General features: G+C 38.6%; 2 protein-coding genes and 1 pseudogene across 2 annotated transcripts in view; 2 read left to right on the forward strand and 1 right to left on the reverse strand.

Moving 5' to 3' along the window:
* Window positions 1-1,193, forward strand: part of LOC140670290 (uncharacterized) — a 3,918-nt gene extending 2,725 nt beyond the window's left edge. The window contains exon 3 of the mRNA XM_072900857.1: window positions 1,184-1,193. Within this exon, the coding sequence (XP_072756958.1) occupies window positions 1,184-1,193 (10 nt within the window). The remainder of the gene's footprint in view (window positions 1-1,183) is intronic.
* Window positions 1,194-34,903: 33,710 nt separating this feature from the next.
* On the reverse strand, window positions 34,904-37,634 carry LOC140670284 (uncharacterized). Its single transcript, XM_072900854.1, has 2 exons — window positions 35,332-37,634; window positions 34,904-34,970 (listed from the first exon to the last, which is right to left on the reverse strand). Exon 1 carries the CDS (start codon window positions 37,006-37,008, stop codon window positions 35,908-35,910), a length of 1,101 nt encoding a protein of 366 aa, XP_072756955.1. The 5' UTR covers window positions 37,009-37,634; the 3' UTR covers window positions 34,904-34,970; window positions 35,332-35,907.
* Window positions 37,635-39,369: 1,735 nt separating this feature from the next.
* LOC140670653 (uncharacterized) lies at window positions 39,370-41,964 on the forward strand (annotated as a pseudogene).
* The last annotated feature ends 30,125 nt before the right edge of the window (window positions 41,965-72,089 follow it).

The raw sequence follows: 72,089 nt of genomic DNA on the forward strand, positions 1-72,089 counted from the left end.
GCGAGGGCAAGCTTCTCGCAACCGTATACGATAAGAAGCGTTACGTGATACACTACCGCAACCTGCAGCAATGTTCACGTCACGGTCTTCGTGTTACAAAAATTCATCGTATATTACAATTCACTCAATCTCCGTGGCTCCGTACTTATATAGAACTCAACACAAAATTTAGAACACTGGCAAAAAATGATTTTGAAAAAAATTTGTACAAACTAATGAATAATGCAGTGTTTGGCAAAACGATGGAAAATGTGCGCAATCGCGTAGATGTTAAACTTTTAACAAAATGGGACGGAAGGTACGGCGCAGAGGCATTGATTGCAAAACCAAATTTTCATAGCAGAAGCATTTTTTCGGAAAATCTAATCGCTGTAGAATTACGTAAACTCGAGGTGAAATTCTACAAACCAATTTACGTAGGTATGTGTATTCTCGATATATCCAAGACATGTTTGTACGAATTTCACCACGATTATATGGTACCAATGTATCGGGAGAGATGCAAAGTCATGTACACTGATACGGATAGTCTTATATATCACATTGAGTGCGACGATGTGTACGAGAATATGAAACGCGACATCAGCAGATTTGATACGAGCGACTATGCGACAGACAATGCGTACGGTATACCGCTCGTGAATAAAAAGGTACCGGGTCTAATGAAGGATGAAAACAACGGTACCATAATGACTGAATTTGTCGGGCTTAGAGCAAAAATGTATGCGTTGCGCGTAAATGGTAAGAAGGATACGAAAAAGGTAAAAGGCGTCAAGAGTAACGTTGTTGCGAGAACGATAACGTTTGACGATTACACGCGGTGTTTGAACGAAGAGATTGAAATAACGCGTAGTCAATCGTGTATAAGATCAAAATTACACAAGGTATACACCATTCGCGAAACAAAAATTGCTCTAAGTCCGTACGACGACAAGCGGTATATCGTACCTACAACTATTGATACGTTACCGTGGGGACATTATAAGATATCTTTATAAAATATAAATGTGTGCGTGATTTTTTTTTTTCTTGTATGTATATTTCATATTTTATATATTGTAATGACTATTGGAAAGGATGTATTAATAAAGATTTTGTATGTTTCCAATATTTCATATATTTTTTATATTGAATACATTGTATTTCTTATAAAATTAAATTACATGATCCTTATGTACCCAAGAATTGTGTGAGCTATCAAATCCCAACCATTTCACGTAAACCTCGTCACCCCTCCTGCGCAGTACTTTCTCCACGAGATACACATCTGGATAATTCGCGCGATGCAACTCGTGCTCGTAAAATGCTCCAGCGATAGATTTTTTGCGATAATCCTCGAGTAGATATGTTACGGGATTAGTATGTTGCACTTTAACAATCTTAAACACCTCGGTTGTCCAATTTGGTGTGTAACCCTTTTCGAAAAGTTTTTTGTATTTGCTAACGCGTACCAGGTCACCTACTTTAAACTTTGCAGGAGCAGCAATTTTTATACTGTTGTATACTGTATTTAAAAGTCTATCAGCGATCGTGGGAGTAACATCGATAGGTCTCATATTGATAGTGCGATGTTTTCGCGCGTTATATTCTGCAACGAGTCGGGATAGCGCGTCGATCCACTTGTAAGTTCCGTTCAGCGTAAACATCTTCCACATGTCGTTCTTCAGCGTGCGATTGAATCGCTCGACGACAGACGCCTTCAATACCGAATATGTGGAATAGTGATTAATGTTATGTTTCCGTATAAGCCGTTGCACATCGGTATTGTAAAATTCCTTCCCGTTATCAGTTTGTATGTTTTTCGGGCATCTCTTGCTATCTCGAATTATTTTGGCGATTGCATCAGCCGTCTCCCTTCCACCTTTACTCTTGAGTGGTGCAGCCCATGCATACTTGCTCAACACATCGATGACGGTGAGTATGTAGTGGTAACCTTTGTTGAAACGAGAATACGGACGCATCTCGACGATGTCGGCTTGCCACAGATCATCGTATCCCCGCACTATGACGTGTCTTCGGGGAAAATTTTTTCTCGCTGGCGCATGCAGTTCGTTCACCAACTGTCGTCTCTCCAAACTATGTTGATTCTTTGCTTTGTCAGTTTTTCTCGATGTCCGTTTGTTGTTCGCATTTTTTTCACTCATTTTCGTTTATCGCTTTTAATAGCCGTTCTTGACCTGTTCTGACCTGTTCTGACCTGTTCTGACCTGTTCTGACCTGTTCTTGACCTGTTCTGACCTGTTCTTGACCTGTTCTTGACCTGTTCTGACCTGTTCTGACCTGTTCTTGGCCTGTTCTTGGTCTGTTCTTGACCTGTTCTGACCTGTTCTTGGCCTGTTCTTGACCTGTTCACCGCCGTCCTTCACCCATTCGAAAATCGTTCTTGACCCGTTCGCAGCCTTTTTCACAGTCGTTTTTGACTCGTTCGTAGCCGCTTCTGACCCGTTCGTAGCCTCGTTCACAGACGTCTTTTGACCGATCGTAGGAGTTCTTGAGTTGTTTGTAACCTTGAGTGTAGCCGTTAAGAACGTGTTCGTAGCCTCGTTCGCAGCCCTGCTTGAGATGCTGATAGCCTCGTTCGAAGCTGTTGCAGCTGCTGCTGGGTCGTTCACTGCCACTGCCACTGCCACTCATTGTAGTTTAGATAGCAGTTCGATAATTCTTCGTAGCTGTTCAATAATTGTTCGCAGCCGTTCTATAATCCTTCGTAGCTGTTCGATAACTGTTTGATAGCCGCTCCTAACCCGTTTACTGATGCTCATTTAGGTTGATAGCTGTTTCTGAGTTAGCGTTAGCCGGGCGTTGAAATTCGTTTAGCACAATCTGTATTGCTCGCACGTCCTTCTCAAGCGAAATCAGCTTCTCGTCTGATTCTTTCTGTTGATTCATTAATCTTTTAACGCAGGACTCCACGTACAGTTTGTTGACGGCATCGGTGTCAGCCTCTGGTTGCGCTACACGGCAAATCTTACGTGACCTTGCATCGAAGTCTGTAACGACGCGACACAAAGCGTTTTCGTGCACATAACTTTTTACCAATCTATCCCAAGAACCGTTTGTGCCGGTTGCATCATTTCTTGGATCGAATAATCCAAATTTGTTGATAGGCATTTTTTCTGATGCTTCGTAAAGTGTCACGCAACGCTGATCGACTGATTAGTTTTGTCGAGACACCATTTAATTTATAATAATTCCTGCTTCACGAAGTTCCTCGATGATCGACTGGATCTCGTTGTCGTGAGCGTTGTGACCAGCTTGGCGCGAAGCGTTGAGCAATCGTAGCCGATCCACTAGTTCGTTGGGATTGTCCCAGTACACGTAATCAATCATATTGTTGGTTAGCGTCATAGCGCGAGGCATAGATATCTCCCCTCCAGATTTTGTATTTTTCGATTCGAGCGACATCAACGGTGCAATTATATGTTTGTACTTGTACCCCCTGTTACCCTTCAAATGGTCCTGCGCATCATAATCGCGTCTATGCGCGTTCGTCACCAATAATATGCTCTTGTATTTTTCCAAATCGTCCCCCCTCGTGTAAAGTTCGTCATCAGGAATTCTCTTGAAGATCAACTCGTACAATCCTGGCGTTCCAATGTACCGCACGTCGTCTATGATAATAGAGTCATCTTTGTTGATGTTGAATTGTTTGTTGCCGAGTCGCAGTTCATTCTTTCTGTCAAAATAGACTCCATACACATGATCAATCTCGTGATTTTTGTCGCCACTAAACAAAGCGCCTATGTACTTTTGCCCAAGTGGCCCAAAGTACTCCTGCAACGTTTCTTGAACTTCTGGCGTTTGTAACTTGTTTCGAACAAACGATGATTCGAGCATGTTGCCCGAGGTTTCGAAAACATCTTCGTTTACGCTTGTTGGTGCGGTTAACGGCGTAGAGGCTATCGACGGTTCATACAGTAAAACGTCCGATCGTTTCCTTTTTTTCGGTGTCGCATCTTCCTCTTTCTCTTTCTCTTTCTCTACCTCCTCATCTTTAGCCTCTTCCTTCTCATCCTCCTTGTATCGCTTGATTTTAATCTTTGCGCTACTCTCCGACTTATTTTTCACCGCGAACGAGTTGTCGACAATCTTTTGCAGCGGCTCGATAATAGGTTTAAAATGGGTCTTGACCGCGATATCGTCATCGATGTTACCGGTCTTCAAAGCGCGATGTTTCTTGCGGATCGATTCGCTCGTTTTCGCAATCTCCTTCGCCATCTTTTCACGCTCGCGAATATTATCGCTCCCAGCCATATCGATAGAGAGTGTTGAACGCTCGCGTTTCACCCCTCACGACAGAATGTAGGCAACGACTAATCATTTTGTGGTATCGCAAACACGTTAAATCCGTTTCTGTATCGCCCGTTTGTAAGCAAGCTATCCTTGTCTATCACGAGAAATCCATACTTTTGCTGCCAACAAGTACGACATAACTCACTGAAATCCTCGTATGACATGTCGGTATTCACGTAATCGTTGTACACGTGTTTCAAGTTGGTGCCATCCTGTTTAAACAAGATTAGCAGGTTCGCATTGTCGCGTAAAAGATGTTTCGGTATTCTCGCGTATGTCTGGCAGAGATAGAAGCAGTCGACGTTCGAGTGGCGTCCCATTGAGAAATATTCTCTTATCGTATTTTGTTTGTCGCACGCCACGTCATCGAAAACGAAAATCGAGTTTGGACGTGCTTCGCTCGGTGGAATGACGTCACTGTTATTGGAGAATGTAAAATAGCCGATTTCATCGATCGACGTTAACAAATTCTCCAAATATTGATATTTTGGCTGTTGCAGTGACTTTGAATACACGTACACATTTTCAAAGCGGACGCCGTGCGGGCTTTCTATCAAACTAATCAACACGTTAGTTTTACCGCAATTCGAGGGGCCGCAAACGATTGCGCGTATAGTATTCGGCAGCATCGTACCGTGTCTACGCATCTCCGCATTGTCACCCATCGAGCGTAATCTGACGTCGTAATTTGTCACGCGTATCGCGAAAGGTTGTCGCACGAATTTCATTTTCCCACTTCCGATTCGGATCGCACGCCTGTCTATTTATAGCTGCGCGGAACTACAAAGTGTTCAGTAACGAAAAAATGTTTGTCCTGCTATCAAGTCCTTACGATATTCTCGATTTGAGTGCCGAACAGCTACAGTTTGTATCTAAAGCAGTTTTATTGCGAATGTGTGGCAATCACGTCCACTACGTGTGGGACAAACTTCCGGAATACATAAAGGCGGATTCGGAGGTTCAGACCTATCGTCGCTGTTTCGAACATTACAATCAACCGTGGCAACAAACGCACATTGACGGTCCAGCGCCAATGATAAAAGATTGTCGTGAATGTCAACGCAAATAAGTAAAGGTCTATTAAATCGTGCGATAAATTTGTCGTGAATGTCACCGCAAATAGGCAGAGGTTTATTAAATCGTGCAATAAACGCGCTTCCTATCGAATTACATATTCCTGGATACCAGTTTTGCGGTCCGGGCACGCGGCTAGAAGAACGATTGGCTAGAGGTGATCGAGGTATCAACCCATTGGACGCAGCGTGTCGTGAACACGATATAGCGTACTTTCGGAGTAACGATCTTGCCGAAAGACACGCGGCGGATAGGATACTCGCCAAAAAGGCGCAAACTCGCATCACTGCGAAAGATTCGTCTCTCGGTGAGAGAGCCGCAGCCACAGCTGTCTGGACAGCGATGAAAACCAAAACGAAGTTCGGTATGGGTCTAAAAAACGAAGAAAAAGATGGTGAAAAAACGAATACTTCCGGTAGCGAAACGCGGGGGTGTATTACCGATTCTACCATTGTTGGGCGCTCTCGGATCTCTGATTGGTGGAGCGGCTGGTGTAGCAAAGATGGTGAACGATGGAAAAGCTACACAACGTCAGTTTCAAGAAATGCTACGTCACAATCATGCCATGGAAGGTCGCGGATTGTATCTCGCACCATACAAATACGGCCGAGGAGTCTCAATGAAAAAGAAGAAAAAAAAAAAAACGTCAAAGAGACGCTAAAAATGCCAGAGGGCGTAACTACCAACGTACAATTGCTGCAACTAGCAAAACGTATGCACATTCCATATTTTAGAGGTGTTTTTATGCGTAACTCATTACCGATCGGCGGTATATATCGAAACGAGAGCGGGATCATAAATTTGGATAACGCTAAAGGCTCGGGTACTCACTGGGTAGCGTATGCAAAGAGGGGGAATTGTGCTATATATTTTGACAGTTTCGGCAATCTTCGACCGCCGAATGAATTGGTGCGATATTTAAATGTGACAAAAATAGAATATAATCACACATCCTATCAAACTTATAATCAAAGCATCTGTGGACAATTGTGCTTGCAGTTTCTCCGAACGGTCGATGCACGCGAATTTAAAGACATACATTGCGCTATTTAACTTAGTATTCGTTAAACAGTTTGGCCAACATGTCTATGACATTCACGCTGACTGGAAAGAGCAGCGTTCTCGCGGCAAACTACTTTCCCAACGTAGATTTAAGCGACGGTGAATACGAGCTTGGTCTAGCGGATTTTGAAAGTTATCACACGATATCGAACGTGAATTCCTCGAATAATAAATTTTACTTTGGCAAAGACGATGCGGAAATTACGATTCCCGAGGGATCGTACGAGCTGCAAGCGATACAGGAATTTTTGAAACATACAATTTTACAAAAACGTTCGCAACACACAGTTCGTGATGGTGATAAAAAACACACTGACGACGACGATAACTTTGAGCCTGGAGAATGGCCTATAGTGCTCCGCGCTAATTACAATACGATGAGAAGCGAGATCAAATGCGCCTACAGATTAAATTTTAGCAAGCCTAACAATATTGGATCGCTGCTAGGATTCTCGAACCGTATACTGCAGCCGCGAAAATGGTACGAGTCAGACGTGCCGATTAACATTATCAACGTGAACATTATCCGCGTCGAATGTAATGTGACCGCGGGTGCGTACAACAACGGCAAACTCGTTCATACGATACACGAATTTTCACCGAGGGTACCACCAGGATATAAGATATCGGAAACACCGGCGCACATTATTTACCTACCGATCATCGTGCGGTGCATTACGGATTTAACGTTACGCGTTGTCGACCAGGAAGGACGATTACTCGATTTTCGAGGAGAAGAGATCACCATTAGATTGCATGTACGGCGGCGGCGGTAAAATTAGCGTGTGATGCTCGTGTTGAACGGATCGAAAGACGTGAGAGACAATACAATCTTTACGACGTCAGCGACAACAACATCGACATTTGCTAATATCCAATCATCCGGCACTAAGAAAAAGAAATTGAACGCATCAAACGTTGCGTTTTTACAATCTTTGGGATTCGTGGTGCGAAACATTTAAACGATGACTGACATTCTCGACATCGCGGATGAGCCAATCTTTGACGATCGCATCGTCAAGATTGAGACTCACTCCTATAACCCATTCGCCGACACAACGTTCGGATACAGTGATGAGATAAGAATACCCATACAACAACAGGATCTGTATACATTGCCGTACGAGAGTTTCTTATACATCGAGGGAGAATTAAAGATAAAGAAGCCAGCTGGAGGATTCAATGTGGTACTGCAAAATAATTGCGTTGCATTCATGTTTGACGAGATTCGATATGAACTCGATGGTGTGGAGATTGATCGAAATAGAAACGTGGGAATAACAAGTATGCTCAAAAACTATGTAACAATATCATCCGATAGAAGCGTGATTATGAGAAATGCTGGCTGGAGTGAGCCAACTATTGTGGATGGACACTTTAATTTTTGCGTACCGCTCTACATGTTATTGGGATTTTGCGAGGATTACAGACGCATAGTAATTAACGCTCGTCACGAATTGATCTTAATACGATCGCGCAATGACAACAATTGTCTGCTTGGAGCTTCGACGCTGGAGCCTGTGATCAACATATTCAAGATACAATGGCGAATGCCACATGTGTTGTTGAGTGAAATTAAAAAGCTGTCTATGCTGCGCGCTCTGGAAAGCGGACGCTACCTCAGCATGGGTTTTCGCTCGTGGGATCTGTACGAGTTTCCGCTGTTGCAGCGTACAACCAAACATTCGTGGGCCATTAAGACCGCGACTCAGCTGGAGAAACCACGATACGTTATCTTTGCTCTGCAGACAGGCCGGAAGAATGTTATGTCCGAAGATGCGAGTAAATTCGACGATTGTAAATTAACAAACGTGAAACTCTATCTGAACTCGGAATGTTATCCGTACGATGACATGAATCTGGATTTCGATAAAAACAGATGGTCAATTCTCTACGACACGTACGCGCGTTTCTGCAAAAACTATTACGGATACGAGTACCTCGAACCGAGTCTCACTGTCTCACTGTTTCTACAGTACGGTCCGTTTGTGATCATCGATTGTTCTCGACAAAACGAATCGGTCAAGAGTGCAACCGTGGATGTGCGATTGGAATTTGAGTGTAAGGAGAATGTGGCTAATAATACGACTGCGTACTGTCTCATCATACACGATCGCGTAATCCAGTATAACCCGTTGACCAACGTTGTGCGCAAAATTACCTAAGTGTTTGCGACAATAATTTAGAGAGAGGAAAAGCTGGATATAAATCCGAGTGTTACGAGATGGTTGTCATTCTTCTTAACTGACGAAAAGAGATCTCATCATGTCTGTACCAACGTTTGTCGATCTGCAAGGATTTGTCGTTTCGAATAAATTCATCGCAAAGGAGGTGGCGATGCTGAGAAGAGGAACTGTTCTCGCACACTACATTTTTCGGAGTCCTATACCATGGCATCTCCTTACAAAATCCGAAAAGTGTCAAGCTTCATGGTTGATGGCGAATCATCATGGACTACAATGGGAGGATGGAATCGTTGCGTACAGCATGGCGAAACGATTGATTACAACAGCTGTAGTTGAAGAAGAAGATGATAAAATGCAGTGTATCGTATACGTTAAAGGATGCCAGAAACGAGAATGGCTTGCTAATATGCTCGGCGACGATGCGAGAGAAAATTTAATCATTGAGACCTTGGATGCTGATTACGACGATATCGAATCTCTAAATAATCTAGATGTTAAAAATACTATACGATGTGAAAAACATGTTAAGAATTGCGCATTACAAAATGTATTCAAAATATTTAACTGGTGGTCGCAACGCCAGAAAGAATTGCAAGATTTGGAAAAATAAAATATTTAAACACTAATATGTTTTATTTCTTATTCCCCCTCCTCATTCCCTCCCTCCCTCCCTCCCTCACGAGTCATTTAAGAATTCTTTTTATCCGAGTATCGTCTCTCCCTTCTAAAAATTTCAGAGCACTAAAGTATTCTAGAATCTCCCACCACATTTACCACTAATCTCCCCCCACTACTTTGAAAAAACGGGATGTCACGTATATTTGATTCTTCATACGGTCAGTGTTGCGTTAACCGTTCGTGAAAGTGGTCCACTTTTGAAATCTGGAAATATGTACTATGTCGAAAGAAGCAGTGGCGGCCCCAGCAGAAGCGTGAATAATTACGTACCGAATCGTTATGAAACTCCATCGTTTGAGAACAAATGTGACAAGTTTTTGTTTAACTTCTTTCTATTTTTTCACAAATTGTTTTTAAACTAATTTTTTTATTTTATTTTTCTACAGCATTTCGTTGAAGCGTCGTGCGATTCGTATACTAAGTAGACGATACGCATTGACAACCACGGAATTCAAATTCCTTGAAATTGGTATCAACGTGAGTACACCGAGTTACGTGGAAATTGTCATAGGAGATCATCAAGGAAAGGAACTGGTATTATCTCTCGAAACGTGGAAGGGACTCTACGAGCAACGTCGCAATATTCACGATTTACTGCGAAAGGACTCTAAAGATACCTATAATTTTATAAGCGTTGGACCGCTAACAGTGCGAGTTCATACGATTAACGATACTAAACTTATAAGTCTCGAATCTTTAAACGTACGCATGATGATGATTGAACCGACGTTACACCGTATGTTTGATCTCGATCAATGCATCGATGTAACCTTTGATCGATTGGTTAGAATCACCGAGACAGTCGATACTAAGTTTACACAATTCTCCAATATCGCGTCCACTATAACGGATAATAAAAAAGTGTCAAATGTAATATGCGCCAGCGACGCCTTCAATAAACATCAACTTGTCGATTGCGAACTGGTAGCTTTAGTTTTTAGTCACAATATGTAATAAAAAAAAAAAAAAAATATATATATATAAAAGAGAAGAATAAAGTTTTTTTAAATTTAAATCATGATATAATTTACTCGCACGCATTTCCCATCCGTGCTTCCTCCCACCCGTAAACAGTCCCAGTTCTCATATGTAGCTCGTTGCGGGGAATGACGTCATGCTGGGACCGCGAGAGAGTAAGTGCTAGGAAAGAAAGAGATAGCGCGAGGTGAAGTAGAGCGAGAGAGTAAGTGCTAGGAAAAGAAAGAGATAGCGCGAGGCGAAGGAAAGCGAGAACGCAAACAGAAATTTTTTTTCTTTTTTCTTTTTTTTTTTTTTTTTTTTTTTTTTCCATAATGGCGCTGGTGCGTTGCATTCTTTCCTTAAAAATTATGGAAGATGTTTCGCTCCAGTTTTATGGGAGATTTTCCGCGAGGGTACAAAGCTGCCGAACGTCGGCACTTAAAATCTCTTTTTCCATAATATTCTAATGGTCATAAAATAATCATAAAAAATTAGGAAAAAAAAGAGAAAAAAAAAAAGTTGCAGTTCTTTCCCTAAAAATTATGGAAGATATTTTTTTTTGCTCCAGTTTTTTTTTTTTTTTTTATGGGAGATTTTCCGCGAGGGTACAAAGCTGCCGAACGTCGGCATTTAAAATCTCTTTTTCCATAATATTCTAATGGTCATAAAATAATCATAAAAAATTAGGAAAAAAAAAGAGAAAAAAAAAAAAGTTGCAGTTCTTTCCCTAAAAATTATGGAAGATATTTTTTTTTTGCTCCAGTTTTTTTTTTTTATGGGAGATTTTCCGCGAGGGTACAAAGCTGCCGAACGTCGGCGCTTAAAATCTCTTTTTTCATAATATTCTAATGGTCATAAAATGATCATAAAACTAGAAAAAAAACAGTTTTATGACTTCTAAAATCCCCCCCCCCTAACATCTACTTTCGAACGTGTGTAGGACCCTTCCCCCCCCCCTTTCCCTAACAGACCCCTCGCACCTCTCAGATACCCCCGTCCCCCGCACCCCCCTCAGCGCCCCATGGCTTAGAATCCCCCCTATAACACTACTGACGAACAATTAATCAACCGATACAACCGCGAGAAGAATCGACAAACGACTCTACGTCCGCAATGTTAAGAGAAATGCGCTACGCAATACAATTCTTAACAGAGCAAGTAGCTCAACTACAGCAACGCGATCAAAATACAAGCCGTCAAGAAGAACTTTCCGAAAGCATATATTACGGACGGACCGATCGCGACATTAGAAACCGACGTAGTATGGCACCCAATTTCCTGACGTTAAAGGAAGCGAGACAAATGATTCCGGAATTTGACGGAATGTCGCGACACAAGTTGCAAGATTTCTTGAATTCATGCACATACGCAATACAAAATACAAATCCGGCAGACGAAGAATCTCTTATGCAGGCGATATTATATACAAAGTTACGCGGAAGAGCGCGACAAGATTTTGAAACGCGCGATATACGCACTTTTGATGAATTTCGGACGCAATTCGAAGCTTGTTATCAAACGAAACGAAAGCACGACACACTTGCAAATCGAATTTAATTCATTAAAGCAAAAAACAAGCGAAACCGCCTACGCGTTTGGACAGCGAGTCGATCTAGTAGCTATGAAATTATATGACTCTATGACCGAAGGAAAAGAGCATACTCTAGAACAAAAACGCACGATTCAGCAAACTATCAGAGACCAAGCGTTAATTAATTATCAAATCGGACTACGCGATGACTTGAAAGTACTCGTACGGTCACAACGCTTCTCGACATTGCAAGAGGCGATAAACGGCGCGAGCTCGGAAGAAAAACTTATCAAGCCGATGGGAGCGAGAACAGTTATCAAAATAAAAATAAACTCGACTCGAATTACTAGCGACCGCCTCGAGATACTAATGCAATATGTTTTAAATGCGGCAAGATAGGATATTATGGACGAGATTGTCGAATGAGCAGATACGCTCTGCCGAAACCCGAAAGACCACGCGTCAATGTGGTAGAAAAATTTTGCAAGTATTGTAAAAAGCGCGGACATAATCGCGACGAGTGTTGGTCTTTAAACGGCCGACCGCAAGGAAAACCACAGGATCGAAAAAACCCGAATAACGCGAATAAATCGAGCGATATTCAAAATAATTCAAAAGGAACACGTTATAAGACGCGAGGAAAGAGTTCCGACTCCGAGCGTAGTAACGACGAAGAAGAAAGAAGCGATAGCAAGGCAAAGCGCGCGCTGGAATATCAGGTGACACACATACGACAGACGCGAGATAAACAAGGACTCGACGTCGTAACGATGCCCATACGCGAAACGAAGACAGGGCGCATAAACATGCTATACGATTCCGGTGCGACCATATCACTAATAAAAGTAAAGCATTTAAAAGGCGAAACATTGATATACAATAAAAAATTAGCGTTAATAGTAATAACCGGACACAAAGTATATACAATAGGGAAGATGCATGCAACAATTAATCTAACCGGACAAGACATTAGACATGCAATTTATGTAGTAAAAGACGACTTTCCCATGGAATACGACGGGATACTAGGAATCGATTTCCTAAGGAAGCAAAAGGTATCCTGCGATTACAAAAATAAAGAGTTAAAAATCGGTACGGATGTACTAAAGATGCAACCATATACTAAAATTATCTTGAAACCACGCAGTGAAACCATCGTGCAAGCCGCGACTAATCGAAACGAAACGGGAATAGTACGCGCGAAAGAAACAGCCCCTGGAATATATATAGGAAGATGTCTGGTAGAACCGAAAAACTTTCTCTGCCCAATCAGCGTTATCAACACAACAGACGAGACTATTGAGATACGTACACCTGTTGTAACTATAGACGACATCGATAAAGATAACCCGCACGGTATCTATACAATAGCCGTGGGGACGGACGATAAAAATACCCCACGTAACGAGCGCATCTGACAATTGTTGCAAACACAGCATCTCAACTCTGAAGAACGACAGGCACTCTCAAAGATATGTGATGAATATAGCGACATATTTCATCTGAATGGAGAACCACTGTCGTGCACTGCGACGGTAGCACACGATATAAATACGCGCATAGACGCCTCAACGGTAAATGTAAGACCGTATCGCCTTCCGGAGAAACATAAGACGAAAGTAAATAAACAAGTGCAACAAATGTTGGAAGACGGAATAATTCGTACCAGCGCGAGTCAATGGAATGTTCCGCTATTAGTAGTATCAAAAAAGACCGACGTATCAGGTAAACCGAAACTTCGAATAGTTATAGATTTTCGAAAGCTCAACGACTTGACGATCGGCGATTCCTTCCCTCTGCCTAATATTACGGATATACTGGACCAGCTGGGAAACGCAAAATACTTCACAACATTAGATCTAGCATCTGGATATCATCAAATACCAATGGCCGAAGAGGACAAGCCTAAAACTGCCTTTTCAACTCCGTATGGACATTACGAGTTCAACCGAATGCCCTTTGGATTGAAAAACGCACCGGCGACATTTCAGAGATTAATGAACTCTGTATTGACAGGAATACAAGGACTCAAATGCCTGGTCTATCTAGACGACATCGTCATTTACGGAGCAAGCCTCGACGATCATAACAAGCGACTCAAGGAAGTGCTGCAACGACTTCGAACTAATAATTTAAAATTACAGCTGGATAAATGCGAATTCCTACGCAAAGAAGTAATGTACCTGGGCCATATAATATCAGAACATGGAATATCTCCTGACCCGTCTAAACTAACAGCGGTAAGAGATTTCCCGACGCCAAAAAAGGTGAAAGATATCCAATCATTTATAGGTCTAGCCGGTTATTATCGAAGATTCATAGAAGATTTCTCGAAAATAGCTAAATCATTAACGAAATTGACAAAGAAAACCGAAAAATTTGTGTGGACCGCAGAGCAACAAAATGCTTTCGAAGTACTTAAAAATAAATTAATAACGGCACCCGTATTAAAATATCCAGATTTCGCTGAACAATTTAATATAACTACAGACGCATCCGACTACGCGATCGGAGCAGTCTTATCGCAAAGAAAGATAGGCAGCGACCGACCGATAGCTTACGCCAGCCGAGTACTGAACCGCGCGGAACAGAACTATAGCACTACCGAAAAGGAACTATTAGCTATTGTATGGGCTGTAAAGCATTTCAGACCCTACGTGTACGGAACACAATTTAAGGTCATTACAGATCACAAACCTCTAATATGGTTATTTAACGTGAACGATCCAGGATCACGATTAATTCGATGGCGAATAAAATTAGAAGAGTACGATTATGAGATAATACATAAGGCCGGACGTGCGAACGCGAACGCCGATGCGCTAAGCCGCAACGTAACGCGAGACGACGACGAGCAAGAGAGAGAAAAGATCCTCACCGCCGAAGACGAAGAGATGGATGATATCAGCAGCAAAGAAAGAGATAAAGAAGAGGACGAGAAAGATAGCAACGAGAAAGATGCGACACGTGCCTATAGCGCAGATGAAAAGAAACAAATATTATATGAATATCATAATGCACCCACAGGAGGACACCAAGGTATCGAGAGGACGATAAACAGAATTCGCCTCACGCACAATTGGACCGGGTTAACGAAAGACGTCGAACGTACATTAAAAAATGTAACACTTGCCAAAAAAATAAATTATCGCGACGATTTAAAGCACCCCTCGTTATCACCGATACACCGAGTAAACCGTTCGAAAAATGTGCATTAGATATAGTCGGTCCATTAACGATAACTAATACTGGAAATAAATACTTACTAACTTTTCAAGATAGTTTGACAAAATTTAGTAAAGCAATACCGATACCAAATCAAGAAGCGAACACCGTGAGTAAAAAATTTACCACGAAAATAATTTTAGAATACGGAATACCGGAAAAAATTTTAACCGATCAAGGCACAAATTTTTTAAGCGAAATATTTAAAAAGTACTCATTTACGATGAAACGCTACGACGCGGAAGATCGAAAAAACTCGAATCTCTATGGTTCGGACCGTACATAATAATCGAAAAGCATTCGAATATCAACTACACGGTAAAGAAAGGAAGGAAAAGCACCCGCTTACACGCAAACAAGCTTAAGCCATATATAGAAAACTAGTACTCACCTTCTTCAAGGATCCGTGTCCTAGTCCTCCTCCTCCTCCCCTCGGCGACATCTCAGCTCGAAGAAGTCAAATTGGTCGTGGACCTTCATCAACTCCACGCGGACGGGATGCATCGGGTCTAGGGCGGGCACCACTGTCCGCACAAACCTCACACCGGGTGTTGTAAACGTAACGCGGAGGGACAATGTGCCCCCCGCGACCCGAAAACTTCGGAGAACGGCGCTCCGCGCCCGCACTACGGGGTCCACAGGCGGCGGTAGACCCACAACCGGTAGGCGACCCCGAAAACAATCGCGGCAGATATCGGGATGAATACCATCCCGATATCCATCGCACTGACGACAAATCGGCAGACTCCATTGGAGCAAGAATCGCAGCATCTTAATGATCTGCCTCAAACAAAAGTCGTTGAGAGACTAAACCAACATTATAATATTACCGGTGTATCACCCGCTGGATTAGCGCGAACCCCGCGAAGTCAGAGAAGGCGAGCGACACCCAAGAGATAAAATATAATAAAATGAAATATAATATGATATTACAGGACATTCGCCTGCTGGATCAGCAAAGGTCACACGAAAGACGACAAAACGAATCTCTCATACCAGATACAAGAATTTAAACATAATCCAGGGTTATTCTTCGAAGAAATCGGACAAATCCACTACGCAAAAGAAAACTGGAAACTAGTAATAAAATTAGACTTATCAAACTTAGACGAAAGATACGAGCAAATAAACAAATATTTAAAACAGACCGAAAGATTATGCGAAACTATGAAATTTCACACTCATTATCTTCGAGATACATGTGTGAACCTAGACATTCTAACAAAAAGAGAAGCAAAATATTTAAAAAATGTCATAATACAAATTAAAACAATATACAAAAAACAGACAAATAAACGACGAGGACTCATAGACGGAATAGGTTCCTTATCAAAGTCTTTATTTGGCACAATGGACGTTAACGACGAGAAACGAATTAACGAACAACTTAACATATTAGAAAACAGTCAAAAAACAATACAGCATGCCGTACAAAATCAAATTAAAATAATAAATACGACTATCGGGCATATTGATAAAATCGAAAATACAATACAACGTAACGAATACCTCTTACAGAAACGAGTAAATGAATATATAGAACGCAGCGAGATAAACGAACACTTTACCATAATTACCGCAGTAATAGCAGAATTAATACGCGACGCGGATAACATTATAGAATATCTAACATATACAAAAAATGGAGCAATGCATCCGAGATTAACACCAATAGATAGCATAATAACACATTTAAAGGAAGCAACACAGCAGTTGCCACAAGGACTGTACTTCCCTTTTCAAGTACACACCGAAGATTGGCTTACTATAGAAAAATACGCGAAAATAAGCGCATTCAGCGATAAAGCAATTATTTATACCATTCTAATTTTCCCATTAATTGCGCAACCGAGCTATACCATAATGAATGTAATTGCGTTACCTGTATTCAGTTATAACAATATATTCGCAGTAACAGAAATTAACCATAAAATAATTGCGGTAGACAAAGAAAAACTAACATACGTTATAGTAACAGAAAAAGATTTAAAAGATTGTATTAACATTAACTCACAATACACATGTGAGCATGCGACACCGACATATAGAATAAATTTAAATGCACCATGCGAAATACAAATTTATACACAGCAGCGTCAACGTAACTGTAAGACGAAATACATTATATCAATGCGTACCACATGGATCGCATTACAACAGCCACAAACATGGCTCGACTGCTACAGAACAACAATTAACAATACAATACGACAAACGACAAGAATACAAAACAGTGATTAAAAACACTGGGAAAATTACGCTGAAGGGAAAATGCAAATTAATAACTCCAGACATGACTATACAGACGAAGCAGACAATCTATGAAACGGATATAGACGTACCTGTCTGAATATAACTTGACACTGTTACGAGAACGCAACACGATAACACACGATAATGACACGATACAAGACATAGGTCAACACCGAATGGAACTGACAAAATTAAAATTACAACTAGAAGAAATAGACAACAATTTAAAAAGTAACAAACAAAATTTCTTCGCGAAAAAACAATTCGTATATCCAATGGCGACAAGCGCAACAATCACGATAACAATAATAATAATATTAATTGTACTTTACATAGTCATACGAAACAAAAATAAAAGAAGGAAGCGACCATTAATTAGGATATACGACGAAGAGCGATCCGAACCGATCGATCGACTCCCGAAACCAATATTAAAACGTAGCCTAAGCACGCGATTTTAGATAAGAAAAACGATTATATTTAAATATTGTAAACGCGAAAACAAACAAAATTGTAAACTAGAATAAGAAAATAATATAAAAGAAAACATATAGTATATATATATCGGGAAACTTAAAACTTAAGAAAAAGAGATAAATTCCCTAAAACAGAAAACGTTGTACCTCCGTTTTCTTTTCCAACAGGGGAGGGATGTTATAGCCCCAGAAAAGGCTACAGATTTAATGAATATATATATATATATATATATATATATATATATATATATATATACATATAATTATATTGATGCAGGAATGCATCGCGAGCGAAGCGATAATCGCGCGAGCCGCTGACGCAGCGAGCCACGCGCGCCCGAGACCGAGCGCGAACACGAAACCGGAAAGGTGTCGCCGAATTGCTAAAAGTACAAGCGAGGAAATTCGACTTTGAACTTCCTCGCCTGCACTAAAACGCGAATTCAGCAACATAACCATATTTGGTCATGTTGCTAAAGGACCCCCTCCGAAAAACCATGCAGTTCGGAGGGAAGCTCAGCACCCGCCGCGATGAAGCGACGGGCAGTCGTTGATTAGATCCTAACGAGGAATAATCGTCACGGAGAGTTATTAAATAGAACGAGATACACGAATAACTAAGAGATATACGCGCGCCTGAGATAAGCCGACGCGTATCAGACTACCTGTACGACAGAGTATATGAGAGATACCGCTCTCTCCCTTTAATCGACAATACACACGAGTGTAGATACGTACGCTGTGAGTAGTGATAAAATACCAAACCTTTTGATTTCTTTTAAACTGCTATTTATTATAAAAAAATGGAGGAGGTAAACAATTAAACCTAATATTAAAACAAAAGGTGGCCACAGCCCGTCGTATCCCCGGCCTTCCCTAATGGATCCCGAAAAATCCTGTGCCTCCCTCCTGGAGGCACAACAATATATATATATTATATAATAATAATAATAAGTTACATTTATATATTTTTTTAATCGAAATGCGTAGTTAATCTGAGCTATTATATTGGAAATGTGTCAAGAATACTTTTAATATCTTAATAAGTTACATTTATATTTCTTTTATTACAGCCTTCTCCTTTGCTCTCTCCTTTCCTTACCATCATGCTCTCTCCTTTCCTTACACATCATACTTTCCTTGTCCTACGCTCTATTGTGCTTGCAGTTTCTCCGAGCGGTCGATGTACGCGAATTTAAAGACATACATTGCGCTATTTAACTTAGTATTCGTTAAACAGTTTAGTCAACATGTCTATGACATTCACGCTGACTGGGAAGAGCAGCGTTCTCGCGGTAAATTACTCTCCCACCGTAGATTTAAGCGATGGTGAATACGAGCTCGGTCTAGCGGATTTTGAGAGTTATCACACGATATCGAACGTGAATTCCTCGAATAATAAATTTTACTTTGGCAAAAACGATGCGGAAATTATTCCCGAGGGATCGTACGAGCTGCAAGCGATACATGAATTTTCGAAAAAAACAATTTCACGAAAACGTTCGCAGCACACAGTTCGTGATGGTGATAAAAAACACACTGATGACGATGACTTTGAGGATGGAAAATGGCCTATAGTGCTCCGCGCTTAATTACAATACGATGAGGAGCGAGATCAAATGCGCCTACAGAATAAATTTTAGCAAGCCTAACAACATTGGATTGCTGCTAGGATTCTCGAACCGTATACTGCAGCCGTGAAAATGGTACGAGTCGGACGTGCCGATTAACATTATCAACGTGAACATTATCCGCGTCAAATGTAATGTCACCGCGGGTGCGTACAACAACGGTAAACTCGTTCATACGATACATGAATTTTCACCGAGGGTACCACCAGGATATAAAATATCGGAAACACCGGCGCATATCATTTACCTACCGATCATCGTACGGACCATTACGGATTTAACGTTACGTGTTGTCGATCAGGAAGGACGATTACTTGATTTTCGAGGAGAAGAGATCACCATTAGAGTGCATGTACGACGGCGGCAAAATTAGCGTGTGATGCTCGTGTTGAACGGATCGAAAGACGTGAGAGACAACACAATCTTTACGACGCCCGCGACAACAACATCGAGATTTGCTAATACGCAATCATCTTGCACTAAGAAAAAGAAATTGAACGCATCAAACGTTGCGTTTTTACAATCTTTGGGATTCGCGGTGCGAAACATTTGAACGATAACTGATATTCTCAACATCGCGGACGAACCAATCTTTGACGATCGCATCGTCAAGATTGAGTACTCACGCCTACAACCCATTCGCCAACACAACGTTCGGACATAGTGACGAGATAAGAATACCCATACAACAACAGGATCTGTATACATTGCCGTATGAGAGCTTCTTATACATCGAGGGAGAATTGAAGATAAACAATCCAATTGATGGATCTAATGTGCTACTGCAAAATAATTGCGTCGCATTCATGTTTGATGAGATTCGATACGAACTCAATGGCGTGGAGATTGATCGCAACAGAAATGTGGGAATAATAAGTATGCTCAAAAACTATGTAACAATACTATCCGATAGAAGCGTGATTATGAGAAATGCTAGCTGGATTGATCCAGCTACTGTGAATGGACACTTTAATTTTTGCGTACCGCTCTACATGTTATTGGGATTTTGCGAGGATTACAGACGCATAGTAATTAACGCTCGTCACGAGTTAATCTTAATACGATCGCGCAATGACAACAATTGTCTGGTTGGAGCTTCGACGATGGAGCCTGTGATCAACATATTCAAGATACAATGGCGAATGCCACATGTGCTGTTGAGTGAAATTAAGAAGCTGTCTATGCTGTGCGCTCTGGAAAGCGGACGCTACCTCAGCATGGGTTTTCGCTCATGGGATCTGTACGAGTTTCCGCTGTTGCAGCGTACAACCAAACATTCGTGGATCATTAAGACCGCGACTCAGCTGGAGAAACCACGATACGTTATCTTTGCTCTGCAGACAGGCCGGAAGAATATTATGCTCGAGGATATGAGTAAATTCAACGACTGCAAATTAACAAATGTGAAATTTTATCTGAACTCGGAATGTTATCCGTATGACGACATGAATCTGGATTTCGATAAAAACAGATGGTCGATTCTATACGACACGTACGCGCGTTTCTGCAAAAACTGTTACGGATACGAGTACCTCGAACCGAGTCTCACCGTCTCACTGTTTCTACTTTACGGTCCGTTTGTAATCATCGATTGTTCTCGACAAAACGAATCGGTGAAAAATGCTACCGTAGACGTAAGAATAGATCTTGATTGTAAGGAAAATGTGCCGGCAAACACTACCGCTTATTGTCTCATTTTGCATGATCGCGTTGTCGAATACAATCCTCTAACGAACGTAGTATGTAAAATTACATGAATCAGCACGAGCAGGAACGCTCGTCTTATCAACCAACGGTCGAATCTTCTGTAAACGAAATTGGAGAATCGCATACCGGATCATATAACATAAAAACTTGCGATACTCGATGATTAACATCAGTCGTTCGTTGTCGTAGTTCTCGCCAATATCTTTTCATTATGGTTGTGCCAACGTTTGTGGATCTTAAAGGATTTATTATCGATAAAAAATTTATCGTGAAAGAAATTGCGATTCTAACAAAGGGATCTGTACTGTCTCATTATATTTTTACGAGTCTTACACCATTCCGTTTGCTCACGAGGTCTGAGAGATCTCAAGTTGCATGGTTAATTGGAAAACATCATAATATGCAATGGGAAGATGGAAACGTTCCATACTACATGGCCAAACGTTTAATCACTGAGGCTGTGACGTTGAAAGATGCATCTTCTCGAGTGTATGTCAAAGGACATGAAAAACGAGAATGGTTGGCAAATTTATTGGAAGACGATGCGAGAATCGGCCTTATTATCGAGACATTAGATAACGACTATGATGACTTCCTGCTTTAGATAAATTAGATGCTACTCTGCGTTGCGATAGACATGTACGAAATTGCGCTTTACAAAATTTATTTAAAATATTCAATTGATGGTCGAATCATCATCATGAAGGTTCAATCAACCCATATTTACATTAAAACTATACTTCAAGTATTATTTTCTATATTCTGTAATTAAATGTTTTTTAATTTTAAATAAATTTGGAATTTTTATACATTTATATTTTACTGTTGCCTTCTCCTTTACTCTCTTCTTTCCTTACACATCATACTCTCCTTGTCTTACACCTATAGCGCTGACTTTTTCTCTCACCATGCGCGCTCTCCTTCCCGCTATCCTCCTTCCTCTCTATTCTTTCTCTCGCACCCATATCTCCTTTTCTTACCATCATGCTCTCCTTTTCTTATCATCATGCACTCCTTGTCCTACACATACAGCATCTTCATTCTTACACCACATCATACTATAGAACGCCTGATTATATTTATTATTTATATTTATAGTCAAATATACATGATAATGCCCACCCACTATGCGAAACGTTATTCTTTAGCGCAAACATCCGTACTGTCGGCGCGTTATTCTTTAGCGCAAACATCCGTACTGTCGACGTTCTGTTTATGTTATCATTTAGCAAAAATTTTATCTCACGCTTTGTCGTATACATTTGTAACTGAATATTTCAATCATTGTATACATTTGAATATTTGAATCGATTTCATCATACGGCAGCCACACACGGCGCTCGAGAAAGCACGTGGTGATCCCCTCCTCATTACGTTTTGCGATATTAAAAGATTGCTCGCAGTACTTTGAATAGTTTAGTATCGCATAAACTATAACGCCTTCGGAAGTACCATGAATTCTGTAGTGCAATTTTTACAAAATCGTGAAATTGGTTTACCAAAGACTTATATAAGATCGCTAAAACTGTTTTTCGAGATCCGTGACGATATAGATTTTTTATGTGATGTGGTCAATGAAAATACTGATATAGAACTTATGCAATTTGAAGATCCTGTTGTTGCGGAAATAAAGTATCTTCGAAAAGAGAGGCTGCTACTGATAAAAAGATTAAAAAGAATAGACTTTTTAGAAGAAAGAAGAAAGAGATTTGTATATAACTCATTTAATACACACACATGTATTGAAAAAAACTGAAAAAGGCTCAAAGGATCTTTTGTCTATCGACCTCGCTGCGTAATTTAAGCCTAGATGCTGCTATACATCCCCTACTTTTCTTTCCCGAGACGTTGTCTAACTCCGTTGGAGCTGGCATAAAGTGTCTGACTGTGGTGCAGTGAACGTATTTTGTTAAAAAAAACAAAAAAAATGTCGCAAGTAGTCGCGTTCATGCAGGTAATATTCGAGACGGGCTTTCGCAACCATCGTCTTCCTAAGGGGATTGCTCGCCGGTACACTCGCCGCCGGTCACTTTGGCGAGCGTAAGATTTGGTTCGCGCTCTGTTCCAGGCGCTGATGAACGTTTTATTCGGAGATGTAAGTAGTTTTTTATTATAATTTTATACGCTTTATTATTTATAATATATTTATATTTATTAATTTTTCATAGATTTTCTGGATAAATAAGTATCCGATCCCTGGATATATTAACATCGCGCACAAGAAGAGGAGACGCTGGGTGCGGGAGAGAGAGAGAGAGAGAGCGCGCGCCGAGTGTGACGATTTATGGTGTGATAGTCCCAGCAACCGAGATTACGACGCACAGTTTCCGTGTGCGTTTGCGGATATATTCGAACTCCGCAGACTATTCGGAGAGGAGCCCCTCGTAAGTATGCGCAAATTTTAAATATTTTTAAAGTACTAATAAAAATGTTCTTTCCTGTTACAGACGCAGCTATTACGAGTTCCCCTAGCGCCTCGCCCCAACCGATTTTTAGTTTTTTAAAATTTTTATATCTTTTATATTTAAAAATTTTTATATCTTTTATATTTTTAAATTTATATCTTTTTAAATTTTTAATTTTAAAACACACACACACACACTTAATATATACACATACACACTTTTTAAATAAAAATTTATGTTAAACTTATATATATATATTACTTATTTCCACCTTCATCATCTATCCCATCCTTCTTCCTCTGTTTTAGATATAATTAGATAATAAAATATATAATAAGATAACATTTAACATTATAAAAAAACTTAACATACAAAAATTATCTTTTTTCTCGCGTACGCCTTAGCCTCCGCTATCCACCTTCCTCTCTATTATTTCTCTCGCACCCCATAACACGCTCTCCTTCTCGCTATCCTTCTTCCTCTCTATTCTTTTCTCTCGCACCCATATCTCCTTTTCCTACCATCATGCTCTCTTTTTTCCTATCATCATGCACTCCCTTGTCATACACATACAGCGCTTTCCTTCTCACACCACATCATACTCTCCTTGTCCTACAATATATAGAACGCCTATAGCACCGTCTCCCTCTAACGCGTTGCGAACGCCTATAGCACCGTCTCCCTCTACCACATTGCGAACGCCTATAGCACCTTCTTCCTCTACCGCGTTGCGAACGCCTATAGCACCTTCTCCCTTTAACGCGTTGCGAACACCTATCGCGTCGTTACCATGGAGATATAAAAAATTTATTTATATTAATCTAATTATTTATTGCAAATATACGTTATGGATAAATAGTGGGGTGAATATTTTATCTATAACAGTTGACATTCCTCTCTCTCACCATCAGACCTCCGCAATCAGTCGGAGAGAATATTTCCTCCACTTGCGGAGGCATATGTACCCCTCCCTTCCCCTTCCCCTAAATCTGGGGGACATTTGGTACCCCCTCCCCCGGACATATCAGTACCGGGGGGGGGTGAGGTAATCAGTTCCTCCGCTTACCTCACCCCCCTCAGATCCCTGTATTAGAACTCTTTATATATATCTACTGACTTGGCCCTAACTCATTTAATACACACATGTGTTGAAAAAACTGAAAAGGATCTTTTGTTTATCGACCTCGCTGCGTAATTTAAGCCTAGATGCTGCTATACATCCTCTACTCTTCTTTACCAAGACGTTGTCTAACTCCGTTGGAACTTTTATCAAGACTGTGTTAGACTGTGAACGAGTAAAGTGTGCAAGTTTTAAGGATGCTACACCACGAGATGTGTTCGTTAGTTGATATAATTTTTGCTCAAGACTGGCGTTATTTAGTAAGGACGATGAAGGACCTCGTACACGAATTAATTAGAGTTGTGCTAAACATAGTGGCATTTAAAAACGTAAGTATTTACTTTTTTTAATAATATTGATACTAATAACGTTACTAATAGTACTAATAATAATGTGTTTTTTTTCCAGTACGAGTCACAGGCAGATATTAAGATTAAGGGATTCGTAAATATTTATGATAGACAATTGAAAAGGATGTACCGGCGCCACGAGAGAGATTTATACGCATGGGTGCGGGATGATCTTTGGGGTGACACTCCCGAGAACCGGAGGTACGAGAAGGTGACTCCTCAGTTTTACGAGAATCGTCTTTGTTTGCGGAAACTCTTTGGTGAGCTTCCATATGAGGTGTGGAAAACAGTATTTATAATTTTTATCATTTTAGAAAATATTTTTAAGATGTTAATAAAATTATGTTTTTTCTGTTTCAGAGCTGCTACCCTACACTAGATCATTATTTTAATTTTTTTTAAATTTTCTATTATAATTTTAATTTTTTTTTATATTTTTATATTATAATAATTTTAACACACACACATTATATGTATGCAAACACATTTTGAATAAAAAATTATATATATATTAAACATATACAGGGTGTCCCCGAATTGGCGGATCAACTCTCGTGGATAGATAGAACGTGTTAAACTGAAGAGAAAAATCTTATATCGTTTTGCTAAATTCACAATAATTAATGAGATATAAATTAATAAAGATCGGCCAATACGTGCCAGGATAAGCGCGCGGCACGAAGAAGCCTCCTACTTGTTACTTGATACTAGGCGCGCGGCGAGACAGTAGGCGGAGCGCTCTACGAAGGACATACAAAGGACGTACAAAGGGCGTACTTAAAGAGACACGTACAGTGCGTTCTGCGTTTACGTCTTGCCGTGCGCCTAGTATCAAGTAACAACTGGGAGGTTTCTTCGCGCCGCACGCTTATACTGGCACGGATTGGCCGATCTTTATTAATTTATATCTTATTAATTATTGCGAATTTAGCAAAATGATATAAGATTTTTTTCTTCAGTTTAACATGCTCTATTTACCGACGAGAGTTGATCCGCCAATTCGGGGACACCCTGTATATTGCTTTGCATCTTCTTATCAAATCCTATCCTTCTTCCCATATATTATATAATAAATTACATTTATATTTCTTTTACTGCAGCCTTCTCCTTTGCTCCCTCCTTTCCTTACACATCATACTCTCCTTGTTTTACGCCTATAGCGTTGTCCTTTTCTCACCATACGCGCTCTCCTTCCCGCTATCCTCCTTCCTCTCTATTCTTTCTCTCACACCCATATCTCCTTTTCCTACCATCATACTCTCCTTTTCCTATCATCATGCACTCTTTGTCCTACGCATACAGCGCCTTCCTTCTTACACCACATCATACTCTCCTTGTCCTACGCCATATAGAACGCCTATAGCACCGTTTCTCTCTATCACGTTGCGAACGCCTATCGCACCGTCTCTCTCTACCGCGTTGCAAACGCCTATAGCACCGTCTCTCTCTACCGCGTTGCAAACGCCTATCGCACCGTCTCTCTCTACCGCGTTGCAAACGCCTATCGCACCGTCTCTCTCTATACCACGTTGCGAACGCTTATCGCGTCGTTACCGTGGGGATATTATAAAAAATTTATATATATTTATTATTATTAATCTAATTATTTACTGCAAATATACATTATGGGTAAACAGAGGGGGAATAATTTACCTATAACAGTTGACATTCCTCTCTCTCACCATCAGACCTCCACAATCAGTCGGAGAAGACACTCCCTCCACCACCCTCCACCTGCAGAACCATCTGTACCCCCCCTTCCCCCTCAATCCGGGGACATTTGGTACCCCTCTCCTCCACCCACGGACACATCAGTACCGGGAGTGAGGTAAGCGGTTCCCCCGCTTACCTCACCCCCTCAGATCCCTGAATTAGAACTCTTTTTATTTACTTACTCATGAGCGATGCTCGATTCGAGAGAATTTCATTTTATTACGCCGAATGGCAAGATGCCTATCAACGTCTGCAATGTTCAACAGCTGAAAGAGAAGAAGAGAAAAATGGGGAAAAAAAGAGCGAATACGGTAATAATATTCTGATAAACACAAAGAAAAATATAATCGAATTTCGCGAGGGGTTACCGCGTCCGGAAAATTATTCCAGCGATCCACTTTCCCCGAAATTGATAATAATCGACGGTAATAATCTTATGAGAGAATCGTCTTCGAGCGAGGCTATCGTAGATCTGTTTACGAAAGGAAGTCATCATAAGAATCTCAGAGTTATTCTCATCTCGCAAAATCTCTTCCATCAGGGGCGTGGACAGCGCGACATATCTCTAAATGTGAATTTTATAGTAGTTTTTAAAAATCAGCGCGATCGTGCGCAAATTCGTCATTTAGCGCGTCAAGTATATCCCGATGATCCAAAGTTTATAGAAGAAGTATACTATGACGCTACCTCGAGACCTCACGGGTATTTATTGCTCGATTTGAAACAATCGACTCCAGACGAATATCGATTTCGGACGTGTATCCCGACAATAAGCTGCATTACGCCTATATTTCGCGTAGATCGATCAATAGAGGGGGAGGCGGCGTATAAAAGATCAGTATTTACACTCGAGAGTTGTCAGTCGTGAAATTAATGCGTAATGGTGAAAAAAGAAAAGAATAGCGAAAAAAATCCCTTAGCGGTGACGTCACGGAATTCGCCCAGCAGTGCAATAAAAAACGGCTAGACGCTCTATCGAGGAGAAAAATGCGTGTCTTTTAAAAACTTTAGATTATCTGAAAGAACATCAAAGAGAAGCATTTTTATGTACCTCCGATAATAAACTCATAAAGTGTATTCAAGAGTGCATTTTCAATACTCTAAAGGGAAACGTACTGGAAATAACGATAAAAAACTCCTCGCAATGCTGCAGCTATCCAAAATATTCGCTCAATGTGGTGACTTAGTGGGAACACTCCAATAAGTCGCGTTCTTTCTGCTCCACGTTTTCCATTTTTGTTTTTTCTTTATTTTTATGTGCAAACATAACACATATTACGCGACATTATTATTATATATATATAATATATAATAAAATTCCACAGCTGCTGCATCATCGCATATCCACCTCATCGGGCGATGTAACTTTATGTTTCCGTATTTCGTACATTACTCCGATGTCATCTCGAAAGTCCATACACGAAGCACAGAGAGCTAGAGCACCACCCGTTGAATAATAAAAGTGTATGGCGCAAATCTTACGTTGGCTTTGCACACGGATTTGTTGTCATTTTCCACTACGTTGTCGTCAAAATCAATATCACTGTAATCACTAATATAATTACTATCGTCCGACAACGCGTGATCTTTGTCTAACGACTCGTCGCTTCGAAATTAATATTTTCTATATTTTTTTTCATTCACTATTGTGTCACTAACAATTCTAATACCAGACAGTAACCACTAAACTTTTTTCACAGCTTCATCTATGCACTTTCAAATCTTACTATGGTTTGACGGGCTCTCATCCTTCTTATATTTCACCTAATGCTGTCTTAAGGACACAAGCTACCGAACGTCAACGCTTTTGCAGCTATAAAAACGTTCCGACATGTTTGTCGCAACGTCGGCCAAAAATTTCTATTCTTTTCCCACTACAGCCTAATGATAAAATGTCCATAAAATAAGGAACATTGTTCTAATGGACTCTAGAGCGTCCGTTTATATATTCGAGCAGCCGAACGTTGGCGCAGTTGCAATTCTTCCTTAAAAATAATAAGGAAGATGTCTTGCGCCCGTTTTATGGGAGATTTTCCGAGAGGGTGCAAAGCTGCCGAACGTCAGCGCTTAAAATCTCTTTCCCCATAATATCCTAATGATAAAATGGTCATAAAAATTAGAAAAAGAAACAGTTTTATGGACTCTAAAGTGCTCCGGCTATAAATCAATCACAAAGATAAACAGCTGTTTTTAAACGTAATTAGGACCCTTCCCCCAAAGAACATACACTAAAGAGAAGCGCAAGCTCTATAGTAAACGATGGAAACACGCGAGATCGACGCGACCCTAGTGGCCTGGCCTTGGTACTATGGGATTCTATATATAGTACGCATACATATACATATACATTATGTTTATGACCTGTCTACTTTATTTATTTTCCAAATATTGTTCTATGATTTGATACTTTTGATAAATTATGCACGTTATTAAAAAAATATAAGATTATATATATATATGTATATATGTAAAATTACATGAAAGTATATATGATCTTATATTATCTGTTACGTCCTGTCGGCTCCACGTTTTTCCTCCCACGAAATGAACAATAATCGTCCGATCGGTCACAAAAAACGGGTCGCGCAATAAAAAAAAACCGTTATTATCAAATAATGTTTAGACCTACTAAAAACAATATCTAAACAAATACCGGAAGGGATCAATAACGAAATCCTCTAAACAACGAAACAGACAAACACAGCTGCATAATCTTAAGAAAGAAACAAATAATGCCGCTACGCACTGTCGGCTCCACGTTTTTCCTCCCACGGAAATGAACAATAATCGCCCGACTAATCATAAAAAAGATCGCGCAACGAAAAATATTTTAAAACATTGAAAACGATGTCAAAAGAAACGACCGGAAAGGATCGATAGTGAGATCCTCTAAATGAATAAATCGACAAACACAGCTGCATAATCTTAAGAAAGAAACAAATAACGCCGCTACGCACTGTCGGCTCCACGTCTTTACCTCCTATAAAGATAAAGCAATAATTGCCCGACCAGTCATAAGAGGGCCGCGGAACGAAAAAATGTTTTAAACATTGAAATCGATGTTCAAAGAAATGACCGAAAAGGATCGAAAGCGAGATCCCCTAAATAAATAATGGATAAAAACAGCTGCATAATCCCAGGAGATAATCAAATGAAGAATCTCCAAATTTCCTAAGAGGCCGTACAGAGCCCATCAATCAGCAACAATCAAAAATAAGGAGGAGAAGGATCTCACCGAACAACAGCTTTTTACACGTCAAAATTTCAAAAATACTCCCGCCCAAATTGTTAACACGCCCTCAAGATTTAATATAAAAAGGGAAGACTCGCGCATTACGAACATCCAAAATTTAAAATCAGTTGACAGTACATCAGATTCATTCGGCACAGATTTTTCGGTCGTTCGCTGACTCAAGCAATTCGTCTACACTACGGGAGTTCCGTTTACGTTTTAAAACCTATTAGAGTCAGTGCTCAACAAGACCACCAGCCGAGTAAGACCACAACTGGAGCCACAACTACACCAGCAGTTAAAACGCAACCAATCTGCCCAAATAATAAGTTTAATTTCCTTCTCTTTTGTTTTGTTTTTTTTTCTTTCATCGTCTCCTTTATTCAACCCTGTTTTTTTACTAAGTTTGCCTAAAATCGCGCCGACCCGCCGATTCTCGCGAGCCAACCGAGACCATAGATCGGACGACACGACCGTGTGCGAAATCGCGCCGTAACACATACTACATTTTCGTAAATCTTTATTATTATTTTTTTTTCTTATTATAAACTATTGTACAAATACCAACCAGAATAAAATCTTTAAACTCGCACTCGTTCCCCTTCTTTTCTGGTTGATGACCTCCGTACTTTTGTAACACCCGCGATCCACACACACAAACACACACACACTCATACAAATAATTTTAAGGCGGATTTGATAATATCAATAAAGTTATATGTATAATGGTAGGGATCAATTGAATAAATGTTAATTTAAAAATTAAATGATCGGTAAACTTATTTAACCCCCTCACTCCCTCCACGCGAAAGATCACACTTGGTCCCGTCCCGCGTAAAAGAGATTCGATTCTCTTACCAAAAAGGGACCACCGAGAGAGCGTTCGCATAACAGAGTAATAACGACACCCGTCGTTTACCTGTTTGCTAACTTGCAGCTCGCTCGACCGAGTCACTCGTTGATAAGACTTTTGACATCGGAACAGTTCCTGTTACGCCCTTCCTCTGACCCATCCTTTCTACGGGCCTGGACGTAACAATCATATATTATATAATTTTATAAAAAAATATATATATAATCTTATATTTTTTTATCAACACGCATAATTTATCAAAAAAATGTTGAATCATATAAAACATTTACATAATATTTAAAAATTATGTAAAATATGTTAAAATATTATTTTTGTTAATAAGTGGGAGAATGTTGTACATACACAATTAAGAACAAATTAATTATATAATATAATATAAACATTTTTATTTTATTACCAGTATTGAATAAAAGTAATTTATAATTTTTATTCATAATTAAACTTATTTAATATTGAATGAAAAACAAATTAGTATTCTATAATGTAATTAATCATTTTGTTTTACAAGTTGGTACATGTATAATTATTAATTTGTAAGAATAAATTGGTACATGAAATTTTTCGCTGAAAACGGTAGTGGTTTTATATGTAAGTTTATAAAAATAGAAGAAACTATGGAATGGAAAAAACTAAAGAGAAAAAAAACCGAAAAAATCATTTAAAATAAAAAATAAGAGCAATCTTTTTCTCTCGAATAAAAAATAATACTGATCGCTATACATATACGTACGAGTTATATTATTAGATTATAAGAAGTACAATCTAATAATATAACGGAAAAGAAATCCGTAAAACTAGATCTTCTAAAACCAAGCATTTTCATTTTATTTCAGGAAAACAAAATATATTAATAAAATACAAAATAGATAATGAAATTATAATGATTTAAATTGCTTGGTTTTTTCATAGTGACCCGAAGTTAGTTGTAACGGATTATTCTGAATTTTATTTTTAACATACTTATATATTAGAAAGGCTAAACTATTTTCGACGATCATATTATCACATCTATGATCCAAACAAAATTCACTGTTGTAATTGTTAGCAAATATCTTTTTAAAAGTTAATTCTAAGTTTGACTTGTGTCCATTTTCATTCAAAAAATTAAATAATCTATCATGTATTTTTTGTAATAATGTCATAACTTTATTGCTTGCATATGTTAATGAATTTTTGTCGGAATATTCTTTAAAAACCGTGTACAGATGATGTTGCTCTTGTTGCATACAAAACAAATCGGCATGACAATTTGAACAATTTTCATCAGGAAGTTTTAATTTTTTTATAAGATAACCCGACACGTAAGAAAGAGCTTGAGAGGCATCAGTGTTAAATATTTCGAAATCGATCCATGGAAAAGTGCAATCGTTGCTGTTTTCTGATAATTCACTTTCGCCCTCGTTAACGCTATCACAAGCATTAGTTAGAAATTGTTTAAAATTGTTCAAATTTTCACAATTGTCGCTTTCACAATTTGCAGATGTAGAGACTGGTGTAACAAGATTATTTAATATTACGGTTTTTAATGCAGCTACAAATTGATGACAAGTGGGATTGGAATTTGCAATTTCATGTTGACGAATTTGACAAAACAAATTTTCTAATGGATCTTGATTTAGATTTCTCATATTTAAAAATTTGAAATCGAGAGCTTTTAATTGATGCAAATATATGACTGATCTGATTGTTATTATCCAACCTTTAATGAAGTGATATTGATTTGTGACATCTTTTCCGGTAGTTAAATCAATTAATTTCCACTTAGTCATTTCTGGTAATAATGCGCTATAAAATTCTAAGTGAGGTGAACTGTCTTGCAAACAACATCTATACTTCTTGCCATCATCTGGGTTTATTGTCGAACCATTTAAAAAATCGAACAGATCATCTATAATTTGTACGAATTCTGCCGTTTGTATTGATTCAACTGGAAATAATCCGTTTAGATTACAAATACTATAAGAATGAATAGCTGCAGCAACCGTATGACTTAATTGACGCGCTGCAGTTTTTACTCTTATCTTTACAAAAGAATCTTTAAAATTAAAATCATTTTTTTTTAATTTATAAAGAAGTTTAAAGGGAAAATTTTGTTCTACGTCGAAAGCATTTTGAATAAATTTAAATTTTGCTTCTTTATTTTCTGCAAATCTAATCTTGCACCGTAGCAAAGCGTTTCGAGTACATTTCAATAAATGAGGCACATCATAAATAGTTACAATAATTTCAGACTTAACGACAAACGTGTAGCAAGTTGGGTCTTTTTTATTTTCTACGCACAATGCAGAGATAGCTTTTCTCTGAGTTGAACCTTGATTGCAAACAGTTGCTTTTACTTTGAGCCCAATTTCTTGTAATTGTTCAATTACATTTGTTATAATATATTTTAGATTGTTGCTCAAAATTGTGTCAGTTGTGAAATAATATGCTATTACTTGCTTCCAAGATTTTCTCAAACCGCGTATCATTAAAACGAGAGCATGATTTGTTGCTTTAGAAGTTCGACCCAACTCACCCAAATCTTCAAAACCTGAAATTATTTGCTTCATAATGAAAACCGCGACTTAATGAAATTTCATCAAAAACTTATGTGCAATATTTATCTAATTCATGCATCTCATTACTTTTTACTTTTAGCTGTTTTATAAGAAATTTATTTACACCAGTGTCGAATGGAATTTTTGATAGTATTGTTACGTCAAACGGGGTCGCGGCTCCTAAGAGTGGTCGGACCTTCCGCCTGACCGGTCGCGTATTTTAGAAGCTAAGCTTCTGGGGATTCCTCGCGACTAGGCTTATCCGGACGATGGATGTTTTGCCTTACCAACGGCGAAGTAATAGGGATATGGCGATTACTAACTAAGGGAAGTCGCGTGATGTGAACTCCTCGGGGATGGTTCCGCTAACGAAGACTTTAATAGGGTCCGCTAACGAGTAGTAATAGATGTTTCTATTTCTCAAATCTCTGAGGAAGTCGGCGTAGGTGTTAACGCACCGGTCGCAGTCGAACGGAAAAGACTCTGCTAGATTACGAGAGCAGACCGTGCAATACACGCCGGAATAGCGCGTGCTGTCGAGCGCGAGGTGTACGTTGAAGTACGCGCAAGAATCTCTATCAATGTCGTCGGAATTTACAAAGCAAGATGCGCAATACGGGGTAAGTTCTAATTTATGAGCGAAACCCGAGATGTAGGTGCAACGGACGTTTCCTAATCGGTGACGCGCTTCGACGGCGGAAGGGGAGGGGTGGCCCTCCCGTATGGGGCGCAGTTGTCCGTAACACATGTAGGTGTGTTGTCAATAGGTCATGGTTAAATACTATTATTGTTATCGCTTGCATAAAGCGTTGTTATTAGTCGTGGTCAGAATAAGGAAGGAGTAAAAAATAATTGAATAACGAAAAATAGGTTTCCTATATTTATTCGGTTTAAATATTAATTGTTTACAAATTAATGAATAAAATAACACGCGCGTTATACAATATTTGAAACGAGTATTAACTTGGAAACAAGTATTGTCTTCGAGAAAATCTCGACAAGAGAGAGAATGGTCAACGCGAAATGCAGGAAATAAAAAAAAAGGGTCGGTCGTAAACCGGTCTCTGCAGCGCGAAGCGAAAATACTATTTTGGAAGGGTTTAGCGGAGGGCGAGCTGGCCCAAGCGAAACGCAGGAAGCAAAAAAAAAAGGGTCGGTCGTAAAAGTGTAGGCACGAGAAAACTCTAGGTTTTCCAAGCTTCGTATTTTGAGTGACGCTGCTACGAGATATCGTTATATTTCGTTCCGTGTAATATTAATCTATTACTATCGGTTGTTCCGCGGAACCCCAGTGCTCGGGGGTGGAACACCCGTAATTTAGGTATAATATTTCGTCGCGTATCTGGAGGTAGCGGGTCTTCCTCGGGTCTCCCGGTACGTAATTCGCGGGCGGCAGAGGGGGGAACAGTAGCTGTGTGTCCAACTGTATCAGTTTGCGCGGCCACGGAAAATAACCCATAGATTTTATGCAGATGTCCGTCCTCAGAGGTTTGACCTGCTTTGTTCGTAGCGTCGGGTTAAAGTACGCCTCGTACTCTAAGTCAAAATATAGACGATCCGTCCTGAGGAATTCACTATCGACTTCACTGACGGGGGCGTATTTGTATTCGTAATATAAACGTCGCGCGTGGAATTTGTGTCCGCCTCTTCTTATTTTTGGCATCTACAAAAAGATTAAATTAATTTCGCGTGTTTGCTGGGTTTGACCATTGGTTTTGAAGTAGGGAGGTGGCATGTGCAGAATATTAGCACGATGCTTCCAGGAGAAGGTATAAGTTTGGTTTTAGGGTAGGAGTACCGTATGTGCAGAGTATTAGCACAATATCGGCTGGGAAGGGGTAGTAACGAGCGTGCAATTGTTTGCACCGCTACGTCGCTGGTTTGGTTAATGGTCGAAACCAGGTCTGATAAGGGTCGGATAGAAATTTAATATGACGCCGAACGTAGAAAATGCGGACTGGGTTCAGGTACGTTTTGGTATTAATGCACAATGAGGTTTTGTAAATACGTGTATTTTGACTAACCTTACATTGGATGGTTACAGTGGTGACGCGTGACTATGAATCGGAGAGCTATCGGCGCGGAGAACTGACGCAGGGTGTACAGACGTAGTATAATAAAGTAACGATATAACAGGCGCTCGCATGAAGTAGAATGACGTTGCAGAGGAACTGTATGGAATAGGATCGCGTACCGAAATGGAAACGAATGTGGATATGGAAAGCGTGCTGATTTGGAACAGTGTTTGGAAATGGAATCGCATATAGAAATAGAATCGCAAGGATGAGGAGCACTTCTAGAGAGAGAAGTGCATCGCTCAGAGTCTCGAATTGATGTGTCGATTTTTAGGACTGTTTCGAGGTCCCTCAGTTTGTGCAGGTCGGGGTTGGAAAGTGGGGGTAGGAAGGGTTATCTAAGGGTTCGGAGTAGCGGGAGAGTCTTATGGTGGTGGGAGAGCAGCTATTTTATGATTAACGTTTCGTACTGTCAGCTAGAGTCGGTAACGGTTATAATGGGTAACTTGTCTTAGTGAATAACTTATCGGCTAAAATGTAGTCGGTAACTTGTCGTTTGGCTTTATATTATAAGTTTAGTGTTTCTTAGAAGTAAATGAGAAAAATTTTGGTGCCGGGTCGTAACAGTATGTACTTCAAAGTACGCGATAATGGTAGCTGGAAATAAGTGGATAGATACTTATAAACTCGAGGACTTCGCTTATAAATAGATAAAGCAAAAGCCTTATCTTCTTCTGTCCATCGTCTTCCACAAGGAGTACGATCTACATTACGTAGTTGTGATCGAATAAAATCTTTGGTAACTTCGTTAAGTTTTGTTTCTATGCAGTTAAATATATTCTCATCTGACATATTTTTTAATTTTTTTAAAGAATTTCTTTCGTTATTTAATTTCTTTTTCATTTTATACATTTGTGCAACGGTTTTGCGATGAATTTTGTACATGATACTTTTTCGTGGTGACATTGTCTTCGAAGTTACTCCCGCTTGGGTTAAAAATCCTGATTTTTTTTCTTCTGTAGAAGTTGTAGAAACAGAATGTAATTCTACATTCTCATTTAAAGTGCATTTTTGATCTGTACAATCTCTTTTTTTACAAATGCAAATAGACCTATTTTCTGCATTAGTTAAATCAAATTTTAAGTTATTTTCAGGCAGAGTCTCACTATCATTATTATCACTATTATCAACCTGAACATTTTTAAATATACTACCATAAAAATCAGGAGTTTTCTCAGAAACAGTGTTATTATTTACCAAAGTATCATTAACATTAATATTAATTGCATTATTGTTATTTAAATCATTACAAACGGCAGATTCATAAATTGGCTGACAATAATTATTATCTATTGGATCTTTCTCAAAAGCAGCAGATATGTGTATTGGGACTAAATTATCTGGAATTTCGATGTGTTTTGGTATGACATTCGGCTTTAACAAATGTTTTGTAAAATTAACAAAATCTTCTTTTTCAAAATGATCTTCGCAAATGTACATATTCCGACAATTCATACTAACATCTATACCAGAAATCATTTTCCATTTTGTAGAAATGTCGGGATTCTTTGGAAATCTATAAAAACGTCTATTTATGACTTTATTGACTTCACCTTTTGACCAATAATAACTATTGCCACATTTAGGAAATTTGCAAGAATATTTCTTTCGCGAAGGCATTATCATTATAAAAAAATTATTAATTTATATTAATCTTAACATTTACAAAGTTAATGAGTAAAACTACAAGAGAAGTGACAATATTAATTTTATGAAACTGATAGGAACGGGCAGTCCAGTGTACAAAAATTATTAGTTAATCCAATGTTCAAAAAAAAGGAATAGAAAGATATTATTGTCGTATGAGTTTACGATTCTATCCTTTTCTTCAAGATAAGATTTCTTACAAATAATACAAAACACATCGTAATACTTATATGATCGTCGAATCCTATCTTACCTAAGCGTATCACATTATATCACTTATTGTATGACTAGGCTGCATTTTCTCCTCTTTTTGCTCAAATATGCTTCATAATTCTTTCTCTCACATCTCATATTTTCATCTCTACTAGTAGGTTTTTCTCGCTGATTCTTTTTTTCATTTCAAATTCTTCTAAGCTTTGGTATTAGAAGCTGTATAAAATATTATGACATAATTACAATATTTATCACATTACTAAATTTGACATACAATCAAGTATGTATATTTATACAATTTCAACTAAGACATACCTTAAATTCTTCAACTGACAGATGTTTCTAACAAAAGACTTTGGATCGGTGTTGACTTTGACATTGTACAAAGTTAAAGACACTAAATTTGGTATTAAATAATAAAATTCAAAAGTGTCAATGTCAAAACTATTAGACAGATCCAAGTGCATGAGATTGGTTAATCCTTTTAAAAGTACAGCATATTCAGATGTAGATATTCCCACATAACCTAATGTCAAACGCCTTAAATTTGCAATATCCGATGGCCCTTTTGCAATATCCGATGGCCGCATCTTTCCTTTACGAGATGATGTCGAAGTTCTCACAGATGAGCTTGAAGCACAAATCGGTGAGCCGTTCAGAGCCTATGTATTAATCTGTATCTAGCTCGGTCATTCTCTCTCGATTATTTATTAGAAATCATAAGGAACACCAAGATGATTGACCGAGATCACGCATGGAAGATGGCCGCGACATGTACCTGCGCACATGCGCGTGATGCGCGCGTATACTTTTTATCCCCGATTCTGCCTGGCCCGTGTTTCCCACTTCTCGATATTACTTTCACCCCCCGTGCCTCTCCCCCCCCCGTGACGTCAGACCCCTCGCCTCCAAGATCCCCCGCCCTGCGTGACGTCATACCCCCCGCGCCACCAAGATCCTCCGCCCCGCGTGACGTCATACCTCCCGCGCCGCCGAGATATCCCCGCATCCCGCACCCCCCTTTGAGGACCTGGGTTAGAACCGGCCCCTTACTTCTACTTAAGCGATTATTGCTTGTTGGTTTTTCCAAAATTTTTTTCACGATATATTTCTTATAAATAGTCGGCGAAAAAATAAAGAAAATAATAAAGATTACTCTACGTAACAAAAAAAAAAAAAAAAAAAGAAATGTAAACGTAGGAAATAGATTATTTCCAAAACTTTCTTTGAAATTACCGGTTAATCCGTCATAAAAGAAGAAAATATAATAATAAAACATTCTTTTGAATGTTTTGCATTGTAATGTCCTATCATATTTTGTTTAATAATACAACCAATGCAAAATCAAAGAATTTTTCCCTCCTCTTAAAGAGGTGTTTTCTTTAAAATGTATAAATATGTTCTCCGTATTGGAAAAAAGCGCATTTCAAATTCCGAATTTGAATTTTATCCATCACGTAAGTTACGGTGCAAATAATTTATTATATAACGAATCTTAAAAACGTCGTAGAAATTTGTCTTTCGCTGGCGCAGAGTTTGTGTAACAAAAAAATTTGACAAATTGTTATCGGAATTAACAAGCGACGACGAAAAAAATTATCGCGTTTTCGGAAAGTTCGCTGGCGAGTGTCCTAGCATGGTACTCGCGATATTATTCCGCCTATAGAACTTTTTTGCAATTTTCGCGAACTTTTGAATATTGTCAGAGAAGTTATCGAATCGCAGAACTGTTTTGGCTGAAAAAAGTGATGCTGGTAGCCACATAGAATTTCTTCGGCTACATTTTTATCTATTTCTCCAGAATTCGAATGGTAAGTTTTTATTTTTACTTTTACAGATTTAAAATTATAAAATATGTTACTTAAATCAAATAATTTTTAGACTTAGCGCGCCCGATCGCGATTGCGACAGTCAAAGGAAATCGTCACCCGCGAATAATCAAAGATCGAGCCGTTAGATTAAGTTTACGCAGAAGACGTCAAGCAGACGCGTCGCCAGAGAGCAAGGCCTTCACGTAAATTTTAACACATATCCCGATGATAAAAAACAAAATATTATTTTAAAATTTTAAAATACCGTACATTTCAGAACGGGCTCGCATAGTGTTAACTCCAGAACCTCTTGTTAATGGAGGAGAATGAGAATGTCGCTGAGCAGCCGCCTTTCGGAGAAGTTAGCCAGATTGACGAAGTAGTTATATTCTCCCAGCTTGTAAGTAAATAAAAAATATTACATCGAATAAAAAAAAATAGCGCAAAAGATTTTTTTTTTTAAACAAGAGAAATAATACAATATTTTTTAGATTACATCTATTACGTCGTCTCGACTGCACGATTTCTTCCTTCCACGGAACTTTAACACTAACTGTCTACACTGCGACACTCATTAGGGCATACTGTCTCAACGATTCTCGCAGAGTCGTGGTAACAACTGAGAGCGCGATAACAATTTGTTATCATAAAAAACGAAAAGGGCAGTACGATTCTAATCTATTAGAAAATTATAATAATATACACTTAATATCAAAGTCCAAGTCCTCTCACAAAATCATGAGCGCGCGATAACAACTTATTATCATAAAAGGCAGAAAAGGGCAGTACGACTCTAATCTATTGGGAAATGATAATGCAGTTAATACCTAAGTCTAAGGCTGCAAACCCATGCAGCGGAATAGCGTAACGCGGAACGAAAGCAGAACCAATCACGAGCGTTCCGCGCAACAGGACTGCTTTTCATGCTTTTTAAAGTTTAAGGAATGCTTTTTCGCAGACTGCGCAATATACACACATGATACACGTGCTACGTTACTAACCTGTGCAATAAAACAAGCAGGAAAAAAAATCCAACATGAGTCAATTATCACAATTAGTAGGTATACATAATATCAAAATTAATATGAATTAGTTATAATTATATCATAATCAGTTAATAGTTAATTATGCCAGTTTATTTTAAATGAATAATATTTTGAATTGAAATGTTTGTTTTTTGTATAAAAGAATATTAAATTTAGGGATTATTTGAATGTCTTATTAATCACAATTAAATTATTTTTGTATGTATTGTATTTGGTCTTATTTACTCATATATTTAATTACTTTGTATATTTATTAAAATACATTGAAAGTCTGATCTGCTTTTAGATATGAAATTTTTCATACTATATTTACAACTTTTTTTTTCTATTCTGGAACAATTATTCATATGTGTTAAATGTATAAACAATTGATCTATACAAAGCAAAAAATGTGGATACTGCGGTTGGATTTTAACACATGATATGGAGTTATTGAAACATTCATGTTTTTTTGAATATGATGAAACTAAAAATACAATTGTTATAGATGAGAATAATGTCGTAACTATAGGTAAGATTCATATGTGTTAAATGTATAAACAATTGATCTATACAGAGCAAAAAATATGGATACTGTGGTTGGATTTTAACACATGATATGGAGTTATTGAAACATTCATGTTTTTTTGAATATGATGAAACTAAAAATACAATCGTTATAAATGAGAATAATGTCGTAACTATAGGTAAGATTATCGTTATTATCCACAAATTTTAAGTATTATTATTACAACTATAATTATTGGAAATTTAGAGAATTCTATTGCTTTGTTATTAATTTAGCATATTAACTAGTGTTCTATTTTATTGAAGAAACTTCTCTGTCTCCCTTACATTACGGTCGAGTTTATAATTATTAAGTTATAGTATTTATATTATCATAATGCATATATATTTTTCAGGATATAGATCTTGTGATGACGATCTTCCTGTGTCACAGAATGAAGTTGAAATGTCAACGAATGAACTCTTAATAGCATGCGTTGCTCAGAAACTTGGTTTGTACAATCACCGATTACCGGTTGCCGAGCGGACATTATTATAAAAAAATGCTTTGTGGCAAGAGGTCTGTAATATGATGGAAGGTATAAAATTGTATATTTTATATATATATATATATATATGTATATATATATATATATATATATACATACAAATAATTATATATACAATTATTTATAATTATTTTTCACATTATATAAAGATCAATTGGATGTTTTAATACAATACAAGAATCAGTATTCTAAATCTAACTTTTTAACTATTTTAACATATACTGATTTTATTGATTTATTTCCACATATGTTACATGTATTTAAAATGTATCTTTTTGTTATAATATTTTTAATGTATATTTTGTAATAATTTCTAAAATGTATGCTTTTAAAATGTATCTTTTTGTAATAATATTTTTAATTTTATAAAGGAAACATGAACGTCGTCACCGTAAAAAAAGATGGAAGTATTTGAAAGACTGTTACATGAAGGATAAGAAAAAAAACAATGAATACATCCCAAATGGATCGGCAGCTTCTGCAACACGAAAAAGTTCTTTCCATTTTTATGAGGCCATGAGTTTCTTGAGCGACTGTATGGAAACAAGACAGTATGTATCATCCTCTTATTGAATAAGAACTGAAAATGTAGTTTTGTTGAAATATCAAATTGTACTTTTAATAATTTTGTGTTTTATGTTTATTATGAGATTTTATAGTATTGAAATGGTAATAAGCGTAATTGTTATTTACAATAAATTTTAAACTTTTATTTTCTTTCTTTATCTCATAAGGACAGTAAGTACTCTGTCCAAAAATTTATTGATACCATCGCAGATATCACAGTCATCACAGTCATCACCAACATAACCTATAAATGCAGAATGTTCTACGTCAAGCTCAAATAACAGCTATAATTCCCAATTATCGAAAAATACGTACAATTACTACTACATATATATATTGTATTTTCTCTCTAATAAGTAAGGATTAAATAATAAATAAAATAATAAATAGAAATAAAATAACAAATAGAATAAAAAATAGAAATATTCATTTTTTAATTTAAAACTCACAAAAATCCGAATTGAAAACTAAATGTTTCAATAAGTTTCCGTTTTTTAAATAAATTGAAACTCATTTTTTAAAATTATTGTATATCATAATTTTCTTCATTAAATGTATGTCCTTTTAGAAAGAAAATCATCAATAAAAGATGCAGATAATTTAGATGAGGCCTTTATTGCGACACTAATGTCGGAGCATAAAATGATCCGATACATTGCTATGCGTTAAGTTTGGCTGATGGCCTCCGTCGCTTCCTTACAAAGAGAGAGCAAAATTGCAGATAGAGTTTCTTAGCAGGGTAATGGAAGTTCAAAACGAATTAGGTAATGATTGCATATATAATAATTTGTACCTATAATAAACATACAATCCCATACAACACAGAAAGGCCAAAAGACAAGATTTCTAAAAGATAATGAATCGTCTTTAAGTTGTCTTTTAGTCATCTTTGATGGACATGTGCTGTCTGGGATATAATATAATTATATTTGTATATATAGACTTACTTTTATTTACATTCATTGTACATGATATAAATATTTTTATTTCAGATTTATAAATATTCATCACACAATATTAATGACAAATTGATGTCATAGTCAGTTTTATTCATTCATATTCAGTTTTACTACACATATAAAAATGAAATATTAATATATATTTTTGTTAAATAAAGTTACTTATATTTATATTTTTATTTTCATATGTTTGAAAGTAAAAAATTTGCATAATTTGCATAATAATTGATAAACAAAATAAATGTATTTATTTGCGTGCTTAAAATTGAATATTTTACAAAACGACAGATTCATGTTTAGTTATTAAATGCAAAGTACAAAAATAAATGAAAAGTACAAAAATAAAAAAAAGAACAAGAACGTGTATCCTTCATCAACAAATCTGTCTGTATCATCACTAGTAAACTTAAACCATCCTCTATACGTACTAAAGCGACTATCGAGAGAATATAATATATATTTAAAAATCATTGCTTAAAACCTCTTATTCCACTACCATTCGACTGCACCGCTGTTCATAAAAAAATCAGCATAATGGTTTCGCACTTGTGCAACATGTCGACTATATGAATTTGCATTGTGCGCATCCATATTTGTAAATGAACTTGCATAAATTAAGTCTGTGTTATTTTCTACATTGTTCTTAGTGTAGGTTCTTCCTGATGGAGGTAGTGTCTCTTCATATTGGATAATATAATTATGCAAAACTGTTGTAGCTTGCACAATTTTTACCGCTGTAGTTAAAGAGGTATTAATAGGTTTCTAAATTCGCCACCGAGTTGCAAGCAATCCAAAGGCGCTTTCGACTACTCGCCTCGCTCTGCTTAGACGGTAATTGAACACCTTCTTCCTCATGTTAAGATGCTTGCTTCGAAGAAAAGGTCGCATTATGTATGATGTTAAAGCAAATGCCTCATCTGCTACCAATACATACGGACGTTCCAGTCCATTCATTTCTACTTGGGTCGGTTTAGGTAGATCCATATTTCCATTTTCGAAAGCAATACCAATTTTGCTCCTGCGAAATACACCACCATTGTCGACCTTCAGAACCAATATCCAGCATCAGAAAGCGATATTTTGCATCACAAATTGCCATTAAATTTATGCTATGTCTTTCTTTATAATTGTAATAAGTGAATCCACTATTTGGTGGAGCAATAATTAATAAAAACTTGTATCCAGTGCACAATATATACATATAAAGTTATTGCATAATAAACATTTCAAATACTTTTTAGATTTTATAATATAGAAATAATATAATATTTACATTAACGTCAACGTGTTTACCATCTATTGCTCCAACATAGTTAGGATAATTCCATAGATTCTCAAAGTCTTTAGCTACCTTACGCCAGTTTTCTGCCATCAGATTGAGAAAAACTTCTTCCTTTAATGCATCCCAATAAAATACATTGACATGTTTCAGAAATTATTTTTGATACAGTAATATATCCTATACGAAACCCATATGATATAGAAGCCATACTATCACCACTAGCTAAATATCTTCAGGTAAGTTCCAATCGTATCCGTGATGGAATTGGCTCTCGAACTGCATACTGCTTATGAATTTTTGGTCCAACAATCTCCAACAATTTCTCGAATAGAACTGGTGTCAACCGTAAGAATTTGCAATACTTTGGGTCATTAGAGCTTAACATTTCAGAGCTTAAGTTATCACTGGCACCTTGCAAAAATCTTCTTTCAGGTGTAAAAATAGGACGAACTCAAAATTTTCTTTTTTGTTTCTCTTGCATTGCATTCTCACATTGCACTATTTTTTTATATATTATATATAATCTAAGCAACTTCTTTTGGACCGCTTTCTGATGTACTGGGGATTGTCTCCATTTCTTCCAATATTTGCATAATAACGCAATTTTAGAATTCATCACAATGATTTCCTTGTAATTGTCAATACATAAGTTACTATATAAAATCACAATCACTATTTTTAATATATTTTATTGTATGTCATAAATATTGCTTCTATCCATTAATTATTATTAACTAATCCGTTTTATTCCCTCAATGAATAATAACTTGTAATAACTAAAAATTTATTTTTGCACTCACTACTTTGTTTTACACTGTCACGAATAATTTACAAAATATGTGTATAAATAAGTATATGCATATTCCATCATTTACGTTCAAATTTGATATCCCCTACTACCCATGGAGCGCAACGAGTACACCGCGGATTTTGCGCAACCAATCACAAGTCTTTATTTCATAAGGGTTAAAATCACATTAAAACTTTTCTCATAGATTTTAACATCTTTAGTCAATATTTCCTATAAAAAACGTATTTTATTTAGTAATTATGTACATGATAATAAAAATGAACGACATAAACAATATTTAAAGGTCATTTTAGAAACGTACTGCTCGTTCCGCGTTACGCTATTCCGCTGCATGGGTTTGCAGCCTAAGTCCTCTCACAAAATCATGAAACACATCCTTTTCCATATGATTTCCAAATGCACCAGAAGCACCTAAAAACACAGGAAACAGATTCCTGACAACGTTAGAAGAGTTTCTAACCGATAGAACTATCAGCAGAAAATATAGAAAATAATATGACTCAGAACCACATGAGCGATAATCTTGTTCCAAAAACCATATAAAAGAGAGGTTTTGGAAGAAAACGAACACAAGCTCTCTCTCGAATTTCACCAGTCTGTTTTAATCCGTCATTCTGTAAAAGTGAACAGTAAAAGTTATCGGTGAACCACTCGAACGCCACTGAAGGAAATCCGGTTGAACCCTGATCACAACATCATCAAATTTATCACTCAACTCACGGCTAGAGTCAGCGAAACCAAAGCTTCAATTTCCATTGGCTCACCCTCTCGAACGACCACAATAGATTCTCCAAAGCTCCAGCTAAGGTATTCCAAAGGTAAATTCAAGTCGCCATTTTTCACGATCGTATCAAAACCATCGGCCAGACAAAGCGTACTGCCCACTAAACACGAATAACATTTCCAATGAATTTAAATCCACTCCTTAACACACTTACACACTTCTTTATTTTGCATTTCTTTTTTTATTTCAATAAGATCATTGTAAACTTCCAATCAGAATTTAAAATTTAATAGTAGAGTCTCTCTCCCTTCTCTATTCTGATTGAGATTCTCCGCACTAATGTAACACCCGCGATTAAAACACTCACACACACACGCACACAACCACACGTACTCACGCGAACGTAAAATAGAGAATAATTGTAATTTAATAACGAACACATGTAAACATATATATATTATATACACATATTTATAACCAAACTTGACAACAATTTTATGTAATATACTTTTAAAACTATGAATAAATTTATGTAATGTATTTTTATATTATGTATTAAACCCAATTCTCTCAGTGACTTCTAACCCCTCAATCAGTTGAAAGATCGCACTTGGTCCTATCCCGCGTAATAAGGATTAATTTCCTTTATCAAAAAGGATCTTTCAACGAATGTCCGAAACAACAAGTTGTTACGTCCCAGCACCAAAAATTTTTTCATTTACTTTTAAGAAACATTAAACTTATAATATAAATCCAAACAACAAGTTACCGACTACATTTTAACCGATAAGTTATTCACTAAGACAAGTTACCCATTATAATCGTTACCGACTCTAGCCGACAGCCCAAAACGTTAATCATAAAATAGCCGCTTTCCCACCACCATAAGACTCCCCCGCTATTCCAAACTCTTAGATAACCCTTCCTACGCGTCCACCCCACTCTTCAACCCTGACCCATGTAAACCGAGGGACCTCGAAACAGTACAAAAAATCGACACATCAATTCGAGACTCTGAGCGATGCACTTCTCTCTCTAGAAGTGCTCCTCATCCTTGCAATTCTATTTCTATACACGATTCCATTTCCAAACACTGTTCCAAATCAGTACGCTTTCCATATCTACATTCATTTCCATTTCGGTACGCGATCCTATCCCATACAGTTCCTCTTCAACGTCATTCTACCTCACGCGAGCGCATATTATATCGTTACTACGTCCGTACACCCTGCGTCAGTTCTCCGTGCCGATAGCTCTCTGATCTACATTCACGTGTCACCACTGTAACCATCCAATGTAAGTTTAGTCAAAATATACATATATTAACGATATCTCATTGTGCATTAATACCGAAACATACCTGAACCCAGTTCGCATTTTCTACGTTCGGCGTCATATTAAATTTCAATCCGACCCTCAACAGACCTGATTTCGACCATTAACCAAACCAACGACGTAGCGGTGCAAATAATTGCACGCTCGTTATTACCTCTACCCAGCCGATATCGTGCTAATACTCTGCACATACGGCACTCCTACCCTAAGACCAAACTTATAGCTTCTCCTGATAGCATCATGCTAATATTCTGCACATGCCACTTCCCTACCTCAAAACCAATGGTCGAACCCAGCGAACACGCGAAACTAATTTGATCTTTTTGTAGATACCAAAAATAAGAAGAGGCGGACACAAATTCCACGCGCGACATTTATGTTACGAATATAAATACGCCCCCGTCAGTGAAGCGGATAGTGAATTCCTCGGGACGGATCGCCTCTATTTTGACTTAGAATGCGAGGCGTACTTTAACCCGGCGCTACGAGCGAAGCAGGTCAAACCTCTGAGGACGGACATCCGCATAAAGTCTATGGGATATTTCCCGTGGCCGCGCAAACTAATACCGTTGGACACGCAGCTACTGTTTCTTCCTCTGCCGCCCGCGAATTACGTACCGGGAGATCCGAGGAAGACCCGCTATCTCCAGATACGCGACGAAATATTATACCTAAATTACGGGTGTTCCACCCCCGAGCACTGGGGTTCCGCGGAACAACCAATAATAATAGATTAGCATTACGCGGAACGAAATATAACAATATCTTGTAGCAGCGTTATTTAAGATACGAAACTTAGAAAATCCAGAGTTTCTCGTGCCGACACTTTTTACGATCGACCCTTTTTTTTTGCTTCTTGCGCGTCGCTTGAACCAGCTCGCCTTCTGCTAAACCCTTATGAAATAGTATTTTCGCTCCGCGCTGCCGAGGTCGGTTTACGACCTACCCTTTTTTTTTATTTTCCTATGCTTCGCGTTGACTACTTTTTCTCTTGTCGAGATTTTCCCGAAAATAACACTTGCTTCCAAATTAATACTCGTTTCAAATATTGTATAACGCGCGTTTATTTTATTCATTAAATTGTAAACTATTAATATCTAACTGAATAAACACAAAAAACCTATCTCTTGTTATTTAATTTGTATTCCTTCCCTGTTCCGACCGCGACTAATAATAACGCTTTATACGGGCAATAACAATAATAATATTTAACCATAATTTACTGACAATACACCTACATGTGTTACGGACAACTGCGGGCCACACAGGAGGGCCATCTCTCCCCTCCTGCCGTCGAAGCGCGTCACCGACTAGAAAACGTCCGTTGCACTTACATCTCGGGATTCGCTCACAAATTAGAACTCACCCCGTATTGCGCATCTTGTTTTGTAAATTCCGACAATATCGATAGAGACTCTTACGCGTACTTCAACGTACATCTCGCGATCGACAGCACGCGCTATTCCGGCGTGTATTGCTCGGCTTGCCTTCGTAATCTAGCAGAGTTTTTTCCGTTCGACTGCGACCGGTGCGTTAACGCTTACGCCGACTTCCTCAGAGGTTTAAGAAATAGAAACATCTCTTACTATTCGTTAGCGGACCCTATTAAAGTCGTCGTTAGCGAAACCAGTCTCGAGGGGTTCACATCACGCGACTTCCCTTAGTCGGTAATCGCCATTTCTTTTTTTTTGTGTTCGACACTGCCGCATCATCATATACTCGGTAACACCACCGTCATATCCCTATTACATCGCCTTTAGTAAGGGAAAACATTCATCGTCCGGATAGGCGTAGTCGCGGGGTATCCCCAGAAGCTTACCTTCTGAAATACGCGACTGGTCAGGCGAAAGGTCCGAGCACTCTTAGGAGCTGCGACCCCGCTAGACGTAACAAAGTAATAGCGATGTTCATTATCATTGACTTGTTTTTGGACCTGATAATTCGTTCGACTCGAAACCTACATCCTGACCCGCACGGTTTCGAGAGCTGGCTGTTACGCCCTTCCTTTTAACTCATCTTTCCCGAGTCTGGACGTAACACATCGCAGCAAACGAAGAAGCACGGAATGAAGAACAGGGAGAGGAAAATGAAGAAGCTGAAATAGAATCGGGTGAAATGACTGTGGAAGAAGAAGAAGAAATGAGAGAAGAGGAAGAAGAAACGGAAGACAAGGAGGAGGAAGAAGAAAATGATACAAATGACGAGTCGATGATAGAGGAAAGTAATAACTTAACACATTCTATAGTTCTCCTCTTACGTTTAAATTTTATTTTAATTTAATAAATTTTACTAGGAAACAATTTTCTTACTCAACAATTATCGTCTTCGACATTTCATACACGCCGGTGTACGATTTCTAAAGATATACAGAAGGACGTAAGAAGGATGAAAGGAGAATATTAATACGAGTAAGTTAGCTTAACATAAATAATAACATAACAATTTTACATTATTAATAAAATGTAAACGTAAGAAAAAAATATTTTACTAAATATTTCATTAAAATAATTGAATTATTCTTATTTTTCACAGATCGAAAGAGAAAGAACCGTCATACAACGTCAGAATATAACATCATCAACAATAACAACATCAACAAATATACGTAAGAGAAGAAGAAAATCAGTCGTATACAGATGAGGAAACTCTTGACGCTGCGGAAATCGAGTCCGATAGAAGAGAAGAGGAGGGGGAATATGCTGGTGGTCAGGTAGAAAATAATTTTAGAAATATTGTATTATTATCAGAAAACGTGCGTCAATTTAGAAATTTCGGTATAGAGGGACGCGAAATTAGTTTTCGTATCCGACTCGTACCCGAGGGGGCTAATGTATATAACTGGTTAGAGAACGCGTTTCAGGAACTTAACACGTACGTGACGCGTTCGTGCGTAGGATCCACCAGGTGATTACATCGGGATGTCTTTTGATTCTGGAAATTTAACGCACGAACCCGCAGGTATATTGTTCCGACCATTTCGCGATTTGTCTCACGAGAATATTAGGAATTTTGTAAGTTCGTTAGCGCAAAGTTGTGGTGGTCATAATATAGCTCTAGCATTTAATATCCGCGTTTTTAAAGTTACTCCTCCTCAGGGACGCGGACGTAACGCACTTACACGCGATATTATTGTTAAGCGTTCGATTTTAACGATTTCCAATTCGGACAATTTATGTCTCCCGCGTGCGCTTGTATCCGCTCAAATTTTTAACGAGCGTGGAAATTTGCGCACGGGAGAGTTACATAAAAAATGAAACGCAGTGAGACAAAATTCTGTGTTACAACACAACTTAGCATTGCAACTCACGAGGAATACCGGTATCACGATTCCAGAGGAAGAAAATGGAATTCCTGAAATCGAACGCTTTCAACAATATCTCGCCAGGGATAATATTGCTATAGTAATATATAATATCGATACTTTTGGTCGGGGCGGTAAACCGTTGTACAATGGGGTTGAATTCTTAGCCGCTCTACAGCGCGAAACAAGAATGTGCTTAAATATATTATTTCATCCGGACATAAAGTATTTCGACGTGATTTTAAATTTAAGAGCCGCCGTGGGTGAGCGAGGATATTGCGTTCCATGTCATTTAAGTTATCGCTCCGATAAGGGGGAGCATCGGAATTATCGATGCGATAATTGTGGACGGGGATTTTTTAATCGCGAGTGTTTGGAGCGTCACCGAGCGCGGAAATCATATGATAGAAAATCGCAAAAAAGTGTTTGCGAAATTGTACGATTTTGTAATGATTGTGGTCGGTTAATTCAAAAAAATAAACAACAGAAATACGGCATGGTTTATTGCGGCGTGTGTCATTATTTACAATCGCTGAACCACCTTTGTTATATGCTACCTATTCGGCACGCCGATAATTCCAATCCTTATTGTGCGGAATTTATTGAAGAGAATGGGGAGCAACAACAACGGAGGAACATTGGTGAGAATAATTGTATACCTACGTGAAAAAAGCCGCGTGGCATTCGTGTTTTACGACTTTGAGACGAGGCAAGACGAAACGCTCCAAGGTACTACGAATGTAAAAATTCACGTGCCTACGCTCTGCGTCGCTCATCAAATTTGTGAGTCACGCGCGGAAATAAATGAAACCTTGGTGCGATGTCGTTGGTGCGGGATTCGGGAATATATATTTCATCGTAATCCCGTACAGGAATTTGTAGATTTTGTAACGCGTCCGACAAAATATTTCAAACAAATAATTTGTATCGCACATAACGCTAAATCGTTTGATGCTCAATTTATTTTACATCATATCGTGGAAAACCGTATCTCGTTAGAGCCGCAAGTAATTTTAAATGGAACGAAAATAGTTGTATTAACGGTGGGACGTACAAAATTTATCGATAGTGTTAATTATATGCCGATGCGTTTATCCGAATTACCCAAGGCTTTCGGTCTGACGAATATTTCGAATAAAGGTATTTTTCCTCATTTATTTAATACTATCGATAATTAATCTTATGTCGGTCCACTGCCCGATGTACAATATTATTCACCTGATTCTATGCAGGTAAAAGAACGCGAAAAATTTTTGGCATGGCACTCGGAGATGACGCGTGCGAACTACGTGTTTGATTTTCAACGCGAAATATTGGATTACTGCCGTAATGACGTAGATATTCTTAGACAAGCGTGCATGGCTTTTAGAAAGATCTTTTTAGAGCGCGGGGATGTGTGTCCATTCGAAGAATGTACAACCATTGCTTCTACGTGCATGAGAGTATTCAGAAAAAACTTCTTGCGCGAAAGAGAGATAGGTGTTATTCCTGCAGGTGGTTACAGACGTGCAAATATTCAATCGCGCAAAGCCCTACAATGGTTAGTGTGAAAGGAGCGTGAGCTCGGTCATCGTATTATCCACGCAGGGCGAGCAGGGAATACCGTTTATCCAATAGTACGCTTGTCGATCGGTACTACGAGACTGAGGAAAATGGAGTAACACAATATTACGCGTTACAGTTTCATGGATGTTTCTGGCATGGTTGTCCGAGATGTTTTCGAGTCAATCGCGATAAACCGCTTTCGTCAGATCATGCAGATGCAAACAATTTACGTTATGAGCATACCATCGCAACATCTCGTCTTCGAAGACGGGGATACAGGGTAATAGAGAAATGGGAGTGCGACTTTGATCGCGATATAAATGAAAATGTTGAGATGTGTGAATATTTACAACATCATCAAATGTTAGACAACGAACCGCTCGATCCTCGACACTCGACGCACGGAAATATTGTGACACAGTACGAGATTACGGGAACGGAGAAGATACGATACGTTGATGTATGTTCACTGTACCTGTATGTGTTGAAAACCGGTGCTTTTCCAATTAGGCATCCAACGGTATACGTAGGCGAGGAATGCGCGGAATATCGCCGGGATATAATTTCGAGTCGGTCGAAGGAATTGTTTGTTGCAAAGTACTTCCCCCCCACAATCTTTTTCATCCTGTATTACCCTATCGCGTACAAGGTAAATTATTATTCGTGTTGTGTCATGCTTGTTGCGAAACATTTTCTCAATCTATGTGCGCTGATGAACGCGAATTCAAAGGTACATGGATATCGTGCGAGTTAAAGAAAGCTAATGAAAAAAGTTTATTTTGTGACAGAGGTAGTGAGATTTGGCAGTATAATGTCACTCGTTATAATCATACCACGGAGTATGCGGACTATTCGCCGGATATATAAACACAGTTTTACAATTAAAGCAGGAGGCTAGTGGTTGGTCGAGCGAATGCACGGATGACGATGCTAAAGAGCGATATCTTTGTGAATACAAGGAAACAGAAGGTATTGCTCTTGAGAAAAATAATATCGTACACAATCTCGGTTTACGTTCGGTCGCGAAACTAGCAGTAGTGTTATAGTGGGGATTCTAAGCCATGGGGCGCTGAGGGGGGTGCGGGGGTGGGGGTATCTGGGAGGCGCGAGGGGTCTGTTAGGGAAAGGGGGGTAGGGGGGGAAGGGTCCTACACACGTTCGAAAGTAGATGTTTATCTTTGCAGTTGATTTTATAGCCGGGGTATTTTAGAAGTCATAAAACTGTTTTTTTTCTAGTTTTATGATCATTTTATGACCATTAGAATATTATGGAAAAAGAGATTTTAAGCGCCGACGTTCGGCAGCTTTGTACCCTTGCGGAAAATCTCCCATAAAACTGGAGCAAAATATCTTCCATAATTTTTAGGGAAAGAACTGCAACTGCAAGGTGTTTATCTTTGTGGTTAATTTATAGCCGGGGGACATTTTAGAAACCATAAAAAGTGTTTTTTTCTAATTTTTTATGATCATTTTATGACCATTAGAATATTATGGAAAAAGAGATTTTAAGCGCCGACGTTCGGCAGCTTTGTACCCTTGCGGAAAATCTCCCATAAAACTGGAACAAAATATCTTCCATAATTTTTAGGAAAAGAACTGCAACTGCAAGGTGTTTATCTTTGTAGTTGATTTATAGCCGGGGGACATTTTAGAAACCATAAAAGTGTTTTTTTCTTTTTTTCTAATTTTTTATGATCATTTTATGACCATTAGAATATTATGGAAAAAGAGATTTTAAGCGCCGACGTTCGGCAGCTTTGTACCCTCGCGGAAAATCTCCCATAAAACTGGAGCGAAACATCTTCCATAATTTTAAGGAAAGAATGCAACGCATCAGCGCCATTATGGAAAAAAAAGATTTTAATCGCCAGCGTTTCGGCAGCTTTGCACCCTCGCGGAAAATCTCCCATAAAACTGGAGCGAAACATCTTCCATAATTTTTAAGGAAAGAATGCAACGCACCAGCGCCAACATTCGGCTGCTCGAATTTGAGAATCTGTCTCCGCGTTAAAACGTATTCAATAGTCGTCGAGTGTCTTTCGATTTAGTGCTAAAATGAATATAGAAGATGTGATTGTCATCGAAGACAATGAAGACAATGAAGATATGGTTATCATCGACGACAGCGATGAAGAAGTGGAAATAGTGAATGACTCTGATTATGAGAGTGATCCGGAAGACTGTTTGAATGAACAAGTAGTGCCGTTAGTGCGTGAAGATTTACGAATTATAACTGAACGGCAGGAAATGTGTAACATCATATTTTATTACGAAGTAAAAAAGTATGACAACGACGAGGAAAATAGTGAAAAATTTTGTTCGGGATGTTTCATTGAAGTTCAAGATTCATATACACAAGGTAAAATTGTGTATAAACATGAAACTGGACAATATATTTATCATGGTTGGAACTCGTGTAATAATTGTGGACACTCACTGTGCCAAGTAATAGCATGTAGTGTGTGTCGTTTTTGTGCGCAGCAATAAACTTTTGTAGACATTTGCTAGGACTAAGTGCTGTGAAAAATGGTGACCGAAAAACTATTAAATCCGGTGGTGGAGTTTCAACGAAATCGCGAACTTGACAAAAAATTCCTCAACAGTGATCTTTAAACTACAAAGTTATATATGGACGAATGAAAACAACAGACTAAGGGGAAAGCCTTGCGAGAATTGCTGTTTACCAGGCGGAAATCGGTAAGCATGTCCTGAGCAGTTACAAGAAATCCATCGGGAAATCCATCAAGATATCGATAACATGTTGTATCTACAACATGTCATCGACAATGATCCAGATTCTGATACTGATTCTGATCAGTAATTGTAAGTAATTCTTGATGTGTAAGATTCTTTTTCAAATTATGAAAATATTAATAAATTTTTTTTTTTTCTGTTATGCAGGAGCCCTACCTGGACGCCACTACCACCGCCCGGTCATCCCCTCCAGTGCCTCGCAGCAGCAGTCGTCGTCGTGCCGTACCGCTCGACCATCGGCGTGCAATCTTTTATATATTTTTTTTTTTATATCTTTTTCTTTTCATTTTTAAATTCACACACACACACACGCACGCACGCACGCACGCACGCACGCACGCACGCACGCACGCACGCACGCACGCACGCACGCACGCACGCACGCACGCACGCACGCACGCACGCACGCACGCACGCACGCACGCACGCACGCACGCACGCACGCACGCACGCACACACACACACACACAGATTTTTGTAAATAAACACACACTTTTTTAAATAAAAAAAATTATGTTAAACACATATAATTGCTTGCTTGCGCTTCCTTCATCTATCCCATCCTTTTTCCTTCATATACTAGATATAATTAGATATAATAACTTAATATTTAATATAAAAAAAAAATATAAAAAGAAAAAAAGAAAAAAATAATAAAAAGGAAAAAATAATAAAAAGAAAAAATAATAAAAAGAAAAAAAATAATAAAGAGAAAAAATTTATAAAAAAAAAGAAAAAAAGAAAAAAAAATTACTATTTGCGTTCTCGCTCTCCTTCGCCTCGCGCTATTTCTTTCCTAGCGCTTACTCTCTCGCTCTCCTTCGCCTCGCGCTATTTCTTTCTTTCCTAGCGCTTACTCTCTCGCGGTCCCTAGCTTCGCATCTCCCTTCCCAGCATGACGTCATTCCCCGCAACGAGCTACATATGAGAACTGGGACTGTTTACGGGTGGGAGGAAGCACGGATGGGAAATGCGTGCGAGTAAATTATATCATGATTTAAATTTAAAAAAACTTTATTCTTCTCTTTTATATATATATATTTTTTTTTTTATTACCTATTGTGACTAAAAACTAAAGCTACCAGTTCGCAATCGACGAGTTGATGTTTATTGAAGGCGTCGCTGGCGCATATTACATTTGACACTTTTTTATTATCCGTTATAGTGGACGCGATATTGGAGAATTGTGTAAACTTAGTATCGACTGTCTCGGTGATTCTAACCAATCGATCAAAGGTTACATCGATGCATTGATCGAGATCAAACATACGGTGTAACGTCGGTTCAATCATCATCATGCGTACGTTTAAAGATTCGAGACTTATAAGTTTAGTATCGTTAATCGTATGAACTCGCACTGTTAGCGGTCCAACGCTTATAAAATTATAGGTATCTTTAGAGTCCTTTCGCAGTAAATCGTGAATATTGCGACGTTGCTCGTAGAGTCCCTTCCACGTTTCGAGAGATAATACCAGTTCCTTTCCTTGATGATCTCCTATGACAATTTCCACGTAACTCGGTGTACTCACGTTGATACCAATTTCAAGGAATTTGAATTCCGTGGTTGTCAATGCGTATCGTCTACTTAGTATACGAATCGCACGACGCTTCAACGAAATGCTGTAGAAAAATAAAATAAAAAAATTAGTTTAAAAACAATTTGTGAAAAAATAGAAAGAAGTTAAACAAAAACTTGTCACATTTGTTCTCAAACGATGGAGTTTCATAACGATTCGGTACGTAATTATTCACGCTTCTGCTGGGGCCGCCACTGCTTCTTTCGACATAGTACATATTTCCAGATTTCAAAAGTGGACCACTTTCACGAACGGTTAACGCAACACTGACCGTATGAAGAATCAAATATACGTGACATCCCGTTTTTTCAAAGTAGTGGGGGGAGATTAGTGGTAAATGTGGTGGGAGATTCTAGAATACTTTAGTGCTCTGAAATTTTTAGAAGGGAGAGACGATACTCGGATAAAAAGAATTCTTAAATGACTCGTGAGGGAGGGAGGGAGGGAGGGAATGAGGAGGGGGAATAAGAAATAAAACATATTAGTGTTTAAATATTTTATTTTTCCAAATCTTGCAATTCTTTCTGGCGTTGCGACCACCAGTTAAATATTTTGAATACATTTTGTAATGCGCAATTCTTAACATGTTTTTCACATCGTATAGTATTATTAACATCTAGATTATTTAGAGATTCGATATCGTCGTAATCAACATCCAAGGTCTCAATGATTAAATTTTCTCTCGCATCGTCGCCGAGCATATTAGCAAGCCATTCTCGTTTCTGGCATCCTTTAACGTATACGATACACTGCATTTTATCATCTTCTTCTTCAACTACAGCTGTTGTAATCAATCGTTTCGCCATGCTGTACGCAACGATTCCATCCTCCCATTGTAGTCCATGATGATTCGCCATCAACCATGAAGCTTGACACTTTTCGGATTTTGTAAGGAGATGCCATGGTATAGGACTCCGAAAAATGTAGTGTACGAGAACAGTTCCTCTTCTCAGCACCGCCACCTCCTTTGCGATGAATTTATTCGAAACGACAAATCCTTGCAGATCGACAAACGTTGGTACAGATATGATGAGATCTCTTTTCGTCAGTTAAGAAGAATGACAACCATCTCGTAACACTCGGATTTATATCCAGCTTTCCCTCTCTCTAAATTATTGTCGCAAATACTTAGGTAATTTTGCGCACAACGTTGGTCAACGGGTTGTACTGGATTACGCGATCGTGTATGATGAGACAGTACGCAGTCGTATTATTAGCCACATTCTCCTTACACTCAAATTCCAATCGCACATCCACGGTTGCACTCTTGACCGATTCGTTTTGTCGAGAACAATCGATGATCACAAACGGACTGTACTGTAGAAACAGTGAGACGGTGAGACTCACTGTTCGAGGTACTCGTATCCGTAATAGTTTTTGCAGAAACGCGCGTACGTGTCGTACAGAATCGACCATCTGTTTTTATCGAAATCCAGATTCATGTCATCGTACGGATAACATTCCGAGTTCAGATAGAGTTTCACGTTTGTTAATTTACAGTCGTCGAATTTACTCGCATCCTCGGACATAACATTCTTCCGGCCTGTCTGCAGAGCAAAGATAACGTATCGTGGTTTCTCCAGCTGAGTCGCGGTCTTAATGGCCCACGAATGTTTGTACGCTGCAACAGCGGAAACTCGTACAGATCCCACGAGCGAAAACCTATGCTGAGGTAGCGTCCGCTTTCCAGAGCGCGCAGCATAGACAGCTTTTTAATTTCACTCAACAACACATGTGGCATTCGCCATTGTATCTTAAATATGTTGATCACAGGCTCCAGCGTCGAAGCTCCAAGCAGACAATTGTTGTCATTGCGCGATCGTATTAAGATCAATTCGTGACGAGCGTTAATTACTATGCGTCTGTAATCCTCGCAAAATCCCAATAACATGTAGAGCGGTACGCAAAAATTAAAGTGTCCATCCACAATAGTTGGCTCACTCCAGCCAGCATTTCTCATAATCACGCTTCTATCGGATGATATTGTTACATAGTTTTTGAGCATACTTGTTATTCCCACGTTTTTATTTCGATCAATCTCCACACCATCGAGTTCATATTGAATCTCGTCAAACATGAATGCAACGCAATTATTTTGCAGTACCACATTGAATCCTCCAGCTGGCTTCTTTATCTTTAATTCTCCTTCGATGTATAAGAAACTCTCGTACGGCAATGTATACAGATCCTGTTGTTGTATGGGTATTCTTATCTCATCACTGTGGCCGAACGTTGTGTTGGCGAATGGGTTATAGGAGTGAGTCTCAATCTTGACGATGCGATCGTCAAAGATTGGCTCATCCGCGATGTCGAGAATGTCAGTCATCGTTTAAATGTTTCGCACCACGAATCCCAAAGATTGTAAAAACGCAACGTTTGATACGTTCAATTTCTTTTTCTTAGTGCCGGATGATTGGATATTAGCAAATGTCGATGTTATTGTCGCTGACGTCATAAAGATTGTATTGTCTCTCACGTCTTTCGATCCGTTCAACACGAGCATCACACGCTAATTTTACCGCCGCCGTACATGCAATCTAATGGTGATCTCTTCTCCTCGAAAATCGAGTAATCGTCCTTCCTGGTCGACAACGCGTAACGTTAAATCCGTAATGCACCGCACGATGATCGTTAGGTAAATGATGTGCGCCGGTGTTTCCGATATCTTATATCCTGGTGGTACCTTCGGTGAAAATTCGTGTATCGTATGAACGAGTTTGCCGTTGTTGTACGCACCTGCGGTCACATTACATTCGACGCGGATAATGTTCACGTTGATAATGTTAATCGGCACGTCCGACTCGTACCATTTTCGCGGCTGCAGTATACGGTTCGAGAATCCTAGCAGCGATCCAATATTGTTAGGCTTGCTAAAATTTAATCTGTAGGCGCATTTGATCTCGCTCCTCATCGTATTGTAATTAGCGCGGAGCACTATAGGCCATTCTCCAGCCTCAAAGTTATCGTCGTCGTCAGTGTGTTTTTTATCACCATTACGAACTGTGTGTTGCGAACGTTTTCGTAAAATTGTATGTTTCAAAAATTCATGTATCGCTTGCAGCTCGTACGATCCCTCGGGAATCGTAATTTCCGCATCGTCTTTGCCAAAGTAAAATTTATTATTCGAGGAATTCACGTTCGATATCGTGTGATAACTTTATAAAATAGCAATGATAAAAAAGCAAAACATGCATTGTCTTTAGATTGCACATTAACCAATGCTCGTTTCATTATTATCTTTCGCGATAATTGCACGTAACATCCGGCGCGCATAGGATTATATTTATTTATATTTACAGTCAAATTTAGTATACGCGATAATGCCCATCCGCTATGGCGTTCCTGAAATTCTTCGAGTGATGCAAGGATTGGCTCGACGACTCGCCGCTCATACCACTTGCGTAAATCGGATGTATATAAGAGTTCACAGTTTCTCGTATTGATTGATTTATTGGCATGCTTATCGTCCGTCACAAACTCGCCGTTAAACACTGTATTCACTTTCACACTATTATGTTTTTGCATAACGTCTCGCACGTGCTCGAGCACAATGTCACTCGCATCTTCCAAAAATTGACGAGGTTCGATGTGATTATAATTTATAACCGCACCAGTCAAGGTGCGGCTCTCAAACGCCGTATCAATCTCTCGCCATATGAGTCTCTCCGCGTTATTTTCACTACTATAATCACCACCACTGGGTATAAACTGTCTCTGCAATCGAGTTTTTGCACCCTTGAGTCGCGCAATTCTTGTCACTAAAGATTGTCTATTTCCGATTGAGAGTCGCGGACGCTTGACACGGCTGCGTTCTTCAAGCTCTTCGATAAACTCCTCGCAATGCTGCAACCATCCAAAATATTCATCCAATGTGGTGACTTGGTGGGAACGCTCCAACAAGTCGCGTTCTTTCTGCTGCACGTTTTCCATTTTTTCTCTTTATTTTTGTGTGCAAACATAACACATATTACGCGACATTATTATATGTAATAAAATTTGACAGCTACTGCACCATCGCATATCCACCTCATCGGGCGATGTAACTTTATGTCTCCGTATTTCGTATATTAATCCGATGTCACCTCGAAAGATGTCCATACACGAAGCACAGAGAGCTAGATCACCACCTGTTGAATAATAAAAGTGTATGGCGCAAATCTTACGTTGATTTTGCGCACGGAGTTGTTCATTTTCTACTACGTTGTCGTCAAAATCGGTATTACTGCAATCATTAATATAATTACTATCGTCCGACAACGCATGCTCTTCGTCTGACGACTCGTCTATTATCGCTTCGAAATCAATATTTTCCATTTATTCACTATTGTGTCACTAACAATTCTAATACCTGACAGTAACCACTCAAATTTTTTTTTTCCACAGCTTCCTCTATGCCCTTTCAAATCGTACTATGTTTGACACTCGCATTCTTCTTATATTTCGCCTAATACCGTCTTAACACATCCTACCGTCGTCATCGCTTTTGCATCTATAAAAATGTTCCGACATGTTCGTCGCAACGTCGGCCAAAAATTTCTATTATTTTCCCACGACTTTTATGGCTTCTAAAATGTCCCCCGGCTATAAATCAACCACAAAGATAAACACCTTGCAGTTGCAGTTCTTTCCTTAAAAATTATGGAAGATGTTTCGCTCCAGTTTTTAGGGAGATTTTCCGCGAGGGTACAAAGCTGCCGAACGCCGGCGCTTAAAATCTCTTTTTCCATAATATTCTAATGGTCATAAAATGATCATAAAAAATTAGAAAAAAAGAAAAAAACACTTTTATGGTTTCTAAAATGTCCCCCGGCTATAAATCAACTACAAAGATAAACACCTTGCAGTTGCAGTTCTTTCCCTAAAAATTATGGAAGATATTTTGCTCCAGTTTTATGGGAGATTTTCCGCAAGGGTACAAAGCTGCCGAACGTCGGCGCTTAAAATCCTAATGATATAATGACCATAAAATGATCATAAAATTAGAAAAAAACAGTTTTATGACTTCTAAAATGCCCCCGGCTATAAAATCAACCGCAAAGATAAACATCTACTTTCGAACGTGTGTAGGACCCTTCCCCCCACCCCACCCCCTTTTCTGTAACACCAAACCCCTCGCGCCTCCTAGATACCCCTGCCCCCGCACCCCCCTCGGCGCCCCATGGCTTAGAATCCCCACTATAACACTACTACTAGCGTTAAATTTTTTTTGGGGAAAATTTGGCCAACGCAAAAACTTACCACATACTGTCATCGTTAAAACGCAGCAGAAATTAATGAGTTTACTCACTAGCCCGCAACACGAAATAACCGATATATTACCCATAAACGACGAGGTAATACGTCTCGTCACGAATGCAACAAGAGGCAATCGTACTATCGCCTCTTACTAATGTAGTTATAGCAGTTTACACAACGGCACAAGCAAATTAAAATTATACGGATATTTAGAAAAATTAGAAAGCCGCGTTTTGTATTATGATACCAATTTATGTATATACGTGAGTACCGGTGATCCTCAGGAATACGAACCACGTACGGGTAATTTTTTAGGCGATATGACGGATGAACTCGTGAGCTACGGTGAGGATAGCTACATAGAGTCGTTCGTATCCCGTGGACCGAAATTTTACGCGTTGTGTTTCGTATACCCGATGACCTGACGCGTGAAGTTTGTAAAGTAAAGAGTATAACTCTGAACTTTGAAAACTCGCGCTTAGTTAATTTTATTAGCATTAGAGAACTATTACTACAAAGAGAAAGAGAGGAACAGGCAGAGGAACAAGTAGAAGGAACAACCCCTGAATCGATAATGGAATAAGGATAAATCTTCGGTTTAAAGCTATTCGACGCACAGTGTTTCATGAAATAATTACACGTGATGAAACAAAAAGATGTACGCCGGTGCTATTAACAAAACGCTTATAAAACGAAGATTTATGAAAACAAAACGATATTTTCTACTGTACGGGTACTTAACAGAAACTAGATAAATATTAGCATGCTTTCCTGTTCACTCCTCTAACTTTGCGAGTAAAAAATATAGAATTGCGCACGTTTTCCGCCTCCCTGCGTAAAATATAAATATTGTCAAGATGCAAAGTTTTGTAAAATAAAATTTTAGTTTTAAATATAGTTGTAATTTTTTTTATAATAATAAAATGTAAATCTTAGTTTAGTTGAAAAATGCAAATATAGCTAATAAGAAAAAATGCTATGTAAATGCAAATATAAAAATAAAAAATTCATTTTTAATAAAAATATTGCTCCTATTTCCCTCCAACTTTTTATATTTTATAGTTTTATTAATTTAGCTTTTTATTTTTTATTTAGTAAAGCAATAAATTTTTTAAAAATAGTGCGTACGCTCAATCACTTGTTACCGTGAGCATACATATACAGGTGAGAGCATTTTTTCTAAAGATACAGCTTATCATCGCGCTGTTACACTCATCATCGCTTGCAAGGTACGCCAAGATATTCGCTAGCGCAAGCATGCGACCGCCGCGGGTGGAGGGCCCCGAAGGGAGGATAAGCTTATTTCTCTGCATTCCAATGTTTAACATTAAAAATTTATCGCGCATGCGCATTTTTAACAAACTTGTTATTATTTGTAAGGTGACGCTGAACTTATTTCATTTATGAATTTGTGTGTACAATCGCTCATTTTGCAAAATGGATGTATGATGGAAACATTCTTGGACGTCGATCGTCTGCGGTCCTACGGGATGCGGAAAAACGGTTTTCGTGGAAACTTTCCTTCGAAATTTATCAATCATGTCTGATGTACGATTCGAGAGAATTTTATTTTATTTCGCCGAGTGGCAAGATGCGTATCAGCGCTTACAACACGCTGCGAGTGAAAGAGAAAAAGAAGAGAAAAGCGCACGAAGAAGCGGATACTTCAGCGGTAATAATACTTTGAAAAACGCGAAAAAAAATATAATCTAGAGGGATTGCCGCGCCCGGAAGATTATTCCAACGATCCGCTTTCTTCAAAATTGGTAATAATCGACGATCTTATGAGAGAATCATCATTGTGCGACGCTATCGTGGATCTGTTTACAAAAGGAAGCCATCATAAGAATCTCAGCGTTATTCTTATCTCACAAAATCTGTTCCATCAGGGGCGTGGACAGCGCGACATATCTCTCAACGCAAATTATATAGTAGTTTTCAAAAATCCCACGTGATCGTGCACAAATTTGTCATTTAGCACAAGTATATCCCGACGACCCAAAGTTTATGGAAGAACCATACTACGACGCAACCTCAAGACCACATGGGTATTTATTGCTTGATTTGAAACAATCGACTCCAGATGAATATCGATTTCGGACGTACATCTTTCCCGACGATTCACTGCATTACGCCTACCTCGTAGATCGAGCAATAGAAGAGGGGGTATATAAAAAGAAGGTGGTTATATACGCGTCTTGTCAGTCGCACTATTACATCGTAATGGTAAAAGAGAATAAATATCCTTCGTCACCGACGTCGTGGAATTTGTCGGACGGAGTAATAAAAATTGTTAGGCGATCAATCGGCGAGCAAAACGCATGTCTTTTGAAAACTTTATGCTGTCTAAAAAAAATCAAAGAGCATCTTTCTTACGCACTGCAGATAATAAACTAATAAAGTGCATACAAGAGTGTGCTTATAATACGCTCAAAGGAAACGTACCGCTTGGAAGTAACGAAAATAAGCGTTTAGCCAAGCGTCGTAAAATCATTTTACGACGCGTCGCGACAAAACGAGGTAATTGGAGAGGCAGAAGAAAGCTACTGCTACTACAACGGGAAGGATTCTTATCCTATCTTATTGCTCCTTTATTCGAGGTTATATTATCACAGATTATTGGGAAATGAAAAAATTATACAACTTTTTATATCTGTTTTTTCCGAATAAAAAAGTAAAGCATTAACGAATACGATATTTGAATAATGGAAAGAGCTAAAAAAATGGTTTTAATTTCTATGGAAAATCTCGAGAGAATGCAGCGTATGCAACATCAACATCAACCGGAAATAGCATCCAGCGCATCATCGTCGGAAACTCCGTTAAACCGAATTTTAGTCGCAATGATGTTCTCGACTGGCTTAAATCGCAAGACGCGTACACGTTGCATCGACCGATACGACGAAAATTTTCGCGTTTACATTATAACGTGACAAATATCGATGATTTGTGGAAAGATTTGATTAATCTCCATAATCTCAAGAGCTACAATGAAACAGTTATTCCTATTTACTTGTAGTAATCGATGTGCTTAGTAAATTTATATGCGTTGAACCTTTACGTGACAAAACAAGTAACTGTGTAATACAAGCTTTTGAGCGTATATTCTCGAGAAACAATGGTCGTATACCCGTTTACCTACAGACCGACAAAGGTAAAGAATTTATTGCGCGTCCTGTATAAAAATTCTTAAAAGAAAAAGACATTTATTTACGCGTAACTTGCAATCCCGATATTAAAGCAGCTATAGTGGAGCATTTTAATAGAATACTCAAGGAATATATGTAGCGTTATTTTACGCATAAAAATACATGACGTTACATAAATGTTTTGCAAGATATCGTTCACGCTTATAATCATACACGTCATAGTATCAAAATGCAGCCTGCAGTAGGATCCTTCAGTAGGATTGAAATTGATATAAGAGATCAGCTCGGAAAAAAAATACCATTCGAATCCGGAACATCGACTGTGACATTACACTTTAGGCGAACCCGATAGCATTCTGAACGTCGTTGGGAAAAAGATAAAAATTAAGTTCTCAAATGCAACATGACAGATTACTACGAGTATTTACAAAGCGGCAGAGGTGATGGAATTCCGAGAGTTTTCGTCGGCGCACCTTATCAACGCAGTCATGGAATTGGTAGTTTTCTAGGAGGATTATTTAGACGTATACTACCTTATCTAAGTAGAGACGCACGTGCAGTAGGGAAAGAAACTTTACAAGCCGGCGTTAATATAATCGGCGATGTTGAAAATAATATTCCGCTAAAGGTGTCGGCCGAAAATCGTTTTAAAGAATCGCGCGACAATCTCAAGAGAAAAGCTAAAGAAAAAATAAGTAGTCTGATGAAAGGCTCGGGATATAAGGCAGATGCGAAAATGCACACAGCTCAGTTTCTTTTCGTAGGGCTTAACGCGCATATCGTTAAATCCGTGATAATGTCGTCACGTAAACGTCGACGACCAAATAAGAAAAGATTACCGAAAAAAACCAAAGCGAGGAATAAAACATTAAAAAGCAAGGGAAGAAAGAAAGATCGTAAATCGATGAAAAGACTTAACTTGTCCATGAAACGTCGTAAAATTGCTAGAAAGCGCACCGTATCCGACATATTTTCTTAAACGATACCACGCTAAACACAGTAGACAACGAAAATATCGGTAAAAGACATTGATAAAAAATTTACGGTAAATAATCATGTCTTTTCTTCATATGCATTCGAGCGAGTGTTTAAAAAGCGAACTCGATCTTTTTTCTTTACTGCCCACACAGACTAGCATCGAAAGTTCACAATGGATCTATTACAAACCCGTCAGCTCGCTCTCGGACGACTCGCCGATAGAATTCGTCATCCCAGGTCATGAAGAAGAATATTTAGATCTCACGCATACCATGCTGAGTCTTCGAATGCGCGTTGGAACTTCCGACGATCTCGCGCCACGAACGGGAGATACCGTCACCACAGAGGTCAAAGTAGGGCCCGTAAATCATTTATTCCACTCCATCTACAATCAGATCGACGTGTATTTCAATCATAAACTCGTGTCGTCTCTCAACAACGCTTACGCGTACCGCGCGTACATCGAGGCGTTGTTAAATTACTCTTCACCCGCAAAAACTACTTCGAGTCTGTGGGAGGCGGATACATCCGGACACATGAACGATCTAATGGAATCAAAAGGCAACGTCGCTCTCATGAGACTAGCTCGATACATTCACGAAGAACGAGCGCTAGATCTTATAGGACATTTTCATTGCGACGTTTTCAATCAAGACAAATTTTTAATTAACAGAGTAGAAGTACGCTTACAACTCGTACGCTCGAAAAATTCATTTTGTCTCATGGAAAGTAACAGTTTATCGAAAATGCATATATTGGATGCCAGCTTACTTGTAAGAAGAGCGAAAATAAGCGCCGGGGTGTTACTCGCTAGAATGTTGAGTAAAGTTACTGCCAAGTATCCACTTACGAGAGTCGAGGTTAAAACTTTTACGATTCATAGCGAGGTAATGGCGGAATCAATAGCTAATGCAATATTAGGCCAACTACCGAAACGAATAATAGTCGGCTTCGTCAATAATAAAGCATTTAATGGCAATAGAAAATTAAATCCGTTTAATTTTAAAAATTGGGGTATAAATTTCTTCTCGATTTGCATCGATGATATGCAAAATCTCAGTAGACTGTTACAGCCGGTTTTCTCGGCTGAAGAACCGCTTTACGTCGAAGCTTATCAAACGCTTTTTTCGGGAACGGGCATCCATCTTTTGAACGAAGGAAATTCTGCTTATAAGCAGAGACGATTATTTTAAGGGATATACGTTATTTGCTTTGGATTTGCCACGTATTACCTCACGCCCGATTTGTCTGCTAATTGTACCAGCCATTGGAATCTTGTGAAACATGGAAGTTTGCGATTAGAAAATATGATTTGAGAGAGTTCTCGCCGAGACCGTTAACTGTATTGTTTACGCAGAGTTCGATAATGTGATAGAAATCGACGCGTCGCGTCAAGTCATCGTCGATTTTTCCGGCTAGTTTCTTTATGCGCGATTTATACCTGGTAGTGTAATACTCGGGTAAAAATTCCCCCTCCACTTTCGAATAAAATATCGATATCACCGTGTTTTCCAAAAACGTGACACATACACACACATTAAAATCTAAGGCCGCTATTAGAAGAATAATATAAAAGAATTATATGTAACAGTTCCTGTTACGCCCTTCCTCTGACCCATCCTTTCCACAGGCCTGGACGTAACAGTTCATTTTAAACAAATCATTTGCATAGCACATAATGCAAAGCGTTCGACGTGCAATTTATTTTACAGTATTTAGTGGAACATCAAAGTCCGTTAGAGCCAAAAGTAGTTTTAAACGCCACGAAATAGTATTAACGGTAGGACGTACAAAATTCATCGACAGTATTAATTATATGCCAATGCGTTTATCGGAATTGCCAAAGGCTTTCGGTCTGGAGGATACATCGGATGAAGGTATTTTTCCGCATTTGTTTAACACTGTCGAAAATCTAACATAAGTCGGACTGTTACTTGCCGTACATTATTATTATCCTGAAAATATGAAATCAAAAGATGCGCGAACGCATTCGGAAATGACGCGAAAAAACACCATATTTGATTTTCAACACGAGATCGTTTGTTATTGTTGTACCGACGTTGACATTCTTCGACGAGTGTGCATAGCTTTAAGAAAAATTTTTATAAACCATGGTAACGTATGTCCGTTCGAGGAATACACAACATTGTCTCGACGTGCATGGCCGTTTTCCGTAAAAACTTTTTACCCGAGAAGGAAATTGGTATTATTCCTCCAGGCGAGTGCAGGAAAACGTGTAATTATTCGCGTAAAGCTCTGCAATGGTTGGTATGGATGGAACGTGAACTTGGCCATCCGATAAATCATGCGGGGCGGGTGTGTGAATATCGTACGGATGACGCTCATCGATGGATACTTCGAGGCTACGACTATTGAAGGAACGAAAGAACGCCGTGTATTACAATTTCACGGATGTTTTTGGCATGGGTGCCCTATTGTTTTCCATTAAATTGCGATAAAACGCTTTCGTCGGCAACGAATCGCAGAGATACGATTGAATTGCGTTACGAGTAAACTCTCGCGACGTCATGGCGGCTTCGTCAACGGAAATACTTAGTAACAGAAAAGTGGGAGTGTGACTTTGAAAATGAAATGGGAGATAATCGCGAGATGCTCGAATATCTCGTTAACCAGCCCCTAATGGAAACCCCTCCGTTCGCTCACGATGCATTTTTCGGCGGGCATACAGGAAATATCGTAATGCGATATGAAGTTACAGGCAGGGAGAAAATACGTTACGTGGGCGTATGTTCTCTATATCCCTACGTATTAAAAACAGGTGGTTTTCCAATCGGTCATCCGGATATTTATGTCGGTGCAGAATGTTCTGCTTTAATCGGAATGGGGCCCTGTTATAATTTTGACTCACTCGAAGGTTTCATTCGTTGCACGGTACTTCCTCCCCGCGACCTCTTTCATCCGGTTCTTCCCTATCGTGTTCGCGGAAAATTGTTATTCGCGTTATGTCGTAGTTGCTGCGAAACATTTTCACAGACGGTCTGTACGCACGATCTAGCGAGCGCGAATTTATCTGCACGTAGGTGTCCTGCGAATTACGCAAGGTCGTTGAAAAAGGTTATTTCGTTACATCAGTAAGCGAAATTTGGCAATACAACGTTAGCCAATTTAATCACGCGACTCGACAGGGCGGATTGTTCACCGAATATATTAATTCATTTTTGCAACTTAAACAAGAGGCAACCGGATGGCCGAGCGAATGCGAGAACGACGACGCCGCTAAAGAACTCGATAAAATTAAATTTTAGCGCAATTCGTCGAACTGCGTTTCACGAGATCATAACGCGACGCGAGACAAAGGAATGCGCTCCGGTATTGGTAAAGCCAAAATTTGTCAATAGTCGGTTTTCACTACCGTGTAGATATACGGCGTAGCGTCTTATTCTCTGTTTTCTTCTTATTTCTTTTATTATAATAAACAAATTCGCACATTTTCCGCTATGTTAGCCGTAATTTTATTGCAAAACACCTAAGTTTTTTATATATTAGATAATTGTGTTAGATAAAAATTTGTAAAATTTATTAAGGTTAAAATATAAAAATGTAAAAACTTAGTAATAACAAATAACATTAGAAATAAAAGTGTAAAATAATTATGTAAAAATTATATGTAATAAATTTTGTAAAATATCTTTTCCGTTCTATATGTGTAAGTAATCTCATTACTTTTATTGATTTTACCTTAAATCACCTCCGTTTCTGTTTATTATCCTTTTTTGCTTTTACAGCATCAGTCGCACGAAATTTTACATATCTGCTTTTATTGTCATTATCGTCAGGATGGCGCTCCGCAAACGGTCAGACATGTCCAACTCGTTTTATTATTATCTCTTTTTTTATTATTATCTTTTTTTATTATCACTTCGTAAACGAACGTCAGGTTCCATGACCCGTTATTCTAACCAAAAAGTTTCAATAGTATCGCTCAGCAGGTAGCCAAATCCTTGCCCGACTGTTTTTTATTATCTCTTTTTGTCTCTGGGAAAGATGTTTAACATAATTATACAACAACACCTCATCTAGACGCCGGTTTTTCGTAGCAGCCGTTTTTTCATTTATGACGCTTATCCTTTTTTTTGACCTCCACTTCTGGTGGGCACTATGGAGCAGGCCAATCCGCTGCATGGGAACTATGGAGCGGACCAGTCAGAACACTTCCCTCTCCAAAGAATTATGCTTTATATAATTATACAACACCGCCGCATTCAGACGCCATTTTTTCGCAATGGCCATTTTTTTGCAGCAGCCATTTTTTGACTCCTCACTCTCGGTGGGCACTACGGAGCGGGCCAATCCGGCGCATGGGCACCATGAAGCGGACTAATCAGAACACTTCCCTCTCCAGACAACCACCCCCCTCAACTAATTAGAACACTTTCTTTTCCAGACAGCCACGCCCCTCAGCCAATCAAAACCCTGCCATCAATCATAAAAAGGTCGCGCGACATATAGAACCGTTCTCAACAAATAATGTTTTAAACATATTGAATATGATGTCCAAACAAATCTCCGGAAAGGATCGATAACGAAATTCTGTAGATAAATGAAACTGAACAACAAACATAGCTGCATAATCTTAAGAGACAAATGATTCGAGATAGGAATTTTCAAATTTTCTAGAAGGCCGTATCAGGCTCACCAATCAGCAAAAATAAGGCAGAAAAGGATCTCGCCAAACGACAGTTTTACGTCAAAATCTCAAGAGTACTGCCACCTAAAAGTTTTAACACGTTCTCAAAATTCAATATAAAAAGGCAGTATTCATTTACTCATTTTTCATTCGTTAATTCAGCATTTATCTTCGTTCATCAAATAACTATTCGCGCTTTTATTCAACGTTTATTTTATACTTTGATTTAATTCGGTCACTCATTGATTCAAGCATTCGGTCATTTTGCATTTCAAGGGCTCAGCAGTTACGATACGATAAATACTAAATAATTAGAGTTAGTGTGAAACGTCGACCGACCAGCCGCCGAACAAGGTACAGAGGCCGCAACCGAACCACAACTAAACTCGCAGGTAAAGTCTATTTTCCTCTTTTTTTTCTGTCGTTGTTGCTTTTTCCCGAACCGATATATTCAAATTTTGTTTTTTTTATAAGGACCTAAAGTCACTCCGACCTGCCGTTTCTCTCGAGTTAACCGGAATCGTCGATCGAACGAAGCGCTTTCGCTCTCTCTTAGTAGCATTAGTTCCGACTGCCCACCTTCCTCCCTCAGTACTTGCGCTGCTTCACTCCCTTGAAAACTTATTATCCGTCGACATACCACTATCCCGACATAGATTTTCTTTCTCTTTCATATTCCTTCATACCCCTTTCACTTTCGATCATCTCCATATCCGATACTTTCCGAGCCACTGGAAGGAGTCCAAAATGATGAAGTTAATAAACCATGGACTACATTTGGTGAAATCATAAACCTCACGCCTTACATCTGCGTCGGTTCTAGATTGCCTTTTATTTTTATTTTATAGTATTTAATATTCAGAGCCTTGAACTAATTTATTTTTAATTTTAGGAAAACAATAAAACAAAAGAAAAGCTATCCAGAAGAAATATGAATGGTCAGAAATGTGAAACGCGGTCGCCACAGAGACATCACACATGCATTAGCAAAGACTTAAGAGAATAATAAAAGTTAACTCTTCGTTTTTAACAAGTCTTTAAATAAGTGCGCATCGCAAACTTAATTAAAATATAAATTATATACATATATCGCCGCTGATTCCATTTTTGGGAGACGCTCTCCTATTCGTAAATAAATCCAGTTTCCTTACAATTTTTAAATTATTCTATAGAAAAGACACGAAAGAGTCGCGAGAAAATGTAACAAAATCTTTTATTCGTCGGATTTTTCCATAATTTAATGGAGACTATAAACTAAATCGCGTGTATAGCAAAGAGTTCCATCAAACATACAATAGTACACAGTAGTGAATAATGCGCAGAATAATATATATTTGTAAGATTAGTCGGCTCGCTAATGCTACTATCAATTTTCAATCTGAGACACAAGTTTAGTAGAGACCCTCAGCCCTCTAGGTGTTCTCAAATAAAAGACATAGTTCACCTACTGTACAACAGCCCGTAATGCTGTTAAAAAATTAGCGTTTTTTTTCTTTTATTGCTTACACATTATAATTTTTCCGGTTTCTTAGTAGAAACCATCACGAACAAAAAACTTAGACTTTGAGCTAAGTGCTTAAACAACCACCAAACGCAGTTTTGGTCCGGACGATATCGTGGACCCTAATTTTAGAATCTCTTTCTAGGCAATTAATTTAAATCATCCAGTAACTAGAATCTGCCTAATACTTAAAACCTGTATAAGGTGTGAGTTCTCGCACGTTCTTTTTCCCTTACTCGTTCCGAGAAATTATTTCCCGGTTTCTTCTGCAGAATTTTAAGAAGTTCCTTCGTATTTAAATATCTCTGCTCTCTTCGAATCTGTCAAGAACTTTATCTTTTAGTATTTCACAATATGTGATCCCTCTCACTCTTCACTACTTCAAACCAATACCTTAGCGGCTTCCCTCTTTTTTCTGTTTTAATAACAAATAGAACCCACCAATGTGCTGTTGTAGGTGTGGTCGCAAATTGTGTTGCTGGTGATGAATACTCCATCTTCGTCACGCTACGAGCCGAACTTCCGCGAGAGCCGTTAACAGTGTCGCGGAGTATGTTCTCATTGTTTAT

Source organism: Anoplolepis gracilipes, chromosome 10, assembly GCF_047496725.1.
Source record: "Anoplolepis gracilipes chromosome 10, ASM4749672v1, whole genome shotgun sequence".
Lineage (NCBI taxonomy): Eukaryota > Metazoa > Arthropoda > Insecta > Hymenoptera > Formicidae > Anoplolepis > Anoplolepis gracilipes.

What these genes read in the sequence shown, in the direction of transcription:
- LOC140670284 (XM_072900854.1), bottom strand. Translation starts at nt 37,008, where the DNA reads ATGATAATGCCTTCGCGAAAGAAATATTCTTGCAAATTTCCTAAATGT.